The sequence below is a fragment of the Haliotis rubra genome, unplaced genomic scaffold (genome assembly GCF_003918875.1).
Source record: "Haliotis rubra isolate DU_JTF1 unplaced genomic scaffold, ASM391887v1 Scf8, whole genome shotgun sequence".
In the NCBI taxonomy this organism is placed as follows: domain Eukaryota; kingdom Metazoa; phylum Mollusca; class Gastropoda; order Lepetellida; family Haliotidae; genus Haliotis; species Haliotis rubra.
Genome location: NW_025767523.1, coordinates 2,557,863 through 2,629,951, shown reverse-complemented (window position 1 = coordinate 2,629,951; position 72,089 = coordinate 2,557,863). Strand labels below are relative to the sequence as shown.

At 40.3% G+C, this 72,089-nt stretch overlaps 2 protein-coding genes and 1 long non-coding RNA gene across 7 annotated transcripts; 2 read left to right on the top strand and 1 right to left on the bottom strand.

Moving 5' to 3' along the window:
- Positions 1–1,744: 1,744 nt before the first annotated feature.
- On the bottom strand, positions 1,745–17,024 carry LOC124261436 (dynactin subunit 5-like). 2 transcript variants are annotated; one of them, XR_006894322.1, is made up of 7 exons: positions 16,884–17,024; positions 16,456–16,524; positions 12,938–13,056; positions 11,739–11,850; positions 11,278–11,380; positions 2,570–2,991; positions 1,745–2,536 (listed from the first exon to the last, which is right to left on the bottom strand). XR_006894322.1 is itself a non-coding variant. In XM_046695753.1 (6 exons), exons 1-6 carry the CDS (start codon positions 16,929–16,931, stop codon positions 2,888–2,890), a joined length of 555 nt encoding a protein of 184 aa, XP_046551709.1. In that variant the 5' UTR covers positions 16,932–17,024; the 3' UTR covers positions 1,745–2,887. The 2 variants fall into 2 exon arrangements, 1 of the variants encoding a protein (XP_046551709.1); XM_046695753.1 differs by having other exon boundaries at positions 1,745–2,991.
- Positions 17,025–22,361: 5,337 nt separating this feature from the next.
- On the top strand, positions 22,362–66,363 carry LOC124261398 (protein transport protein Sec24A-like). Of its 4 annotated transcripts, none has more exons than XM_046695709.1 (23): positions 22,362–22,678; positions 25,232–26,029; positions 29,460–29,561; positions 31,008–31,100; positions 32,854–32,954; positions 34,852–35,298; positions 36,131–36,246; positions 36,399–36,501; positions 38,528–38,545; positions 49,475–49,601; positions 49,957–50,066; positions 50,637–50,703; positions 51,481–51,645; positions 51,869–52,026; positions 52,782–52,883; positions 53,605–53,728; positions 54,260–54,592; positions 55,609–55,719; positions 57,146–57,324; positions 57,922–58,059; positions 62,055–62,252; positions 63,088–63,191; positions 63,939–66,363. In XM_046695709.1, the coding sequence occupies exons 2-23, from the start codon at positions 25,591–25,593 to the stop codon at positions 64,051–64,053; spliced, it is 3,450 nt and encodes a 1,149-aa protein (XP_046551665.1). In that variant the 5' UTR covers positions 22,362–22,678; positions 25,232–25,590; the 3' UTR covers positions 64,054–66,363. The 4 variants fall into 4 exon arrangements, with proteins under 4 accessions (XP_046551665.1, XP_046551664.1, XP_046551667.1 ...); XM_046695708.1 differs by having other exon boundaries at positions 29,460–29,576; XM_046695711.1 differs by lacking the exon at positions 29,460–29,561.
- On the top strand, positions 60,585–62,046 carry LOC124261399. Its single transcript, XR_006894311.1, has 3 exons — positions 60,585–60,594; positions 61,755–61,759; positions 61,910–62,046. It is a non-coding gene; the product is annotated as an uncharacterized LOC124261399 (long non-coding RNA).
- Positions 66,364–72,089: the final 5,726 nt, after the last annotated feature.

Below are 72,089 nucleotides of genomic sequence, written 5' to 3'. Positions count from 1 at the left end.
AAGGAGAGAGGTGCCATCCTTCAATGTTCTTGTTGTGAGACTGGATGGGGCTCGTCACCCAGTGTTAGAGGAAATGATAAGCGTGAGGACGATAAGAACCATTGTCTGGGAGGAAGGGAACAGTCAGGACAAGTATGTTCAGGCCAGAAACGAGGATGTGTTGTGTTGGTTGTTTGCGTGTGATCCTCACCTGTACTTGGAAAATGTTTGAACAGACAGCTAACGGCTCAGACATCTATATCAGTTAGATTTGACCACATCATACAATGACTGTGTCACACAAATTCCTTCCCGTGACATGTCCATTTAAAATCTAGGTAATTGTCACTGACTTGTTTTCCATGTTTGACTCTATTCTTTTTTCCCATGTTTATTTTGTAACCCAATAATCCAGCTATATGACAGCGATCTGTAAATAGTCGACTCTTTGGCCATGTCGGATCATATCACTTGATACAGAAACACCTATAAAAAGCCAGCACAGGTAATTAAAATAATTGTGGGAAGCAATTAAAGTAATTTTTGTAAGTCTATAGCTATCTACTTCCTAGTGTTTCATTCAACTGGTGAAGGATTAAGATCATACTTCAAAACGTCGTGTTCCTCATAATAAAGACGTTGACATACATACATGATTCTCACTTTCTAAATGAGGTAATAGTCGTGTCTGCCACATGCTATTTTATACAATACACACAAGGTAGCCGATGTATGTCAAATAAGAATACTAGTTTCTGAAGTTAAGCCTTTTCCAGCAAATCCAAGATTATTTCACTCATTTTAGTAAGTAGTTGAGATCCATTGAAACTTCTTTTGCATAATTTGTTCGAAGCAAATGTTCATTTACTCTGTTTACAACAACTCTGTTTATTTGGATGCATGCTTTCCTTGGTTTTATACTATATTAACAATTTGTTCCACAATTTTGTCATGAACATATTAAAAGAGAATTAATTTTGTACGATGAAAAAGTCTCTCAAATATAATCCCTGACCAGTTAGTCTTCTTACTACAAGAGTGTGGTGTCATTTTCAACAAGTAAAAGGAATGGTACCAATGGTTATCACATCAGATCAATGTATGTTGTTTATTTGTGAGTATTTAACATGGTCATTTGACAGTCTTGATATGAACCTTATCCCAGATAACACTGTACTGTTAGTAACTTAGTTTTGATGTATTTCATGTTTGTTTACATGAATGAGACTGGAATCGTATATATCAGGTAAATATGACTGGATTGTGTTTTTAAAGTCTTATTCTTATGTCAGCATGTACAGAACATGAGAGTATTAAAAACGTTTTAAAACTATTCTGAGAAGTATGAACTTATTTTTAAAATATCTCTGTACCCATGAGTTGTGTAGTGAGTCTTTCATAAGAAAGCAGGCAGACTCATCCTCATCTCTACAAAATGTTTCTCTGAATTAGCTGAGCTTCAGTACCTGTGATGCTTAGTTGGGAACATCAAATGCCAAGTTTCATCTATAATAATATGTATTTTCAACAACAGGTATTGTCACTAATATTTTCGATTTAATGAAGCTACAGAAAACATTTCTTGCCAACAAAGATCAACTTTTCAGAAAGTTTAAATTTTCAATGATTATGTCAGTGAGGATGGGTCAGCCACTTTGATCAACTGTGTTGTGACATGATCAACAAAGTACCTCATATTTTAAAAGCAGAAACATGTCTTAATATGCATTCAAACATCTTCTTGATAAAAATAAGAAAAACAATCTTGAGGTAACATCGAGTTTTTATTGAAAGAAATATATTGAAGAATTTCATTGTCGCTTTGCAACCAAACATAAATTTACTTGTATTTTAGATGTCATAAATAAACTTATCTTTCATGACAACAAATTGGCCTTTAAATGTCTCAAAGTTTTCAGAAGCTGTACTCAAACGTAAAAGTTCGATATTTCTAAGGCTGCAATGATAAGTCATAATGAAGTAAGCTATAATCACCATGTTGTAATCAATATGTAAACAACGAAAATATATTGCACAAGCATTTAACACAAGAGACCATATAGCCCAGGAAATGCATATTTATTCATGAAACAAAACTGAAACAATATACAGTGAGTTGCGTTTAACGAAAGCATTTCAGTCACATGGTTGTCAGCTTCACGTGGCAGGAAATCGCTGGTGCCATTCAGACACATTTACCATGTTGATGAAACCCACAAACACAGGTATGAGCTGGCAAACCAAGGATTTAAATAATGGGAGTCTGGGATTTATAAACAGTTAAAGGATCCTTCATCAACTAAGGGCCACAACTCTAGGCCACCTGAAGCTAGGCTTTTCCCTTTCCCATTGCTCTAAAATGCTGGTAGTAGTTGACAGTGACGTCCACCTATGCTTCCAAAACACTATGCAACAAATCATGCTCTATAAATCATTTTATGCATGAACAGTGCTGTTTTGAAACTGCCATAATTAAATACACCTCCACTTTGGATCAGGTATTATTCCCAAACATGTCCAGTATAGTTTTAAAGCAGAATGACATACCAGACCATTCCTATAAAGAGTTATGTGGTATATACAGTTAAACATTGTGTTGAAGATGAACGGGCCTACAAAAACACTCTGAGCTATCCAACGTTTAACACAAACGCAAAATGATGTTTGAAGAAGAAATGATGGACAAGCTTTTACTTCAAGACAGTCGGAAGTCTGAATCATCAAAGTTCGGCAGTGTTTGACAGTATAACATGTAACACATTTGATATCTGCCCAAATGTCAAGAAACAGCTATATAAAATGAGGATTTCAGCATGAGTCTCTCCGAATTTACCAAGGAAATGTTGATGCAAGCAATATACAAATAAATAGATGAATGTCAGGTCCCTGTGTGACCAGGTGACTGAAGCTAGGCTTTTCCCTTTCCCATTGCTCGAAAATGCTGGTAGTAGTTGACAGTGACGTCCACCATCAGATCCTGGGTACACTCTGGTAGCTCCCCATTGCATTTACCTGCCATACAAAGTGGTGAGTGAGTTGAATTGAGTTGAGTGCGGTTGGGTTTTACGTCACATCAGGATTATTCCAGCCACATATTGACGAGATCAAGTCTGCATTCATAAACATTTTAAGTACAAAATCCAAATGAGTTTTATTTTAAACACATATACATTGACTTATCCAACACCCTGTATAAGCCGACATTTTTCCCCGGTCCCCGTGAGTGTCGGATTATACATCTTCCACTGCATATTCATTACAATCAGAAAATGTCACAGCACCAAATTCAAAAGCAAGCAAATTGTTATTCACATTACAGAGTTACAATTTATGATACAGGTCAACTTCCCTCAAGCAGATTACAATGAGATGCTCGCTCACTCGGGAAAACAGATCTTTCAGATTTCTCGCATCATAATGTGCATCCCTTGCAGGTGAAAAGTCCGCACAGTCAAGCAGAATATGCTTGATGGTGAACACTTCATGGCAAGACACAAATGGGAGGTCCATTCCCATCCGTTTTCAGCAAATAGTCACGAGTAAACCTACTGTGGCCAATATGACATCGACATTGTCATAAAATTACATCATCACATCTTCGTGTGAGCGAATTGAGTGTGTGAGTGAGGAAGGGAGGGAGGGAGTCTCCTGGGCAACATCTCAGCCATACCGTCAATGAGGAAGTGAGTGGGTCTCGTTTGATGCTGCAGTTGTCAATAATTAAGGCAAGACAAGGAATAACAACATTTTAGGGTATGGTGCAATTTGTCAGTTTTTAAACTATGAAATGTTATCGATAAGGAACAGGAGTCTTCACATGTTCATACTTCTTGTATTTTTTCAGTATTTAGGTTTTTTGACATTATTACTTATTTGCAGTTTTCCACAAGTAAGTGCCCCTTAGTGAAGAACTGCAGAACTGCAGTTGAGTGTTTGACCTATTGGAGAAACTGTGGATATTTTTGTTTTATGTAAATGAAAGGCCAATGAAAGAAACTTGCACATGGAATGGCAGTTGAATGATTAATTTTGAAAATTTTAACTATAAATTGTATATTTATATACTTATCCTATCTCACGACTTGCACCTCTCTCTCTTCATTCGACCATGAGTGGAAGCGAATTAAAACTTTGCTCAAGACCTACCTTGCCCCTCTCCCGTGCTGTGCATGCCTTCCTGTCTCAGTCGTGCTCACTAGTCCATGACAGCCGCGAGGCATCGCGAGTCCTCACCCACATGATCACCCTCACATACTCATTCTACCGATCTTGGAGCCATAAAAGGACAAAACCGGAACGGTGGTAATCTATGTAGTGGGGAGGTAGGGAGGGACTTTATCGCGTGAGATAGGATAAGTATATAAATATACAATTTATAGTTAAAATTTCAAATTTTAAACTTATCCTATCTCACACGACTTGCACTTATCCCACGGTAGGAAGGTGGGTCATAGATTACCCGAATTCAAGCGATAACAGCTAGTGTTACGCCCAAACAACCGTAGGAAGCAACTGCAAGGTAGGGCAATAACTACCAAGTTACTACGTCGAGGGTTAGGTCGAACCCATTGACTTACTAAGCACAATTGCTCCCAGGGACCGAGATTCCCGAGCAATGTGGTGTTCAGTCACTACCTTCACTTAAGTGAAAGGACGCGAGCTTAACGAGTGTAATCAGTCGCATCGCCACGATTTCCAAAAGGTACCCCGTAATAAAGTCAAACGACTAGTATCGGGCCAGCCCCTGCTTCAAAACAACCCCCACAGACACCGTCGAGGGAGGGTGAAAGAGAAATTGAATCGTAAAACTCACAAATTTTAGCGTTCAGTACCACAACATCATCTTATGACTTCCATTACTTACCACAATAAGATCACATAGATGTGTATAGGCGCTTAGGAGTATGAGCAGCCACGAAGTGTAACACTTGCCGGGGAAGGACTCCACTTCACTGACTTAATTACTCCGTGGAGCAGAGGACAGTAAGTGAGGTGGCGACTGCACTCTGTAGTCTCAAACAAATGAGAGGAGAAAATCTAAATCCCGGAAGAAATAAAGACGTAAATCAGAAAAGTTTTTCAGATTTATTCAGATTGTACACAAGCAGAAACGATCGCGACTTGGGATCAACTGCACAGTGGGATCCATATAGCATCGAGCACCAGGAAGTTCATTATCTGCGCATGTTGTGCCGCTGATAACTGCTGGGCAAGGACGAAAGTGGTCCAAACTGATGAAGGCCTTGAATATCCGTCACCGACACATCTCTGAGGTAATGAGGCGAAAATACCGTGTCAGATAAGCCAAAACACCCCTCCATTATGGCAGTTAACGAGCAGTTGCTATGCAACGCCATAGTAAGAAACCAAAGCCCTGGTTTCATGAGGGTTGACTGCCGTAAGGTGGTGGCAAAACCGGCAAAAAGTGTAGGCCTGTAGTATTGTAGCTCGTAGCGTAATATAGAAAGTGTTGTCGCGAAACTTCCGCCTTGGAAGCCGTGAACAAGGGTATAAATAGTCTCTTACGCGATCGGCGGCGCTCTTGCGATGCTTTAAGGTAAAATGCGAAGTGCTCTGACTTTGGACAAAGAGACAGATCTTCAACATCTGCTGGACCCAATATGGTAGACAAAGGCGGGATTGTAAAAGGCGATCAGGGACATTGACCCGGCAACTGGTTTTGCAATAAAATCCCAGCGCCAATCCCAACAATACCTTGCCATGTCTACTCTGTTCAAAACGGACACGTTTGATATCTAGAGCATCCAGTTCCTGATATACGTGCGCTGTGGCCGAAAGGCAATAAGAAAAAGGTCTTGAATGAAACTTGTTCAAACTCCTTGTCCTGTAAGTGCGGGTTCATAATGCTCGGGACACTAAGTGGTTGCAGGACCCGCGGATAAGTCCCAAGCTGGTGGACGAAATTTCCTGGATTGGTCGGCCTAAGCTTAAACGAACAGAAGTAAGTACTGCAGTTCGGGCACCGTCCGAAACCTTCCCATTGCCAGAAGTGCGTGGCTAGGACGAGATTAAGAGCCATGAAGTAGGTGGCTAAAGTGGAACCTTTGGTTTCCTTGTAGCCCATAAAATGTTGTAAATATTCATAACAACCTGGGAGTGAAGCAGTAGTAGGGAAGGCGATACCTTTGACCCGACAATAACATTCAAATTTCTTCCCACTTATCGTCATAAAAGAACGGGTAGGCGTCACGATGAGCTGCAGTGATAGCTGAGGGCCACTCTGTAGAGAATAACCTTTGGCTATTAGTGATTTCTGCAAATGTGCCATCACGTGAAGATTGAGCGTCTGTGGTGACTTCGTGATACCTCCAGTCGCGGATGAACTAGTAGGCCCGTACGCGGGAAGAGAATGCTGCTTGACTGACTAGACTTTTAGGCCGACGAACCAACTTCTAAGCTGGCCAAAATGAAGCTACCAAAATGTAGTTGTACTTTGTTGGTTAACAGAATTTTCCTGAATGACCTTGTGAAGTAGAGCGGGAGGTGGAAACGCCATAGCGTTGAGGCCTTCCCAAAGGAATAGGCAGGGCGTCGTGATCCCAAGCTAGTGGATCTGGAATTGGAATCACGCAGATCTCCGGCGGTTGGGAGTTGAACGAAAGTGGCAAACCAGAATTACGACACTTTCGGTCGAGAGATGGGTAAATTATCGTCGAAAAAATCTTGGGCAGGAGTTGCTTACTCTGGTAGGCTGACGAGGCGACTGGAAACGAGACAAGCGTCGGCAATCGTTCTTTGTTCCCGAGGAATGTGCCTGGCTCTTGCGGCGATGTTGAGAGAATCTATCAGAAGATAGAAAGCAGAAACATCCACTGTAGGAGTGCTGCTGAACCCCGTCGACCCTAGGTGATTACGATGTACCACACTACCGTCGAGTTGTCGGACTGTATCAGCAGGTGAGACATCTTGAGTAGAGCAGCCCAGTGCTGAATCGCCAGTAATACTGCCTTGAACTCCAGAATGTTTATGTGGGGTGGACTTGTCTTCGGACGACCACTGCCCTGCAGCGATGCTGAAGGAAGTAGTCATTAACCTTCTGTAGAGAGGCGTCCCACAAACAACTGATGGAGTTGGACTGAAGGGCACCAAAGAGATGCGGCGCCAAACATTCTGTGCGTTGAGCAACCAAGCGTAAAGTGGAACTATAGTTCCCTGGGTAACGAATCAACACCTGAGGGTTGTTGGTCTTTTGAAGATGAGGCGCCATAGAAATAACTGAAGTGAAGCGAAGCTGCAGTTGACCTCTGTAAGTCAGAGCCTGAGCTGGCGTTAAGACGCCAACAACTCCTGCCACTGGCGTAGAAAGTTCTGGGGGTGATCAAGACTATGAGGAACCAGGCGGCTGAATTTTGATCCACCTGTCCTGGGGAACAAAACAACTTTGGCTTGTTCTGTGTCGAGAAGATTGCTCCTATGAACTGAAGTCTGCGAGTCGGTGTTAACTCCGACTTCGTGAATTGAGGAGCCACCCCTAACTGTTTGAGCAGCCTGATGGTGAACTCCCCGATGGATTTGAAGAACGTTTGGATCCTGTTTGTGCCTGAATACAATCGTCGATATAGCTTTCGAAAGTCACCCCCAATGTAGGAAACTGCTGATGGGTTTGGTTACCCGAAAGTAAAAAAGCGGGGCACGGGTCAGAGATTCCAAATGGAAGGACGCTCCATTGGTAGTGATGGCCCCGAAGGTGAACCTGAGGATATTTCGATGATCTGGGTGAAAGTCGGAATGTGCAGGTATGCGTCTTGAAGATCTAGGGATATGGAGGAAATCCCTTTCTTCAGAATTGAGCCGAGGAAGACCGACCGATACCATCGCGAAAATGAGGTGGGTTGTTGCAGAATCCCGGCGTTAATGTCTTCATATTATTGAAGATGAGACGCTTAACTTGCTGGAGTTTTCTTTGGCACCAGAAAAATCGAGGAGTAAAATCCTGGAGTTATGCACACCTGATCTAGGTGTTTCTATTGCATGTTTCTCCAGTAGAGTTTGGATTTGTCGAAAAGGACTGCAGCCCGATCCAGAGGGATATATTTGCTGCAAGGGGTTGAGTGGTGAGGGTGGATCCCCACCACAGGCAGTCGATAGCAGTGCGGAATGAGAGTCATTGTGACAAAAGGATCTCCCAGAACCTCCCAGTTGGGAGCAAACAGACCTAACCTCCCTCCTACAGGGGAATCGAACACTGGAACCACCGGATCCGGCAGAACCAATCGAGCCTGACTCCGTGAGTCACTGTTTGGACTGTCTATGTCCAGTTCCGATGTCGGGTCGATAGGGCGTAATGGATGCGGAACTACCGAAATGGCCTCCTGCCTCTGCCACGTGTTTGAGAAGGCGCCGTGCTCTTCACTTACAGTCCCGGAGGTCTGGGTTGGAAGGGGTAATTGTGGTTCGGCGATGTCGAGGAATAGAATCTTGGAGCTGATTTTTTGCAATTCCAAGAGATCAACAGATACTTGAAATTGGTTTAAGACGGTCCCACCTTGGATGCATTTCAGCAATAGCCCCACTGAACAATCGTGATCTCCCACCATGGTTGAGATTTAATAAATAATTCAGCCTTGAATCTATCTTCCCATGAGGAGAAATTCAACGGACCCGTCGCCATTGCAAGTAAATAGCCAAAAAAATGAGACAATTGCTCAAGACCACCTGGAATTGGTCTAAAATCAGAGTCATACACCCCTGATGTATGCGCCCTGGTCCGTGATATGCATGGTTGACCGCTCCGCAACAGCGCCAAAGCTGAAATAATGCAGCTAATGGCAGGGATAGCATGGCTAACCGTGAAGTATCTAAGTGAGCCAATTTCCTGTCTTCCACCAAATAACGGCGAAATGGAAGCTTGCCATTACAGACCATGGAAATGTCATCATCGACTGAAGGTGCCGCTGACCAAAGTTTCACACCATGAGTATGTGCGTGGATGGTCTGAACCTTGGAGCAGATAAACCATCCTTCGTCCTTCTAAGCTTGTTGAAAGCCGCGTCTAAGAGAAAAGGCAAATTGTTGAAGACATGGACGCCAAAGGAAGTGTGATACTGGCAACATCTCATTAGTATTTGGCATAAGGCGGGCCAAATCATCTGGAGATTTTACTAAGAGGTAGCTGAAGTTTTTCAACTATCCAGGCTAACACGCTGAGCGGTTCAACAACATCAAAACTGCCATCAGGAGGGAGATGTCCTGACTGCCCAGGTGAAGGGAAGTAGTCTGAGATCGAGTCCGATCCCTCAAATCCCCAGAACGATTATTGCTAAGCACGCCAGTATCGATTGTTGAACATGTGAGGACGAGTGACACTGATTCCAAGCAGACGTAACGGCACGAAGCTACGGTATCTAAATCCTGGCGCTGGAGCCGGAATCAATAGCAGGATTCCAAGACTCAGCAATAATCTGTGACCAGGGCAAAATAGAAGTGGAAAAGGCGTGAAGGTGAACGCTGATCCACTGAAGCGTAACGCTGCCTAGCAGGTGAAACCACCCGTGACAGAACGGCGCTGTTGATTTGTACTATCATGCGGAAGGCACTGACCGTAAGACGCTAATTAGCACTAAGCTGGCTAGAGGGGATATTCTGATTCCCTGAGGTGAATGAGACCGATTTCTATTATCCCTCTGACGCAAAGACACCAAAGCGGTTAGGTGAACCCGATGGAAATCGCGAACCACTTCGACTAGGTGAGACTGAATCCATTCACGGGAATCTAAACGCTGTGGTGAGTCGAACGGAAACACCTGTTGAGGTGAATTGAGTCGGGAATGTGAACCGGTTCGTCCTGGTGAACCCATTTGAGCACGATGGAAACAGTGCACGCCAGAGGAACCCATTCGACACGTAAATCAGTTCGGATCAACTGAACTCATTCGAGGATGTTTCTGGTGAGCCGCCTCGGCCGTGGAGCCGGTTCGGCAAGGTGAGTCGGTTCCGCATGGTGAGCCGGCTCGGCTGTGTGAGTCGGCTCGGCTGTGAGCCGGCTCGGGCGATGTGAGTCGGTTCGGCAGAGTGAGCCGTTCGTAAGGTGAGCGGTTCGGCTGTGTGAGTCGGCTCGGCTGTGTGAGCCGGCTCGGGCTGATGTGAGTCGGTTCGCAGGGTGAGCCGGTTCGGTAAGGTGAGCCGGTTCGTTATATGAGTCGGCTCGGCTGCGTGAGCCGCCTCGGCGATAATGGAGTCGGTTCGCAGGGTGAGCAGGTTCGGGCGGGTGAGCCGCCTCGGCGGGGTGAGCCGGCTCGGAAAGTGAACGAGACCTGTGAACGACTCTTGCCAGCCGTGGAAGAACGCATTCAACCTTGCACCAGATGGTGATTCAACTCATGTGGGTGAATTGTTCCGCTAGATGAAACCGCGGAATTAGGAGAACGGGTACGCTCCAACCGCCGACCATCCCCGCTTTGACGGATGAATGCTTAGAAGTTCTCAAGTCTGTGATCGTTCGAAGAAACAGACCCACGAGATAATGTAGATCGCGAGGTCTGGCGTAGAAGAAATATCAGTCATTACCACCCTGGTACGCTCCTGAGAACGTGAACTGGGAGAAGGAACCTCCCTAAAAGCCTTCTCACGCTCTCAGATAAATAGGAATCTGACTGGTTGGCCCATAAAATCTTCTGGTCAGGCGCAGACGGCCGATTGAGAACGGGTGAGCAGTGAGGGTGGAAGCGATCTAAGCATTGTTTCTTAGCGGAGATGGACCAGACCCTGCAGAAATAGTCCTAGCCCTATCTGCCAAACGCCTGGCACAAGCACGCTTGTAAGATTTAAACGCCTCATTAGACAGACCTGAACACTTAGGACAGCTGCGTGTGTCCCAGTCACAAACACCCACATTAATCAACACACGATGTGTGAGGGTCCCATGCTGAAAATACTTTATTACAACGGACGAAAAACTTCCGCTTATCTGGCCTTAACAGGCTTAACCATTTTGAGCAATTCTCAGATCTAAAATTTTCATCCGCCCACTCAGTGGAGCCGACAAGAAAGAGAATGAGTATGTGAGGTGATCACTGCAGGAGGGACTCGCGCGATGCCCTCATGCTGTCATGGACTAGTGAGCACGACTGGAGACAGGAAGGCATGCACAGCACGGGGAGAGGGGTAGGTCTTGAGCAAAGTTTTAATTCGCTTCCACTCATGGTCGAATGAAGAGAGAGAGGTGCAAGTCGTGAGATAGGATAAGTTAAACATATTGTTTTTGAATGTTTTTCTATTGGAGTCCACCTTTGTGTACGTCCATCAGACAGTTGTGTAGGTGAAGGGAGGTAACTGTACCTGGTGATCCTGAAAAGACTGTGAAAGAGGGGACAACTGTTTCTGGCGGCAACACTGTATTATCAGCTATGGCACAGCAGTCCTTGAGGACAGATCGACGACCCTGCAGAATGGAAACATATGATGTGGTAGTAACTTCACTCCTTATATAAACCCTGAATATGGACAACCAAACCATATCTGTCATAGATCCGATGTTCTATTTATTGGTTGATAGATGTATTTCTGACATTTACAAAATATAAAAAGCATGAAAATTATACGATATAACAAAATTGTCATGAACCTGGCCTCAGGTGAGAGTTCTAAAGGGCTCGAAGTTGGGACACCTCTGAGAAATATCCATTACTTATGGTTCAATCTCGCAGAAACACTACCTGAATGGTATGACCGAAACATAATAAGAAGCATATTAATATTTAATACTTTCAAACTGACATGTTATGGAATATCACACTTACAATGATGCAGTTCTTGCCTATATGAACATAGGACCCAACCTGAGCTGCGTTGATAATGGAGTCTTCTTCAATCAACACATGATCACCTATATGCAAGGGGAAGAACGCGACACTGAAACAGACAAGTTTAATGTTCATCAAGAATATCCAGTGTATTAAATTTCCATTCTATTGTTGACCCGTTCATCTCAGACTTACATCCTTTGTTTCATCTCTTTAAGTCCTTATACATTAATTATTATAACAGACTTTTCATCCATTGAATGAAGAACAAATCAAACTGCCTCTTATGACGTGTGAACCCTACTTAAGCATAGATCAAATTCAAAATTAGAGTTTCGTATGAGCAAGCAATATGTATAATATCAGACAACTGCTGTTAAAATGTCTTTTGGAAATTAAATCTTCCCGAGTATGAAGACAGAGCGTGAGGTGACAGAGGAGGCAAGTCCTTTTACTACAAGACATTCTGGTTGTATTTGAAATGACACTCAAAGGCAAGTAATGTACAAGTGAAACCACTGTTTACTTTAATCATGGAAACACATTGTTATTTGGCTCGATGTTTATTATTTGCATCAATCATTCAAACTGGACTTAAAACAAAGCTCTGGTGGCAAATGGTCCAGGGGGTACAGATTGTTTGCCCGACAATAGATGTAAATGAAACATAGATAAATTCCAATATCAATTTTTCATGGATAAATAAAATAAAAGAACAAAACCTATTTTGTCAATGCTGTTTTTGAAATCATTTATTCATATTGAAAGCAGCAGTAAATGATCAGGGATCAGTTGGGAGAATATTTTCACATTTAACCCATTTCTAGTTTTTATTTAGTATTATCTTTCATCAATCAGTTTTTTAAGACAATTCAAAAGTGTAGCTTTATCCTGAGATACCTTTCAGGCCATTATTTGTGGACAGTTGGGAGAATATTTTTTATAAACTTGAAATTATGAAAGATGCTCAAGCCATGGGAACAAGCTCTCCTACAAATATGAACAAGTACAACATGGACTACACTACCACAGTATTATAAAATCAGGTTGAGTTGTAGACTGTGCTTACATAGTATATGCATTTAAGGACCCCTAAACCTTTACTCCAGGATTATGACAGTGTCCCTTGGACTCTTATACTTAATTTGGTACACTGGTGACATGTTACCAGAAAGTTACCTAAATATGTCACTCACCCTTTGCTGAACTTCTTAAACGCTGGCCTGATCACAGCTCCTTTGTTGATGACACAGTGACGACCTATCCTGACATTGGCCAGGTCCCCTCGTATCACACAGTCGGTCATTATGATTGTCTGCAACAGATATTGGCATTGTAATGTGTGAGTGAGTTCGGATGAATCCCTGGTGCTCCTAAGGCATGCAACTGACCACAACAAGCTGCAGAGCCTTAGATGCCATGGTCATCTGTGACCACTATATTACAATAAAGACTCTTCTGTCAGTTAATAATATTGTCTTTAATGTGCAATATTCATGACACATGAAAGTAGCCTGTAAATAATCTTGTATGGATTAGACAATCCAGTGATTGAAATAATGGGCAATAAACAACTCTGTCGGGGCACGATGACATACTTCATCAACCAACGACCAACTGTTCCTTAAAGCCACAGCCTACAACTAGGTGTCTGGGGACCATTTCTACTCCAGAAGCCCTAACACTTCACAATTTAGTTGCCTTTTATGAGTACCAATGCGATACTGGGATGACATATTCCATCCAGTGTCTCCACAGGGTAATAGGTCATACTTATTTCTGTAGAAGTATACTGAAAGGAAAAAGAAACGTTGTAATATTGGAAATGGCATTTAAGTATCGTTTCTTTTGCCCTTGTTCAGTAGATATGAGAAGTGATAGATCAAATCACATTTATGAGATCTCAATAAAATCTGACCTTAGTTACTGGTAGGTCTACTGCAAAACAAAGATCTGAAGATATCTGTTTATAGTTCACATCAGAACCACCTTTCACAAAGAAATCATCAACATAAAGTCCAAAATGCAAATCCAAAACCAGCTTCCTGGCAACAACACCTTCGAAAACATTATAAAATGAAAAAAAAGGAACATTCTAGAAGTAGAATGTCTCACAGAGAGCCTAGATAGTGTTGCAGTACTTCACACAGACAATGCAAAGTCTCCTCCGTTCAAATATTAATCCCACTGAGGCAAGAGGCAGATGATGATTATTACAGATTCAGTCAGGGCCTGTAACAGTAGTTTAAAACACTCCTGTTGACATTTTCAATTGGGATAAATATCCTGACTGTCACTTTCCTGATCTGGAAAACAATGTCCTGATAGGTCAGATGAAAGGTCATTCAGACTGGACCAGTAACTGGGTGTCTTTGGTATGGGTTGGCAATTAAGATCAAAGGAATAAAATCAACTAACATGCCAACAACCTCAGAAACGAACTTGTCATATGCTTCATCCAGAGTGAGTGAGTGAGTGAGTTGGGTTTTACACCGATTTTAGCAACATTCAAGCAATATCATGGCGGAGGACACCAGAAATGGACTTCACACATTGTGCCCATGTGGGGAGTCGAACAGGACCTTCGGCAGTGACGCAGTGACGCTTTTAACCACTAGGCCACCCCATGGCCATGCTTCATCTCGAGATGTATAGTCAGGGCGGTAATCCGTCCTCGTTTAATTCCAATCCACCGACTTAACGCGCTACTCACTGGGCACCAAATCATCTCCTATATATTGTATAAAATTGACACCTCGTTAGTCCGATGATTCAGCTTCTGCCTCCAACGCTGGTCAGTCAGAACGGATTGGACTAATTAAGTTGTAAACAGCTGCGCTAATCCAGCGATTGAAGTTGTCAGCTGCCGACTGGCCCCGCCCAAAGTACGGTCTTTAACAAGAAGCGTGGATGACCTCGAAATGTTCAGTGATTGGCTGAGAACTTTTGATAGACAGTGTAGGTCACGTGGTCGTTATGTGATACTTCGTGGACAATGCAGCCAGCCACAATTGCAAACATGTGAAGTTGACAAATGTCAAAGTTCATTTTCTTCCTCCCAACACTACATCCCGGATTCAGCCACTTGATGCTGGTATTATTCGGACATTTAAAGCTTATTACAAGAGATCATTAGTGAGACATTTCAACGATGTGCAGAAGATGACAAACCTCAGTGTATAAACTTAAGAGAAGCCTTGCGATTCGTGAAATCTGCATGGGCAGATGTTTCTTTGTCAGGCGATCAAGAACTGTTTCAAGCATGTCGAAATTCTGCCAAGTCAAGAATCCCAGATTGGTGAAACTGATGATCTCGAAGATGATATCTTGCTTTGCCGACTTGAAAAGGCTACTTCAACTTCCCATCTGATGATGAAAACATGTAAGCCTGATGATGCCATCGATGCCTATGCCAACGAAGAAACTTGTGATTCACTGACTTCAGAGAACATCATAGAGATGGTGACAGCTGCAGATGATCAGATTGAAAGTGAAGAAGAAGCAGAAGACACGGTCACCCTTCCGTCTTTAACAGACATGAGACTGTATCTCGGTAACATCATTACGCATTCACGAAAGTGCCAGGGTGACATCGAAAATGCAGATAAAGCAATGGCAATGCTCTATTCTTTAAAACAACCTTTGCCGCGAGCCCACCATTAAAGACTACTTTCGTAAGTAAAATGTGTGAGTGAAACAATGTGTAATAAATCCAGTGATTGTCTTTGATGTTTTGTTTTGATTTCTTTGATATCAAGGGGAAGTAACTTGCATATACTGTGGTTTCAGCTAGAGCGTTTCACTATCCGAACGCTTTTTAAAGAAACCAAACTGTTCGTATTAATCTAGGCCTGACTGTAAATGGGTATGAGTGAAAATAGAGGAAAATGACCAGAGGGTCTTTCTCCTTGGATTGAGACGATTCACAAGAATGACCCAAGCGTGATCAAATAAGAGGAATTCCATAGAAAATTCTCATCCCTGTTCATCTTCATTGTTTGAATATTAGAATCATATGTCAGAGAAAGCACTTGTTCAGACTACTTGGTGCCAAAATCATTGATTTTTAAGCATTAAAGAAAATGGACACAATACATTGGGACATCTCATCTAGTGCTGATTGCCTCAATCTCAATCATTTCACAGATCTCATATGCCTCATTGATCTTAGGGTTAGTTGTACTAGGGTTAAGGGAGGTTTGTCCCAACTGTATCTTTCGCCTGTGAATCCTCTTTCTGGTGAAACACCCTTCACCATTCTTATGGCTGAAAACCTTAAGAGTACAGAGCAATGGAATTTAATGGAGTACCAGCAGTTCACCACACCATTGCTACTCTTTCAAACAGGTCAATGATCCTTGGTGTTAGTTATCCATCTCTTATAAGGAATTTACCAATACAGCTAAAGGAAACTACAACTTTTATCAAGTTTCAAATTTCCCAGAGATAACAGCTACTTTACATGTGCATACAAGAGCAATGATGACATGGTATATAAGCATTCATAACCTGTTATAGTGCCTGTGGTCACAGGGCAAAGTCTTGGAATATAAGATTAACTCATAAGCTTTGATTAGCTTCAAGCAGGTAAAATGATTTCAACCTTCCACAAAGCACTAATTGAAATCAGAATTTGGTAAAGTGCATAAACCCCTTAGAAAAATATTACATTGAAATTTTTAACAATCGTTTGAGGACATCTACCCGTGCTTACCTTTCCATTGATGACAATGTTCTGGCTGCCACAGAGTACAGACTGCCGACTGACTTTGTTTCCTGATGCCTGGAAATACATGATGAACGACAATAGACATGCAATTTCCTGGGCAATTAAATATAAAATAGAATATAGACAAAATTACATGGTGAAACAATTTACACAGAAGACTATGATAGTATGATACATGTGCTAAATGTTTGTATAGGTTACCCACGTTGCAAAATTATGTAGGTTCTGCAACAAACACTCAATGCACTCATCTGGTATGTGATGAAGTACAATATTAATTAAATAATTGCAACAACATCATCAACAACAGGTTTATGATTTCATTGATTTAACCAGTCACCCACGGAGTTGGAATCTACAATTATCCAGAGACCATCTTTAAATTCACATGTAAACGGCTTTGTACGACCTACCGTTTCAATATATTCGGCATTCGAATAAAACACATCCTGCAGTTCCATAGTGAGTGTTTTTATCTCATTCCGATTTGCAGTTCCTGAAACCTATGAAATCCTGTCAAAAACTCTGTGATGGCGGACGATGAATGAGAGTTATCTCCCTTTCGTTACGTGGCAGACCACTAGCAAAACTTCCGTTCACTGATGAACATATCTGAACTTTGTCGCTCGGATGGACTTTGGAACCACACATGTCGAATGGAAGAATTAAAAGGAATGATACTTACGTCCAATATACCACGTCGTAACAATAATATTCTAAAGTATGTATCCAACTGACAAAGTATTCGCGTTCAATGCCAAAACTCCATCAGGACCCTGGATCCAGCTGTGAAGTATACCCAAAGACGAAACTTATATAGATCTATGATTGATAGTGTGTGTGCTAAATAGGCCGGTGCCGCAGGATAGCCTGTTGATTGAACAATTGCTCGTCACAATATTTAATGCTCGCCTGGGATTCGACTCCCCGCTTGGACAAAATATTTGAGACCCATATCGGGTGTCGTGTTATTTACAGGAATACAAGGTAAAACATCACACACGAATAGAATATATGTTTATTTCAATAGCATGTGCTTAACATAGAAAGACCTGGGGTTTATCGTGAATCAAAATATTTTCACAAAGACGTTACTTCCCGAACGTTCAAAACATATTGTTTACGTTTTAATGCATTCTCTTCCCACAGAGGTGACTCCGGTCGTAGGAAGAGAATGGTTTTAATGAACTATTTTTTGCCTTTGCTTCAACTGAAAATAGGCAGTCTCACTCCCATACGAAAAAAAGTCAGGTTTTTTAATCGAGTACTTATATAAAAGAAAGCGCGTATATAATCTGACTTGTGTCTTGTTTCTATCCACATGCCTTGCCTTCTGTAACACCCCGTGTACGTTAACAAACTAATGTCATATCTGCAGACTCTTTCACATATCAATATAAACTGTCAATAAATCGAAACACACATCTGTGTTAATGGTGGCTAGACTTTAAAAAGAAGATGAAATGGTCATCTGACGATGAAATTTCTGTTACAGTTCTCACAGTGTTGGACTAAACTTTGCAGTGTTTCGGCGAGTACGTTCTGGGGCATCCTGGATAATCTCCAGGGAATACGTTAATACCCTGCAGATTATCGAGGATGCGTTCTGATAATGCTCAGAACTTTTAAGCCAAATTCGGATTTTCTTTTGCTCGACAGGTTACATTTTCTTATGATTACATAACACAAGTTTATAGATAAAAAATATTAATATAACACATGAATACACGGAATTCAAATATTTTACTTGTCCTAGTTACGAGTAATTGACCAAAATTTAGTACCCAAACACTATAGGAAGAGCGAGTGAGTTTTACCCCAGTTTGGGCAATATTCAAGCATCTTCATTGGCCCAGTAGTGTTCAAGCATTTTGTGGCGCCGCAATTCGTTGTGTTAAGTTGCGGGGGCCGTGGGGGAGCCTAGTGGTTAAAGCGTTGGCTCGTCACGCCGAAGACCCGGGTTCGAACCCCCACATGGGTACAATTTGTGAAGCACATTTCTGGTTTTCCCCCGTCGTGATGTTGCTGGAATATTGCTAAAAGTGGCGTAAAACCAAACTCAGTCAGTCAGTTTAGTTGCGACGCTTGACAACGCCAGAAACCTATGGATACTTCTAATTCCGGTTTTGACTGATTATGTTTCTAAGTTTGTCACCTCCATATCTCTGCTCGTTCATTTCACCAAAGTGCTCAACGCCTGAGACCTCCATCTTGTTTGGGTTTTCCTCCAATATTTGGCTGTAACATGTATCATCACAGCGGAGACCCACAACTGATTCATATATCTTTTCTGGAAATTTGAACCTGATCTTCAGCATAACGAATGGCCGCTTTAACCACTACCACTGACCGCGACCCGTGAAGATCCAGGTTAGAAATGGTCTTCAGCAACCTATGCTTGTCGTAAGAGGCGACTAACGGGATCGTGTGGTCTGACTCGTTGATTTGGTTGACATATGTCATCGTATCCCAATTGCGCAGATCGATGTTCATGCTGTTGATGACTGGATTGTCTGGTCCAGACTCGATTATTTACAGACCGCTTCCATATAATGTCTTTTAAGGGCATTTGTGGGAAATGATTGTGTGGGAAAGAATAAAGAAGCTTAAATCCATAGAATATCTTGGGCGCTTCCATATAGCTGGAATATTGCTGAGTGCGGTGTTAAGCAACAAACACACAAAAACATACTCTGCATAGCTTTCTGGTGGGTATGATTTTACGCCTCTTTTTAGCAATAACCCGGCGATACAAAGGAGAGGGACCCATGTCTCAACTACTCCCACTGTTTGGGATTCGAACTAAGGTCCTTGGCGTGATGAGTGAACACTTTTCCCACTGGCCTTCTCAACCCTCCCTGTTTGGGATCGGATGTTACTCTGAAACACCTGTTCTTAGAACTATTGTTTATATTATCCAACAATATTAATTAGCTGTAATATCACACCTGTTGCTCTCACATGGGTGAAAGAGGTGTCGTTCTTATGTTGTATGTTCACATGTATTTACCTGTATTCAAAATGACAAGGGGCGATGGAGTAGCCTAGTGGTTAAAGCGCTCGCTCGTCACGCCGAAGACCCGGTTCGATTCCCCACATGGGTACAATGTGTGAAGTCCATTTCTGGTGTCCCCCGCCGTGATATTGCTGGACTATTGCTAAAAGCGGCGTAAAACTTAACTCACTCACTCAATATGACATTGTTGTCCTCTCTGTTTATAGTATTCCCAGAAAATATTGGGAAAGTTGTTTCGGCAAATATCAAATACGTGTGTATAAACTATAGAAGTTTTACTTAAATGAATATGTTGACATATGATTCTCTTAAGTGTCTTTTCAGTACTTTGTGAGACCACTTTGCCTTGCAATACACGACTGAACGCGCCTAGGTACACAACCGTTTGTAGAAAATCGTGTGACAGCGTATCCCAATATTCGACCACTTCTTTCTCCATGTCCTCAACATTTCTAAGTCTTTTTTGGTTTACTCTGTCCTTCATTAGTCCAAAAACATTCTCAATAGGGTTAAGATATCTGGCTGTAGCTGGACCAGTCTAAAACTGGAACATTTCCGTCCGACAACCACTTTTTGTGTAGCTCGCAATGTGTTTTAGGTCGTTATCATGCTGCTGACCCTTTTGCATTAGTCACACCCCTGTCAAAACTCATATAGAACCAGCTTTCTCTTCTGCTGTCAAATCTGCAATGCCAACAAAGGTAGCCGTCTGCTATACCAGGGGAGATAACTCTTGATGTAGTAAGGTTCATTCTTTAAGCCTGCGAGAGTTGCCTCCCACATTAAGTATTCTATTATCAGTATCAGGAAACAAAGATTTTCTCAATAATTTCTGAGCAAACTGTATGATTATACTGGATACCTTAACGCGTGTTTCTGGTGCCCCCCGCCGTGATGTTGCTGAAATATTGAATAAAGTCGTACTCACTCAAAAACTCACAAGACACACTAACAAAAGGTTTACATGTTCTATTTTGTCTATATATATGAAAGAATTATGAATATTAAAGACATATATATTTACATAAAGAATCTATAATATCGCGTCTAAGATGGTTGTTTTGTTTCGTTTGTTTATTGTTTAACGCCGCACTCAACAATATTCCAGCGTCTAAGATGTATTTAAAAACATTTCCATTGCATATGGCATAGGCCTACTCCATAATGTTGCGTATCACTTGCTTGATATGGGAGCGTTCATAATTTATGGCTAGGGGTGGTGGTGATGATATTTATGGAGAAGCATATACAATGTGAATGACCCCAAAAAAAAAAAAAAAAAAAAAAATAAAAATTTATGTACAAAATAGGTGACCCCCCCCTTGCATGTCATGTACAAAATCAATGACCACCCTCCCCTTCCCATGATTTCTAAGCATAATTTTAAATAATTTTAAGTACAAAATTGCTGACACACTCCACACCCCCACACCCCAGTACGTGTGTACAAAATTGCTGACCCCCCTAGCTCCCCAGAACAAAATGGGTGACCCCCCTCTTAAAATCATCATCACCTCCCCTAGCCATAAATTATGAACGGTCCCTAACGGTGTTGACATCTACACCGGCATCCATAAAAACCGTTCTTGTTCATCATACCAGCTTCGAGATGCCATTCAAAGAAGAAATTGCATATGGCAGCAATAAATCTGTCTACTCATTAAGAGCGCTGCAGTAAAACACCTGTAGTGGTGCCACGCCGGTCAAACCTCATCCTCAGTAAATATATCTACATATCTAATAACATATTTACATAGATAATAGAAACCCGCATATAATTTACTCTCAAAACATTATGCATGCCGTATTCCCAGAGGGCTATGGTATATGACACGACGGAGCAATCGATCACAGGCTACAATGTGGATATACATACATGCGAGACACGACGTATATATACACGCATGTACTCCAAAGAATTGCCATTGACACGTGTACCGACGTACCGACAGCTGACGTGGAAATGGCCACGCTATGTATAAAACCGATGTTCGGGAACACTGTCTGCGAGAAACTTACATAAAATTGGAATTATTAACTATTGATGTGTCAGACGCGAGGGTGACATCGTATTGACCTGAGACGCCCATATAAACACTTTATTCTGTTTTGTCACCCTTTAAATTTATTTCTAAATCATATTTTCATTTTTGTGTTTGCGTATTTCTTGTGTAGTCTGTGCTTGTTAATAACCAAATAAAAAGCCAAACGATCGATGGTCTGTCGTAATTAATAAAATATTATAGATTGATCGTGTAAGAATGATAAAGGGACGGTGTCACCAATTACCAAGGTATTTTCTTTTCACCAAACAATTGTTGGTTGTTATATGTCATAAAAACTCTTTCTACGCACGAGGGCAAATGTAAAATTAATTAAGGCATAATGGCTTTGTCATCAGAATCTGCACATTCATTCATGATAATGCCAAAAGTGGATTGTCACAGCTCAATCATGTGAGACGCAAAATATTTTACATTTCATAAATAATTTTAAATATGTATTTAAAATATACTGAGACTACCTTAAATGTTTTTATTCGATCTTCCTTTCACAAGAAATTTCATGAATGCTGTGTTGACAATAACATCTATACAAATCCGAATGGAAGCGTTGTGCCACCACAGGAGGCCTATTGAGATACTTTGATATACAGGCCTGTATGTTCCTTGAAATGTCTGGAAACTATATTTGCTTAATGTGACAGCAAGGTTAGTTTCCGTCAGAATAATTATGCTTTGAGGAATTCCACGTGAACGATGCTGACTGTAAATGTTTTATAACGCGGTGACAACGTAAAAGAGTAAAATGTGGAACTTATGATTATGTCCCTTTCAATGTTCTGCCACGTAGAATAGATCTGCGCATGCGGCGGTTCTGCGACTTCCGGAAAACAGCCTGTTCGGCGAGATAGTGACAAAGCCAACGAAATGTTTCCTGTGTAGCGTATATATAATTCTTTACACCGAAGTGGCTGTTTTATACAGCATTTAAACTAGATGAATTGAAATTCCACCGGTTCATAACTAGATGAGTGTCTGATCAATGTGAGTGTAGAGTCTAATACTTGTGGTGAATCACGTAACATGGCGGATCCTCGACTCGCGTTTGGAACCAATTTCCAGCCAAATCGACCTCCTGGACCCCAAACTGTCTCAAATCCAGGATTTCCGACGAACCAACAACATGCAGGTACTGGATATATTAAGGAAATTGTGTGGTTCATTTGGAAAGGACTCGAAGAGTCCATCCGTTTGGCATGTTGACGTGACATGACTAGCCTAATTTTTCCACAGGACACCTGTCAAACATAATAATATTGCTGTTAGTGAGTATCTTATTAGGTAAGGTATGTGAAAAGAAGTCTATATAGACACTAAAACACAAGTTAATATCAGTGAGGTCATTATCCATATACTGTACTCAGTAATATCGACAGCATGATGATGAAACCTGATCCCATTTCATCTAACATTTAGTCACGACACGTTTCACGTTTGATTAAAATCATTTCAATATGGTCTAGGTATAGATACCTAGAAGAAGTGGTTAAAATCGAAATAAACTATGTTAACATGCAAGCCTTTAGTGGCACATCATGTACTTCACACACTAATCTTAAAGTGTAAAATGAATTCAGTAAACACAGTAGAAGCATTTTTTGTGAAACTATGTTGTGACTTGCTCTGGGAAATTAAGTTAGTTTTGGTGATTAGTGTTGAAGAGATGGGTAAGAGATGTAAATTTCAGGACATTACCCATTCTCTTAAAAATATCTGCAGTCCAAACTTTAAGAAACCGACAATAATTCTCAATATGGAATTATGCTTCACATCACGTTAGGTGTGATTTAGGGGAGCTTGTACTAGTACTATGACATTTGCAGAGTGCTAGTCCACTAACCATGTAGTAATATGTGTAGTATTGTACCCTACTCAGAAATATTTTAATGACATTGGGGATAGTAGTCCTAGCCCTTTAATGCCGAGTGCAAGGCAGGTAATCAACAAGTAACATCTTTTGGAAAGATGGATTGAACCACTGACCTGCCCCAAGGGCAGACACTTGATTATCACACAGTGCCCTTGTCCATGTCTTTTCAGCTAAATGAGATTTACAGAAAATATATTATTGTTAAATGTAGATTTTTAAGATCTTTTATATATTTCACAATGCTCATCAGTTTCTGCTATTATTTGCACCTGAATCATGTGAACTGAGATATTGATACGAATAAGCGGGAAAGAAGACTTACATATTCTTTATCATGTTCATGATGAGAATTGATATGTTGCACGATGACAGTAAGGAAAGTATGGTGTGAAATTCTGTAATAGATCACTGGTAAATAAAATCAAACAATACAGCTCTGTGACTCTTAAATTGTATATCATACTGTTGAAGTACTGTTGGGAAACCCTTGACAATTCCGGATAAGAATTGGCCCCTAACAGATTTTTGCTGTTCAAAATTTCCCACTAGACCACAGGACTAGTAAGTCCCCCACACCCACCCACCTGTATTCATATTAGCAGCTCAGTTCACATGGTCTAGGTGCAAATAATAGAAATAAAACATTTAGATTTTATAACTACCTTTAGTAAGTGAGTGAGTGGACAATAATTAGTGGTCCTGTTTGTACTTCACTGGTCCAAATTAACATTCGTAGATTTACTTAACTATCAATATACAATTCACTGGTAACCAGGACCACTTCAAACTTATCTCATTTAGTGGTCCTGATTAATTTTTACTAGCCAGGGACCACAGGACCAGCGTAAATTTTGCACACTGTAAGGGGGAACTTTGTGAATTGAGTGGGCAGAATCACTGCTCAATCAGTGACTTTGTTGATTGGGTGTCAATGTACCAAAGCAGTCTAGATCAGTGCTCACAAAATCAGTCTTTGGATAGTCGGGTTTATATTCCATCATTTTGCTAGCTGCTGGCATATAGCTGGAATATTGATGATTACGATGTCCATGTATGTGATGTAAGGATGGCTAGTCAGTAATGACAGACTTCATATATGTAACATTTTGATGGATTGTTTTTAGCAATTTGTTTTGCCTCCAAGTTTGTCACAATAACGATTGGTAAGGGACTTGACTGATTATGACTTGGTATAATGCAACTTGCTGTTACTACCTGATTGACCTGGCAGAAATATTACTTAATCAAATGGCTGTACAGGCACAGAAAGGAACAAAAAGACTTATTACCGATTTCACACAATATGCTGGAGTACTACTGCTGAATAAATCGTTTTTGATCGAAATGCAGTCTTAATATCTTAAGTCATTCTTAATTTAAGAGCTATTCCAGTAATTTATGACCCATAAAGATCCGGGTAAAATTGGTCTACAGCAACCCATGCTTGTCATAAAGAGGTGACTAACTGGTTCATGTGGTCTGACTTGCTGTCTTGGTTTACACACATTGTATCCCACATTGCGTAGAACGATGCTTAGGATGAACTGTTATTTACAGACCTCTCTCATATAGCCGAAATGTTGCTGAGTGTGGCATTATACAACAAACAAACAAAACAGTTTATGTTCATTTGTGCTATCGTAGCTCCACAATAGTATGAGGTAATCCACTCTGAATGGACACATCCCCTGGACCATCAAAGCTGTTAACATTCTTCGGATTGAAAATTTCTGTTAATCTCATATGCAACGTTTCCTTTTGAAATGATTTATTTAAATGCTATTTAAACATCATAATCAATTCCTTTTTCAGCTCCAGGTATGCCACCAAAAATGGGAATCCCCAAGGTCCACCCGGGCAGTTCAGTGGTGGACCCCGGCCTCCTCTGCCGCCAATGACAGGGGCTCCATCAGGACCACCGTTTTCAGGCATGCCTCCCCACTTACATGGCAACATGCCTCCACAAGGTGGTCCAAGACCTCCGGTTAATGGCTTTTCAAGCCCACCATCTATGCATCCCCCAGGAAGTGGTGTGACAAGGACTCCAGGACCACCTTCTGGAGTGATGGGTTCTCAACCTTCTTCTGTTGCTCCAGGAAATATTAATGTGCCATCCCAACAAATACCTGGACCTTTCAATCCTCACGTTTCACAAACAGGGCAAATGTTAAATGGACCATCAAACCAGACCACAGTCAATGGATATCCGTCTGTACAGGGTGGTCCTCCTCCATCTTCACAGGGTCAACAGTACACAGGTCCTCCTGTACAGCCTGGAGGACCTCCTATGGGAGGATCTGCACCCAATTTTAGACCTCCAGGGCCTCCAACCCATGGTGGTCCTCTGCAAGGCAAGGTCCTCCACCTGTGAGGCCACTGGGGCCCAGTCTGCCTCCTGTGTCTGCTGGTCAGGGTCCACCAACCATGCGACCCCTGGACCAGGTCAACCTCCTGTTGTGTCTGCAGGGCAAGGACCTCCAACCATTCGACCTCCAGGTCCAGGGCAACCACCAGGTCTAGGTCAACCTCCACCAACAGTATTGAGTTCTCAGGGGATGGGCCCACCTCTAAGGCCACCTGGCCCACCCCTTTCTCAGGGGCAGAACACAAGTAAGTATAATACCTCCATTCTACTATCCTTTTGGGCTGCTTTCATATCCCAGAGCTGATTTCCTTGGTGCTGTGGTGCAAGTCATATGTGTCACTGTATGAATATATCGCATTACACACATATAGGATATATTGTAATAATAAAATTAACATCTGATATACAAAGTATTTATGATTATTGCTGCACTAAATTCACTTACGTTCTGATACTTAATGCATGCAGGTGTGTCTTGCATAAATTAGAGCAAAAATAAAATTTTCGAAAAATCCCTAGTGCATCTGCATAGATACTGGTAGATTATATTGAAATTTGAGAGCACAATCAATTTTGTACTGGTGAAGCCCCTCATGCATAATAATTATCAGTCAGCTGAATCTGATGATCATCATCACACAGAGACGGCCTGCAGATGTAGATCATCCCTGCAATGTGGTGTTTACTGTTTGAATTTTGGTAATTAACTTCATACCAGAATGTTTAGTTATGTGCTTGGCTAGGCTATGTTAACATGGTTAAAAGTAGTTTCTAGTAAAAAATCTAAATGTAGTGACAGCTGCAGGCCATAAAGTGGAATCATTTTAATTGTTCTGAAATTGGCATTACTTCAGTTTTATCTATTTTCCACAATGTTGACATTCATAACAACAGCTGTTTATATTCCTGTGAGATTCTTTTTCCAAAATCACTTTAGAAATGTTAGTGTTTGGTTCTTTGGTGAAGAAAATGTTGCCTAACTCTCAATAAAAGTTGTCTTTTTATGTTTATTTCAATAATTTTCCTGTAATGGATTGCTAAAAATACCGATAATCATGGTAATGCTAGTTTTGCTGAGCTTGCTTGAGCAGAATGAAATTTCTTTAGTGTAATGGACTTGATATATCTAATGCCTTGATCGACTTCAGTACAAACTGTATTTGTCTTTAACACACAAGGCATTAGCATTGCAAGATGTGTGAAGATCCAAGTTATATTGATCAAGCTGCTTTGGATGAAATGTCAATCTTTTATGGGGCTTGCTCACCATGTTCTTTTAAGGGAACTCCACCTGTTCAATTTTGTATGGGATCTCTTTGGGATTTTATTATTTATAACATCCTTTGTATCTGGGATTGGGTTGGAAACTTATTTCACATCAGTTTTTCATGACTGTATTGGTTTGTGCCCACTCTGTATTGAAAATTGATATTAGACTGTAAAAATAAATTAGTTGTTTTTAAGTAACTATGTTAACAGTGTCAAATATGTTGTGCCAACATTTACTGTGCAAAGTTGTGTCTTGGGCATTGCTGAAACCTTTGATCATGTATTTGAAACTGTTATTTGTGCTGTAAAAAGTAACAGCTGTTTTAAAAATGTTAGGTGTGTAAATGGTGCCAGAATGAACAACCTAGATTCCGCCAGTAATCTTTCTGGGTTTGTCAGCACTATACCAATGCTTGTGGGTTTCATCCAAGTGATCAGTATCCAAGATCTGCATCACTTCCTGCTTTCCTGACCTGTGATGATCCAGGTTAGAAATGGTCTTTGGCAACCCAACCCATGCTTGTCGTGGGTCAGAGATTTGGTTGACATGACTATCCCAATTGCATAGATCAATGCGGGCGTGGGTAGCCTAGTAGTTAAAGCGTGGTCAAGACCCGGTTCAGACTCGCTGACTTGTTTGACATGTCATCGTATCCCAATTGCATAGATCAATGCTCATGCTGTTGGTCACTGGATTGGTCCAGACTCGATTATTTACTGACTGCTGCCATATAGCTGGAATATTGCTGAATGTGGTGTAAAACTAAACCCACTCACTCCTTCTTTCCTCCCACATCTGACACTTTGTGATGTTCTGGAATACTGTTCAAAGTGTTATTGTACCCAACTCACAAACTTAACTATGTAGAGTTATGTACCTTTGGCAGGACAGGAACCTATATTCATGGGTTTGAATCCCCAAATTTACCCTGATTATGTTTCTTGGTTTGCCGGCACCATACATTAGTTTAATGAGATAAATGGTTTAAATTGATAAACATCTGCAACCTACATCACTACCGACCAGCACACGGTGATGTGACTAAAATCCTGTTCCCAGTGGTGTTAAACCCATCTCACAAACTTGCAATGTTGAGATATTAATATGTGTAAATAATGTTACCTGAACTTGAGAATGGACAAGCTGTCTCTCTGCATTAATTTGTATCTGCTATTTTGGCCATAACTGTAATTACAAACTGACTTGCAACAGACAATGTCAAAAATGGTCACCTTTATTGATTGTTGGCTAATACTAAACAGTCTATCAAAGAGGTTATTTAAGCATGTTAAACAAGCATACACCCCTTAGGCCAGACTGTTTTTATTTTATGGTTGACAGAATTCTTCAATTAGCTTGGTAGATCAAAACTGGGACAGATTGGAGGTATTTAATTGTTGTTAATTGCCACAAAATCTGTGGTGTTCTAGTTGAATAACATTGTTCTATAAATAGCTCACTCTGGAACAGCCGATCAAGTGATCAACATTACCTGGATTTATCCAGAATTTCAAATTAAATGCCTTAGACTGGCTATTTGTGCAAAGACATTATTTAGCTCAAATTATGCTTTGAACATGATGAAATACAGGGCACCTCTTCAAGTCCATGACATTGGTAATTTCTATATTACCAAAGTTATGGAATTGGCATCCCAATTTGGGAGTATTTGCTGATAGTTGTTAGGAGACTTGGGGACTTTGAACTGGCCTAGATAAATATCTACTCCATGAGTACTAGTCTATCCAAATGGGATGGACACAGTGATATACAGTCAAGCCTGATCACTTGTAATTCCTTAACACAATCACAGGTTGCTGGGGACCTATATTCTCACCTTCATTCCTGCTGGGTTCAGTTTATGTGGGGAGCTGTTATGGGAAAATGTAAACATTATGCATGATGGAAATATTGTTCACTTTTTCCAGTTTGGTACGAAACAGTGGTAATTTTTAAAGTGCAGAGCATTAAATATTTTCTTATTGACACAAATTCAATTGTCCTCAAGGGTGCAGTGTATGAAGATAATTTTTTGTACCCTCATCTGTGAGAAAAAGGCTGCAGAATGGCTTAAAGTAGTGTATCACCATAAAACAAGTTGTTGTACTTGTATACAATGCATTTGATAGGTTATTATGCAGTATAGTGAAAACCTCAAACAGCATTAATCATATAATGGTAAATTTGGATTATGTTGTGTTTTACATCTTAATATATTTCAAATCTGCACAGATATATCGGCTAGTTCAATAAACTGATTCTGTATTCTATTTTTATGGGTGTAGTTGGGCAAACGATATGTGAACTATTTCCTTATGTTTTATGTTTGTGGCTTTTGAAGTACATGTAGAACCTAATGATGCTAATGTTAACTGCGTGATATAAACTAACATTGCATGTCGTAGGTCGACCTAATGAATTGCCCGTCCCCTACCATGGCCACGGCCAGTACTCGCACCAAGTTGGCACCACTATGAACCTGACTCCTGGACTCACCCCCGGCTCAGGTAACCACGGCATCGGTAATACCACATCCCTCGCTCCACTATCCCTCCTTGCTTGCATGGAATCGGTTATTGTCACATCAGTTGCACTTGTTTTCATTATGCATCTTTCATTGCCTTGCTGTTCTGAACTTCTCTGAATCTTTCATTATATTTTTGTTTCTAATGTTGTTTTTCTATTCTGCTTCATGTGTATACCAAATTTTACTGTTTCAGAATTTTGTGAATTTAGCTTTTGATAGCATGAAAGTCTTGACATGTTGGATGTTCTTGAAATGTTGAATGTTCTTGAGATGTTTGTCTTGCGTCTTAACTACATTGATTATCTTGATACTCAGATTTCTGTTTTTGAGTTAAGTTGGATGTGCTATGTTTTAGTTTGGTTGAATATTTGATGTATTCTGTTCGATGTTAATTGGTGTTATTTATGTTGTTGGATCTTAAGTTTCTTTGTTATGTACAGGATGAAGGTCTTCTGTTCTTTTCAAAACATAATGAAAATGTTACAGATTTATGTGGTCTCTGATTAATACTTCCATTGATGATCTGGTTTGATGGATCTATCTTCAATAATGATTAATACACAAGACTCAGGACACCTAAAAATAGTAACAGCTGCTAAGACTGTAAATGTCTTTTCAGATTCATATTCTCATAAAATGTATTTTCAAAGAAGGTTCCGATGTATTCAGAGGTAGATTACAGAACCAGGGATGTAAACAATATAACTGTTCATGATATTTGGTAATTTGCGTTCATGTGCGGTTGTCATGAGCAGTGAAAAATCAGCGTAGGCTTGATAGAATTCTATGCACACATGCTACGTATTAGTCACAGCATGGAGCAGTACATATACAACTCAGAATTTGCTAAGGACTACACATATGACTAAAGATGACTATTTTTGTCCTTAACTAATTTAGAGTAGTATATGTCATCTGCGATTTCTACATACTCCTTCACTACCCGTGAAGGTCTGGGTTAGAATATTGATCTTCAGTAACCCATGCTTGTTGTAACTAACGGGATCGCTTGGTCAGGCTCGCTGACTTGGTTGACACATGTCATCAGTTCCCAATTGCGCAGATCGATGCTCATGCCATTGATCACTGGGTTGTGTGGTCCAGACTCGATTATTTACAGACCGCCACCATATAGCTGGAATATTGCTGAGTGTGGCATAAAAATAAACTCACTCACTCACATACTCCTTCTTCAGTCTTATATTTTTGGACTGATGTATTAGAAGACCAGTGAGAAGAGTACTTAGTGTGGGACCAGCCAGCAGATAATACTACTAGCTGTTGTCATGGCTGGTCATGGTGGACAGTGGCGTGACATGGTACTTACATGATTACTGTCACTACTTATCTTTATTTATCAAAATTGTCATTCTTACAGATTACACCATTGTACTTTGGTAGCTGATTTTATTGCTTTTCTTGGCAGAACCAGCTTCTCAGAAATCGTCTCGAGCACCATCACCGATTGCAAACCAGATTTATGATGACATGGAAGGACAGTTTGCTCCATCACCTCAAGGTCAGGGTCATCACCTTAAACATACATGTTAACAGTATTATAGAAGAGGTAGAAAGTGGATGATTTTTTGTATTATCATTGGAATATGTTTTCAGGTGTCATGCTTTTTGGACGACAGTTTTTACACTCGCAATAACAAACCAGTTGTGTGACACAGACATTGTAAATACTTGGAAGATCATTCTGTTTAGATAAAGTTGTCTTGTAATAAATTAGTGACATGTTTTACAGTTGTTTGTGTTATAATCAAGACAACAACAGATGTCCTTAAGTGTAGTGATGTTCCGATGATCGAAAACAATCGAAAATCGATCGAAAGAAGGATTAAAAATGATTATCGATTGTAAAAAACATATAGCAACCTTGAATGAAGTAAACTAACCATCAAATTTGACGAATATTCACGAATAAACATGCGCTCAACAGCGTAAAGCTATGCACATTGTAAAATTTTAACCACTTTTATTGTTTAATTACAATTCCAGTGTCTTTCTTGCATGCGTGCATTTCATTGCATGACAGCATTAGTTCTTAAAAAACACATTAATTAGAAAAAAAATGTGGAAAAACCCTTAAAATTGGTGATTACATTAAAAATGTATATTTTTCGATTATAATTGATAATCGTTCACCGCAATCCTCCGATAATCGATAGTGGATTTGGTTTCCAATTCTCAACACTACTTTACTGCCCCCAAACCCATAATACAATGATAATCACCTTGTTGAAAGGATAGCATTTCGAGTAGATGTATAATGATGTATCAAACTATGAAACTGTTGAAATTGTTTGTTGTACAATAGAACTCTATCATCAAGGATTCACAAATGCCAGTGGCATGGTTGAAAGCATGCATAACAATAGATAGGTTTATAGTTGCAATTCGTTAGGGGCCATTCATAATTTATGGCTAGGGGGGTGATGATGATTTTTATGGAGAAGCATGTACAATGTGAATGACGCCCCCTAAACTTTATGTACAAAATAAGTGACCCCCTGTGCATGTCATGTACAAAATCTGCGACCCCCCTCCCCTTCCCATAATTTCAAAGTATAATTTTAAACATAATTTTATGTACAAAATTGCTGCCTCCCCGATGCGTGTGTACAAAATTACTGCCCATCTCCCCAGGGCAAAATGGGTGACCCCCTTAAAATCATCAAACCCACCCACCCCTAGCCATAAATTATGAACGGTCCCTGACGAAGCCTACATATATTGTGCAAATTCCAAACCTGCCTGTGCATTAAGCATATTATCAAAGAATTTGTAGAATTTAGTTTATTATTTCTATAGAGTGGAAATAACACCAGTAGTATCCTCCAGATTTGGACCCTGTGAACTATATCATGCTACATCCGTACTCTAAATATATTACGCGCAGAATTAAAGAAAAGATTCCATGTTTTATTCTTGTATCTTTATATGGCAAATATATACCTGATGATAAGGTGTCCCATGCTCCATAGTGGTGGAATTATGTTTGATCTGTTATTAAAAGTTACATCTACCAATATGTGAATATTAATTGTGTATAAAATCTACTGAAACTTTGCTAAAAGTCAGGTCGGCATTTAGGCAGTCTCAGAATGTATTGGGCACAGACTGATGTTATCATTATTTGGTACTGAGAAAACACAAAATAGTTTTGCTATGGAGTTTGTTTTGATGAGATGTTGTTGGTCCAGTTTGTTTTTCGTAGAATCATCCTGTTGGTTTTTAATGAATCTCTAACTCGCTGCTTGTTACAGGCATGACCCCTGTGTCCTCACCCCAAGGCACAGCTGCCCCACCGTCACAAGATATGAGTCGGACCACAGGGATCACTGGCAGGAGGCAGTACCCTCAAATGGTAGGTAGGGGGAAACAGAATGACATGTCAGTAGTTCCCTCGGATATTGTGAATGGCGTGATTGTAAATTGTCAGTCAGGAATGTCGGTATCGATGTGCATTCTTGCTTAAGACTGTGAATCCATGAAGGTACGGGTTAGAATTAATGTTAACCAACCTATGCTTGTCGTAAAAGGCACTAGCAAGATCAGGTGGTCAGTTTTGATGACTTTGTTGCTAATTGTGTGGATTGATGCTCATGATGTTGATCACTGGATTGTCAAGTCCAAACTCTAGTATTTACAGACCGAGTCGTATAGCTAGGATACTGCAGAGTGTGGTGTAAAACTACAAACAAATAAAAACGTTGCTTAAGACTACTGTGGTTAGATCGACCCTGTGGTGATTCATAGATAGAATTGTTCCAGTAACCTGTTTTTGGTGTGTGGAGAATCTTCTTGGATGACTTGGTCAGACTGGGTATCATTGATGATTGGGTATCATTATAACCAAGCAGTGTGGATCAATGAATTGTTTAGTCGAGAACCAATCATTTACAGACAGCGATGACATAATTTGTATATTAATGTGTGTTAGGGCATGAGCCAGGAGCTGAAACTTGACATATTGGTACCACTCAGAGGGACCAAAAGTTTTAGTGTTTTTTATATTCCTTTATGTCTCAGTATGATGGACATATCAATTTGGTAGCTCAGACTCAGAATGAGGCTAAATCCAAGATGGCCGACAAAAACCCCCTAATTTACAGAAAATGTCAATTCCAAGCTTTAATCATGACTAAAGTTCAGCAAATAGGTTGGAAATGAAATAAGGGAGGGAAATTGGTGCTAACATGATGAAAAAGATTTAATTAATATCAAGTTTTGTTACTTAATACCTTTAAATCATATTTTTTCCTGGTTTTGTAAGAGTCAAAATTGTACTTTAAAAGAGCGTTTTCAAAAACTTGTCATTTAATTCATTCTGATGACAGCTTTTTAATTTCAAAGAGTGAGAGCAACTTCAAGTTCCTTAATTTGTGTAGTGATAGTCACTGTTCCACATTATAAACATCAGCTTCATCAGTGTCACTCTTCAGCATGTCATGGTCCTCACATACCATGTTGTCACAAGTCTGGTCCCGACACAGTGCATTTCAGTTCATTGGTAAGGCACTGACAACTTGGCAGTTTACAGAAATTGCAAGAAATGAACTCAAGAAAAGCAACTGGAGCAAGAGGTCCTGTCATCCAGAAAATTCTACGTGACCATTTTCTTCCATCAATCCATGACTCTGTTGCCTGTGTAGTTGGATACTCAGCTTCCAGACATTTGCACCATATTGCAGCTTGATAGCTTGCTCTGGGGACGGGCATAGATAAACAATCAAAGCAGGGTGGCAATTGTCATTATGCAATTGACCCTTCTCTCACTTCAAATAAGTGGTAGCGCAATTGATTGACATCCCTTATGGAAGAACCTGAGGCATACAGGTGGCATGTGAATGCTTGAAGTGAGTCGATCAAACCTGGTGGCACAGCCCACTCATTCCCAAGTTGTTGGAAAGTCTCTTGATCTTGATATGCCTTGCTGTTGACAAAAAGTTTCAATGCATTGACCCTCTGCCTCCAAAAGAACTGACAGTAGCACATACAGTGTATGCGTGTAGTCCAGGAAGGGCCTTGCAAACGCTTTGACCAATCGCCACAGCAACTTTCTTAATATCAATGAATCTTTGGCGATATTTTGTACCAGCTTTGATGTAATATTGGTTGCCATGTCACTGCTCTTTGTGATAATAATAATGTGATTTAATCAAGTGCTGAAGCTTTATGATGGTGATGTAAAGAATTGAGATACAGAAGAAATACTGTGTTGTGAAACCAAACTCATTTGTTCACTCATTCCTCTCTTGTAGCCCTCCAACTCCATGCCACCTCCACAGGGGCAGCAAGGCTACCAGGGACCACCCCAAGGATACCAACCAACTGGAACACCAGGATACCAGCCAACTGGTGCACCAGGATACCAGCCTGGTACTGCACCAGGGTACCAGCCAACCAGCACGCAAGGGTACCAGCCAACCAGCACGCAAGGATACCAGCCAACCAGCACACAAGGATACCAGCCTAGCAGTACCCAAGGGTATCAACAAGGTTACCAGCCTGGAGGTGCACCACCACAATACCAGGCACCCCCTGTGTCGCAAGGCTATCAGGGACCACCCCAACCAGGCTACGGTCAGATGCCTGGGGGACAGCCTGCTCCTGGTCCAATGTCAGGTCCAGCAGGGGGATACCAGCCTGGGGGTGGGAGTACCAGCCCAAATGACATACTGTCAAACTTCTCAAATATGGGCGTAGCTGTAAGTAGCATTTAGTCTTTTATATTATTTTTATTTGTTTTGCAAAATATTTTTGAACTTTATTCTAAGCTGGTACCAATGGAGGATACTTTGAGATCATGGTTGACCTTGGCATTTTAGGTCACATGATTCACTGTCCATATGCTTCTCTTAGGCCTCTCAGGACCTGATAATAGTGGCTTTGAATCTCAGATTCATGATGATAATGATTGTTTGAAAAATCTTAGAAGTTTCAGATAAAATTGATCTTTTGATAAATGTATAAGATGTGAATCACTTCAGGATTTCCTCCCACATAATACTGACACTGTTAGGTGTTAAACATGGAGGTCTTATTGTGAAACAAGGGATGACTCGCATGTCGTCATGCTTTGTATTAGGCCAGTGAACCGTTTTGTCCCACTTCACAGCAGCATACTGCTGATTTATCAGAGCATCAATGTCAGAGCCTATCTGGTGGGAAGTCATGATCAGTAGGCAGCAAACATTATCTATTAGGATGTTGATTTCAAATAAATTGCACTCTCAATATTATCCAAAGTATGTGCACGATAAGGCATGATAAACATGAACAGGTAAGATAATGGAAACCACGGTGGCTGAATGGGTTAGGCGTCTGACTTTGTGTGCTGGCCATTAGGTTCCTGACTCTGAGGTTGTGGGTTCAAATTCTGGATGATGACTCAACCCAACAAAAGTACTAGAATCTGTACTTTACTGAGAAAGTATAATCCAAAATGTAACATATGCTACATCTGGAAATATGGTATGTTCATCTCCGGAATGCTGTATAGGGGAAATTTCTGAAACAGCAGCTTTTTTGTGTTCCCAGGATTCCCAGCGCTTTCTGAACCTGATGCAGGAACGCCGCCTGATCCCAACAGATGGTCTTGAGACGGTAAAGCCTGGCTTTCAACATGATTTCAAGAAGGTCAACTGTAACCCAGAGTAAGTAATATCATAAATTTAAGTCAAGATCAACAGAACTTTAAGAAGCCAAGAGTGATATCATAACATTTGTGCTTTGGATAAAAAACAAGCTTCAGTTATTCTTAGTTTAGATCTTTTACTCTGTAAGCAGCCATATTTTCTTGTTCCAGCATATTTCGATGTACTCTGAACGCCATACCACAGACATCATCATTACTGAATAAAGCACGATTACCCCTAGGCATCCTAATTCATCCTTTTAAAGATTTGTCGGTAAGTAATATTCTGTCTCATCTCACTCTCTGCTTTTCCATCCTAATGCCTTTAAGGATACACTGAGAGCAGACAGTTGTCCTAGAAGTCATTGTTTGCCTCCTCCAGAGCTTTGATGAAAGGATGTGGAATAATAGAGACCCTTTTTGTGCCCTCAGTAAATGTTAATTATGTGAACTTGTGAAATAGTTCAATGTGGCCAGCACGTTCAATTCGCTGATGTTGACATGACAAAAATGAGTGGAATAGGTTTTCTTTTTTCCAAGTTAAGGTCACACTAGAAATCTTTAGCGACCATGATGAGTAAGGTTATCATGTGTTGGTACTGACCTCATCTACATCGTCTAGATTTGCTTAATCACTTCTGAAAACCTAAAAGTCCCTTTTTGATACATTTTTGCCTGCTGATACATTTAGCTTCATTGAAAACAAGTGTTAAAATGAACAGACCCTTCTTATTCATATGAGGGGCGGTTGGGTAGCCTAATGGTTAAAGCGTTGGCTCGTCACGCCGAAGACCCGGGTTCGAATCCCCACATGGGTACAATGTGTGAAGCCCATTTCTGGTGTCCCCAGCTGTGATGTTGCTGGAATATTGCTAAAAGCGGCGTAAAACCAAACTCAGTCAGTCAGTCTTATTCATATAAACATGTGTTGATATTCATTATAATTTCTAAACATTTTATTTGAAAATTCGTCAGTTCTTGTTCGTCAAAACAGGGTCCTTATTGTTCCTTGTCCTTCCAATGTTCTTCTGTTGCATGTTGTGACTTGTTGTTTCCTGTAGAATGTGATATTCCACAATACTCTACCACTGTTATTGTATAATTATTTGTCTGTCTCTGATGATGGCATGAATATTAATTATTAACCATGTCCCTTTTTGTAGTACATCTGTCACCAAAATCATAAAAATAGTGGAATAAACATTATGAAAGAAAACTGCCAGTAACCATGGTAATTAGATATTTGATGTCATTGTCGTGATCAGTAAGGCTTAAATAGTGGCTGTAGTACATGTCTGTAGTAAGTCAGTTAATTGATCAAATCCATTGTAAGGTCTTCTTGAATAATTAATGTATAAATAATGTTTGGGAATGTTTGGAAATCTAAGGCTGCGTTTTCATTACTATTTGTGAGGTCAGTTTGTATGGATGGTGCGGGTTGGACAAAGTTCATGGGCAAGTAGGGCTAATTTGGATGCATGAATTAAACACAACTTCATTCATTACCTGAATATGTATAAGCATGTTGTTATTACACAACATATGTGTTCAAAGATGATAAAGGAATAGCGATTATTCAGATCTGTGTGGTACTATGTTGATGATGGATGAGTTAAATGAGTTCATTTCTCACACTGATTCACATTATGTCAGCAAGATGCAGAGCAACATGATTTTGTCAGGTACTTGGTTGATTACAAATCCTTGAATCTCATTAATCACCAACAGTTTCAAAGGTATTGTACAATGTAATGACTAACTAGCAAATGTAGGTGAACCTGGGGTTGTATCTGTAGGTAAGCCCAGCATTGTATGAGTGGGTAATCCCAGCATTGTACCCATAGGTAAGCCTGGTGTTGTATCCGTATGTAAGCCCCGCATTGTATCTATAGGTAGACCCACCATTGTATCTATTGGTAAACCCGGCGTTGTATCCATAGGTAAGCCCCACATTGTATCTATAGGTAAACCCATTTTTTGAATGTATAGGTAAACCCGGCGATGTAGCTATGGGTAAGCCCAGCCTTGTATCTATAGGTAAGCCCAGCATTGTATCAATAGGTAAGCCCGGCATTGTATCTATAGGTAAGCCCGGCTTTGTATCCGTAGGTAAGCACAGCATTGTACCCGTAGGTAAACCCAGCATTGTATCCGTAGGTAAGCCTGGTGTTGTCTGTGTAGGTGTTCCCAGTGTTGTATCTGTAGGTAAGCCCAGATGTTGTATCTAGGTAAGCCCAGATGTTGTATCTAGGTAAGCCAGATGTTGTATGCTTGTGTGACAGTTCCTCCTTGTATTCCAGGAGGACGAGGAGGATGGTGTAAGTAGTTTGTCTCCTTCTCCTGCCCTCATGTATCATTCATCCATTGTCTCACATAGGCAGGGCGCAGGACAAGCACCCAGATACTCTGTACACTGAAACCTTGTTTGTCCAGACCTTGTTCAATCTGGAAATGGAACTTCCTTGACCATTCTGTCATAGTTTGGAAGTTATCACTAACAATATTACAGCTATTCCTCTGTCTCTACATTTGTTTATGTGGACTGTATCACGAGGGAATAATTGTCTGGATTAACAAGGTTTCCATGTACTGATTTCCCAATACCATGCATGCCTAAACCACTGTTTAGGGTAAGCATGGTAAGTAGAATAATTTTGCATTAAAACTTCATTTTGGTACTTTAATGTTACTTTTTAAAGCATGTTAAATGCATATTCTCATTGTCCCAAAAATATGATGAATGGTGAATGATAAAAGACATATTGCAGTTGTTGGAAGAAACAAACCATTATGTTGTCATACTGGGTTGAGGGTTACCATGGTTACAAATGTATTTGCAGTGTTGTGTTGTCTCTGGTGCTGGGGTTCAACTAAATACACGCACTGTAATTCGTAATAAGCTTTATTTATATATTTTGAGAAAATAGGCCATTCACCTCTACATATCAGTCTGATTCTATAGGACTTTGTGGAACAAGAGCTCCTTGTTTTTAATGGTGTGCTTATAGGCTAGTTTAATAATAAACTGGAAAAAATAGTTAGGGGTATATGTAAATTTTGAAATTTGATCTATTTATTCATTGACACACTGATGAAATATCAATCATAAAAATATCAATATCCCTAACTTATTTTGTCCAGTATATAATTGATTTCATCTTGTCACTGTATTGATATGACATTTATTTACCTGTGACACAGATATAATATATTGGATATGTGCTCAATCCTCTTGCCAAGTCCTATTGCTCAAGGGCGGTAGGGTAGCCTAGTGGTTAAAGCGTTTGCTGGTCACGCTGAAGACATGGGTTCGATTCTCCCCCACATGGGTACAATGTGTGAAGCCCATCCTCCGCTGTGATACTGCTGGAATATTGCTAAAAGCGGCATAAAACCATACTCACTCACCTATTTCTCAAGGGTTGCTCATATATTTGCTCTGGTACATACGCAGTCTGTAAAGATAAACATTGAAAGCAGACTTTTGATGGACTGGTGACATCATGGGATAGAAAGTGGCACCAGCCCACTGACCCAAGTCAGCCTGCCTTATTAGGCTAAAACTGAAGTGCCCCAATGGCAGGCCATTCGAGGCATTTTGAGTGATAATTATGTAATCTTGTGTTCATAATTAACATTGATCGTCCTAAGAGGGTCCAAATGAATAACGGGTCTGACTTGCTGACTTGGCATATTGTGTTTATGTACCCAGAATGCATTGATAGTTGATTGTTGCCCACAAAATTAGTGACCTAATTGTCTTGTCTGCAGGTTTTCATATAAATGTTATAATTTTAATTAAGCATGAATGTCAAGAGTCCTCACATGACCTTAGATTAAACAACTAAAGCAGAAAACTAAAGGATCCAGGACCTCTTGTCACTATTGACAATGATATGATAATCCTGGGCCTAGATTTTCGAAGCTCTCTTAGCGCTAAGATAGTTGTAAGTTAATGTTAATAAATGGCACTTACGACTATCTTAGCGCTAAGAAAGCTTCGAAAATCTAGGTCCTGCATGGTAACCAATGGTTTTCGTTACTTTCTACTGCTGTTGTCATTTCAGATAAGGTAGTGTATCTCAAGATGAATGATTTGCATGTATGTTGTCATGTTACTCAGTCTTACAACACCAACAACTAGGTCAAACAACAACATATTTACCTGATTGGTTTGAAATTAAGTATAAAATTTGGAGCCCTTAAACTGTGAGGAATTCCACATGAAAGTCAAAGGGTGTTATTCGATAACCCTGATGTTACATAGAGTGTGTGAGTCCCTAAATGTTATCTCTCCAAAGAATCCACCGACCCAATGCTCTCTTAAGTTTAAAGACTGTTCAAAAGTAAAGGTTTTGGAGGTCTTTAGATCTAGATGACAATCCCAGGTAATTCAGTAACCAAGGGCCCATCTTTACTAATATGGGTAATATGGAATCATTTCACGTAGTTTTAAAATTTTTAATCACTGCTAACCAAACTTTATATGATTAATAAATTCAGAATCCAATATTGATTTAGTCCATTATGTTTGTCTACCATGACATGTAAACATTTGAAAAGGTTAAACAAATAATTGTCATCAGATGTTTCTAACTGTCTGAAGCCTACCATCTGGCGTCAGTTGGTATGCATATCTCAAGCATGGAAAGTGTGATCAATAATTCGTTGAATGCTTCTACATACAAATGCCTAATATCTCTTCTCACATGCCTTTTGATCTTGCTTATAACATCTGTGATTGTATTTTGTCAGCTTGTAATTGTAGTAATATCTACATAGCATGCCAGAAGGTTTTGAATTATGTATGCAGGTATTCTGTGATTGATACGGCACATCCTTGAATATCCATTGTGTTATATTTCTAATATTCTATTATGATGAACACCCTGGTGCAATGACCCTTTGGTTGCATGGCTAATGGAACATCTGTTCATTCAGCGTTCACTCAAAACCAAGTTTGGAAGATCCATGAAGATCTGGTTTAGAAGTGGTCTTCAGCAACCCATGCTTGTCATAAGAGATGACAGATGGGATCAGCTAACTTGGTTGGTGCATGTCATCATATCCCAAGTGCGTAGACTGATGCTCATGCTGTTGATCACTGGATTGTCTGGACCAGACTTGATTATTCACAGACTGCTGACATGTAGCTGGAATGATGTTAAGAGCAGCATCAAACAGCATAAACACAACAAACAGTTTTTATCACAGCTTTGCCTGGCCACCCAATTGTAGTGGTCATCATGAACTGTTGTGTGTTTCAAGGGACTCATAAGTGTGTTTTAGGCATTGTAGTGCTGTAGGGGGTCAGTATTGTCCAAAGGATTAATGATGTGGATAGAGCACCTGTCTGGAGAGCTGAATCTCTATAGTGTGATCCTTTGTCGAATCACACAAAAATATGTTGACAGATGGTACTTATTATTAACGCTGCCTTGTGCTTGGCATTAACAGATAACAGCAAGGACTGATTACTTACTTGGAGTCAATACACTGTGTCTGTGGGGGGTAGCCCTGTTAAGAGCAGCTGGAGTCATCAATGCCTGCTGATATACTTCGGCTGTACACACCGATTTTAACTTCTTAGTCTTGTCGACAACAACTTACACGATGTGTCACACTTGGGCAAAGCTTTAAAACCAGCATTTGTCTGTAATTGTAAGTACACTGGCAGCCTGGCACGTGCAGTTTACTGTATAAATGCAATAGTTTTGAATGTGACATTTAACCCCATTTAACCTAAGCTTAAATTTATTGCCACATAAACAAAAACAAAAACTTTGCTGGCAATAATTACAATTCATTTATTATAGTTAAAATTATCATGGTCTGAAATTAAATTGAACTCGTGTGTATGGTTATATTTTGTCTGCCCCTCTTAGTCAATTTTCTAAAAGCGCTGTGATATTGGTTGAATATTGCTTAAAGTGAAATAAAACCAAACTCACTCACTCAATTTTCTGAACACCCAAGGTACCTAATAGTGTAATACCCTGGATACATGAGGATGAGACTGGCATGGCAGGATTTGTTTCCAAGCCTGTGTTGGTTGTGTCTTCTAGTCTTGTTGTAACACAAGGCTAAATTAATGTAAATATGGGTTAAATTCCTCATGTTATACCTTTCCATTGGCAACTGATGATGGTGGATGTGATCAAAGAGTCATGTTCCATTCTTCCCACACATTGCCTGCCATGGTGGTGATGTATTTGCATATATAAATGTAGAGAGTGAGTGAGTGTAATTAATGCTGGAACAGCTTGAGGTTGTTGTAATGAGTTCGGTTTTCTTGAACTGCGTTGCAGATATGAGAGTTGGTAGATAACAGTCACTGACAAACATAACATTAATCTATTCTAGTTATTTATGTTGATATATGAATTTAGAATTGGAATTTCTTTTGTCATTCTCACATTTAAAATGGAGTTTTGTAAAGAGGTGTACCAGTTTGTTGAAAGAATGAAATGGAGTATTTTTTCTATATTTGCTCACCTTGTCAGTCAGTGTAAGCTTGTTTTAAGGATTTCAGCCTTTTTCCATCATCTCTATCCCTTCATATAACTTCTGCCATATACTCTTGTCTTTTTTTAAAAGTCTTGGCATAGATTTCAACTTATGTTTGCACATTTGTTTCTTAGTTGGAAAATGAAGGGTTTTCCTTTTGAAAAATTCAAAATGGCTACTGAATGGTCAATGCAGTCAAATGTAGTCTGAAAATTCGATACTGACATGTCATAATTTTTTTCTGAAAATATACCACATTTTGTTTGATTTTTCCTGATGATTAATCAAACACAGAATATCACAGATGCAACATTGATATCTTGATCAAGAAAATATTCATAGGATTGGAAGTGTGAATATTACAATTTCCATGATAATGATCCATGGTTGCTCAGCAAAGTTTCCTTTGCTCTGTAGTTTTACAACACTGGTAAATATATGTGAATTGCTTTCCTCCAACTGTTAGCTTTCTTCCATTGTATGTTATCAATGTATATCTGAAATAGTTCCTTTAATGCCCAAACTCATCGCCATGACTTCAGGTAAAACTGACAGACTACCTAACCACGAGGACGAAGTTCCAGGTTAGAATTGACCCTAGCAACCCATGTCATAAGAGGCCTCATTAGAGGCAGCTCTGTATCGAGTAGTCAGGCTCGCTGACACGGTTGACTAATGTCACTGTAGTCCAATTGTAAAGATTGATGCTCATGTAGTCAATCACTAGATTGACTGGTCCAGACTTGATTATTTACAGATTGCCATCATATAGCTGGAATATTGCAGCGAGTGGTGTCGCACAACAAACAAAACAAAACAGACAATCCTATAATCCCCATGTTCTTAAGTGCCCAACACTTGTGGCTTGGGAGCATGTGCGTCCAAGCCATCTGAAGGCTGTAATTCACTGTGCTGCTTCACTTGGGCACACAAGAAACTGGGGCAGTGGGGTAGCCTAGTGGTGAAAGTGTTTGCCCATCACGACAAAGGCCCGGGTTCGATTCCCCACATGGGTACAACGAGTGAAGCCTATTTCTGGTGTCACCCACTGTGATATTGCTGGAATATTGTTAAAAGCGCCGTAAAACGCAACTCACTCACAAGAAACCTGTGATTGTGTGTTCGAACCCATGTTTTTCCTATTATGTTTCTAGCTTTGTCAACATCATACCTATCCTCAATGGTTTTACCAAAGAGGATATCTGAGACCTGCATCACTTCAGGTTTTCCACCCACAATATGCTAATATTACTGGAATTTTGTTTCTCATATACTCAAAATTTTGTGATTTACAACATTAAATATGCAACCTTAAGTTACGAAAGTAAGTGCATGCAGTTGCCATTATCTCTGATAATATTGCATCAAGGGTACATTAACAAACAGATGTTTGAATAATTACTGTGAGTTCTGATGATGGCTGATTCTCTTTGAAAAAACACCCTGCACAATGGAATAAATTAAGGTTGTAAATGTAAGCATGATAAGCTTAAAGTGATTTTTTTTCTGAGAAAGTAAAAAAATGTATATGTCAGCATGTTTAGTTAAAAAGGATGTGATAGATCCTTTGCATGCATATATCAGTGTGATGGTGAGTGGGCACAACAGGTTTCAGTTCTGTTAGAGTGATCTCCTAATGCACGGACATGATGCAGATGGCTGCAGTTGTATGACAAACAAGGTCACTTTTCATCAGGGTTTTCATAATAAAAGTCTAAGATAATCAAATATCACCTGAGCCTGAATATACTCAGGAAAGTTTAAATGTGTGGTAGTCCAGAGAACTAGTACAATTTGTGGGTTTTGAGCCCCTGTTAAATTTGTTTCTTGGATAATGTTCAATCCTTACGATTGAACTCTAACAGACATAGATTTGGTTTGGTTGTTGTTTACCGCCCCACTCAACAATATTCCTGCTATACGTCAGCGGTCTGTAATTAATCAAGTCTGGACCAGACAATCCAGTGATCAACATACGTCGGCAGTCTGTAATTAATCAAGTCTGGACCAGACAATCCAGTGATCAACATTGAACAGAGAGAGAGGGCTATGTTATTGTACTGCAAGATGTTCCAAGTTGCCTTTTAGTTTGAACCCAACAGGGCTGGATGAATTAAGGTGATATTCCTGGTTGTATAAGTCATGGAAGAACAGTGTAATTCCATTGTTTATTTTAGCATTGGCTCATGCAAACTAGACTGAAAACCAGCTATGGTGGCAAATGACTACACAGAATTTATCATTACAGAATTGAGACCTAATACTGTAGATAATCAAAAATGGCCATGATAAGTTATTCAGTATTCATTGGCATTCGTCGGATTACTTATTCTGATTATTTATGCCTGTCATTGGCTGTCAACAGCTGTCATGTCTTTCGCCCATTTCAAAGTTCAAAGTCACTGTCAATGTCATTCACAAAGCGTTGTGGAGTGAATTGCAGTGTGTGTGGAATTTGGATTGGATTCAAAGTGGATGTCATTTGATCCTGGAAAATGTCTGGACGTTTTACTGGGCAGAAATACTTTTAAAAAAGACCTGAAAATGTTTGGTTCTAAGTTCCGAATTTTGAGAAAAAAGATGTGCCATTTCAGCATGAAGAAATTCAAATGATATTAATGAGAATGATAAAGCATGTGTCTTTATGGATAACACCATCTTGTATAGAGCAATGTTTCGGTGTAGATTCTCCAAGTTAAAAGTGCTAAAGAAGAATTGTCGCTCTGTGCTATAAACCAGAAGGTGTTATCACCAACTTGTAGAATGCCTATCAAACGATATTAATTTGGTATTAAGTCTGATCAAAATTCATTAGCAGAACAGAACAGTTTAATTTGTCTTTTTGCATCCATATGCTGCCATGCTATTTAGTCGTATATAAATATTTGTAATTCTTTTTGCACAACAATGATTGATGGAGTATGTTCCTTATTTTGATTAATAGTTCCTTTTAGATACAGAATTATTCATTCGTGAAATAATATACATATTTATATCATACAGTAACCTCGAATAATTGATTGTGTGACTATTTGAGTGTTTCTTTTACAGTAGATTGATAGGGAATGAAACAATTAATGACTTGTGAACTTCAACTTGCTATTATCTAGGTCGTGGGACATACCCCTAAGTTAAAATAAATTTATAGGGTTCATAACTTAATCTTTAATTTTTCTCTTATGTTACTTACCGTGAAGAATTTTCTTTGCTGTCCTTTATTGTTGTCAAATACCGTGGGGAAAAAATACCAGAATTGTAGTTGACTGGAACTGCGCACATATGATACTGATGTATTGGTGATAACTGTTACGCGGCAATGACTGTTCGCTAGCCAGTATAGACACATGGTTATGCATGAGTGACAACTGTTTTGTATTCAGGGTTCCCCAAGACATTTGATTTTGGGAGTCACCATGACTCGTCTCAGATTTTTATTAAGGCTTCAGAGGCACATATTTGATTACACGGGTATGCAGATAGTCATACATCGCGAAAACTATGACAGAGTTTTGGCTTCTTACTGACATTTTCATTGCTACTGGTGCCTTAATTGGCATTATCATGATTTTCTAAGTATGATGTCTGTGAATTTTTTCAGTTTCTTTGTAATACCAAAACTGACTACAACCCTGACTGTTTTTTGTCAGACAACACGACCGACAACTGCGCCAGAAATGGATTAGGATAGCCTTTCAATTACACTGCCCCTCTAGGTAGCAATGAGCTGATTGGTTGAACTATCTTACGTCTGTGTCTATAATTAGCCAGAATGGAATTTTCTGATCACAGCCACCGAGATCTAACTTTCATTTTCACAGAAATGTTTTCACCAATTGAAAGAACACATTAACAGTTGATAAGTATTTACATATTTCTAAACTTGCAAGTATTTAGTTGCATCAACTTTTATTTAATTTTTTTGCATATTTCAAAACCTGATTATTGCGTCAAACATGCGTGATTTACACATTGTGGCGAACCCTGTGTACAAGCTGATCATATGCAGAGTAAAAAATAAGCATGGAAATGCAGAAAACAAGTTTTATCAGAAAATTATCAGAAAATTCTCCTCACTCATTTCTTATTGCACAAATTATGTGTGTCTCGAACACAAGAACCAGTCCTCTGTGCCCTTCCGCCAGAAAACATGCAGTCTGTCATATATACAGTGTAACATATTGGTACATCATAGCCTGTTAATATTTAGCAGTATTTCCTTTCATGAACATGTGGCACAGCCTTTCAAATGGTTATTATTTTTAGACTTGTCTAGACAAGTCGCTAGTCGAATGAGACAATACTATTTACTATGTTCACGTGTTCTGTCAGTTTTATTCAGATCAAATTTGTAGCATTAAAGCATTGAGAACTTGTTTGGAATTACAGACCTCAAGTGAGGACTACCACATTGGATATAAGCATCTTCAGCACAATTCATTAGACTTGAACTTGCTGATTAGCGTGAATTTCTAAGGATGTGGATGTTTTAATATGTTCCCACATTAATATGTAATCTCTGTGATTAACGGGGCAGTGGGGTAGCCTAATGGTTAAAGCGTTGGCTCGTCACGCCGAAGACTGGGGTTTGAATCCCCACATGGGTACAATGTGTGAAGCCCATTTCTGGTGTCCCCCCCGCTGTGATGTTGCTGGAATATTGCTAAAAGCGGCATAAAACCAAAACTCAGTCAGTCAGTCAGCCTATGATTAACTTGATTATCAAACGACAGAAACATTAATGTGGAAGATTGGTGAAGAATTTGTTGGTTCACTTAATTTGTTTGGCACAAACTGCAGTGGTGGCTTCTTGTGTTTGTTTTGTGGTTGCTAGATCTGTTGGTTTTGCTGGTTATAGATCCTTTGGTTTGGTTGGTTATAGATCCGTTGGTTATTTGATGGTAGATGTGTTTTTTTGGTTTATGGTAGATCTGTTGGTAGGGTTATTGACAGATCTGTCTGTTTGGTAAAACTATTTTTTCATGATACAATGAACCAATCAAAATAAATATATAATGTAAATTCATCTCAACAGTAATGATTGTGTTATTGATTTTTTAACTACTGCTTAAAATGATACAGTTCTGCATAGCAATATAATGATAAGCTTCATCTCTACTGATATGCATCCTTGCACAAACTGGCAATCATTTGCTAATGAGATGCTTTTATAGTAGTGATCACCATTTTATTATTATCAAATCTATTATTGAATCTTTATTTCATAAATTTAGTTCTATTCTGGTGTGTCAAAATGTGTATGCACATTAAATTAAACCCAAAGAACAAGAAGGGTTGGTTTCTACGGTAGTCTAAGTTAACAGTCATCACGCACCGCACGTGCATTTGTTTCTCTATTCCAACTACTGCGCGTACCCCCTTGTAATACAAACCGATAATAGCGATTTGAAACTATGATCGTTTGTTAAACAACTTTTATCCCTAAGTTGAATAAAATTCTGAGATTTAAAAGTTCAATTGGCAAGGTAAAATCATGAGGATTCGCAATCTTAATTTCACTTTATGTGATTTACTTTTTTGTTTAAAGTGAAATTCATTGGTACGTTTTCCCTACTAGACTATAGTGAGTGCTTTAAGTGTGTCTAAACTTTTGATGGGTAGTATATGATGTGTTACGTGTGGCTCTAATCGTGAACTTGATGTTGAACCTCTCCAGAAATTTTGTGATGTCTGCATTAACTTACTGTGTTAAGAGTTCAGGAAATGACATATATCTGTGAGGAGCTCTCTTAGATACGAAGTATATATTCAGAATGCAGTACTTGACTTTTGTTACAAGTGATTGGTTGATGCTAACAGTAACATGTAAAAGTATGGTGTGTCCAGTAATTGACAAAATAAGGCTACAGCATGGGAATTTTGACACCATTAACTTTCTGTTCCAAACAAATGATTGTCAAGGTATGGCATTTCAAGCATAACTTTGTGACAGCCCTGACTCAGGTCTTAAATGATAGTGAACTGAGGAGTCAAAGAGCTCTGCTTTCAGTATTGGCTAGCAACACTTGGACTGACAATACGGTTCTTTGTTTCCATTCCTAGTTACAAATTGCTGCCTTTGTATATCCCGCCGCGCCGCGCGTTGAGCGCGAAGAGGGGTATAGAGTATTAGGCTCCGTCCGTACGTACGAATTGGAATATCTTAAGAACCGTTCTCTAGATTCTTTTCATAATTGGTACCTAGGTTCATCACAGTATAAGAAGGGCCCAAGTCAGGTTTGGTGACCTTGACCTTCATTTCAAGGTCACAAGGGGACTTTCACGTATTACCTGCATGTTAAGCTATCTCAAGAACCGTTCACTGGATTGTCTTCAGACTTTCAAGACTTCCCTTAAATGTTTTTCAATAAGAAATTTCTTTCGTACTATTTTTGCATATTTCATACACTATGACATTCATGTCAAGGTCAAAGTCAGTCTTGAAAATATGTGTGTGTTTGAACACAAGATATCAAGAGAGGTTGACTGGTCACATATTTTTTTGACATTTAACTTAAACTTTCTTTACTTTATAAGTTTGATTTGATCATTTGTGGCGGGGGATTATGTCACCTTAGTGACAATGCTTGTTTATTTTGAACAACTTTTTGGTCATCGACACACATGGAAGGTTCCTACCATTTTAGCGAGGATGAACTAAGGGATGTATCTTCCAGAGGAGCTATCCTTGCATGGCTGCAGATTGACAGCAGAGGTTTACTCATCAGGTGTTTGTGTTTCAGCAACTTCCTGTTATCCAGTCCAGTGTAATAGTGCGTTGTCGCTCGTGTCGGACATACATCAACCCCTTCGTACACTTTGTTGATCAGAGGAGATGGAAGTGCAACCTGTGTTATCGTGTCAATGAACGTAAGTATACAGCATTCGAATTGCTCCCTTTTTAGCTATTTGATCAAAACATTTAAGGCTTAAATATGTTTATATTTAATTTAACACATTTTCAGTGATAACCACACGCACAGGTGGATAACCCAAATATGGCGCTGCAGTTTTCTGATTATGTTTCCTCAGGGAATTTAAATTAGTAAGTTCCAAGCTGTGTCAGGATCTTTTGACATAAATTTAGAACAGGGATATAATCTGAAAGCTGTGCCCGTGTTGATAATATGTTTTTGTAAATTATGGTCTGTTTGTACGAAATCTTGAAATTACCTTTTTGTTATGTTTTTGATATGTCATGTTGGTTATGTTTGTTTAATTTCAGTACCAGATGAATTTTCATTTGATCCAGTCAGTAAAACATATGGAGATCCACAGCGTCGACCAGAGGTGAAATCCGCAACAATAGAGTTCATAGCACCATCAGAGTATATGGTGAGTTGGAGCTATCTTTCTATCAATGTTTCAGTATGTTGTAGTATTGTAAACATGACAAGAAAAAACGACATGATATTGATGCAGATTTTGTAATAGCTTTACACAGACATGAAGTATACATGGCTGCAGAGGTGCAATTTACTCTTGCATGTTGGCAAATCCTTTTCCTCAGGGTTCCTTTCTTGAATCTTCCTCTCTTTGAATATGTGAAGATCTGGGTTAGAATTCCTCTTCAGCAAGCCATCATATAGCTGGAAATTTTGTGGAGTGCAGCTTTAAACAAGGAACAAAACAAACTCAATCTCTTTGAAGCTGCATTATGATTTTGCGATTTTAAAAGTGGTTCAGATAAAGCTAAGTTTGCATTTTATCAGAAATGAAAACGCTCAGTTTATATAAACCTCATTCCTTGGTGTTAAAAATAGTTACAAGAAAGTATAAACATTCATTGTGAGCTGGCACATGATCTAGTGTACCGTGCACAGGTCACAAATGAGGGAACGTTTTTCAATGTTGGTCTGGGAAAGTTGTTAAATGGGTGACTGTTTACGACTCTTTTTGTTTCAGTTGCGGCCCCCTCAACCGGCAGTGTATGTGTTCCTTTTAGATGTGTCTTTCAATGCCATTGAAACTGGTATGTATTGTTGATGTCTGCATTGTGTATTATCTGATTTTGAGAGAGGCTCGGTTTGCAGTATTTGTTAAGTTTTATCCTGACCCACCTATGCTTGTAGGAAGTCCTTAAATGGATTGTGTGGCCAGTCTCAGAGACATGGTTGATGTCGATATATTCAGACACTACCCGTGAAAATCCGGGTTAGAATTGGTCTTCAGCAACCCATGCTTGTCGTAAGAGGCGAATAACGGGATTGGATGGTACATTGATGCTCATGCTGTTGATCACTGGATTGTGTGGTCCAGACTCGATTATTTACAGATTGATGCCATGTAGCTGGAATATCGCTGAGTACGGCGTTAAACAACGGACAACAACTTATAACAAACAGCTAAAATCCTAGTCTTAGAGACTGTTTCATGTGGACTTGATTCTCTACATACATCTATCATACAGTTGGAATATTACTCAATGGCAGTAAACAATAAACTGTATGTAGTGGAAAATGTTCCGGCTAGGAGGAATAAGTGATACCCCTACTGAAGGTGAAAGCTGGCTTATCAGGATATTTTATGCATACCTTATGAAGGTATTTTTTTTGTTAGTAGAGTTAGATGAAATTGTCTCTTCTGCTTGCGAAAAGAGACATTGTCTGAGCAAATTTTCAGTTTTGAAACAATAGTGAAATGTTTGCATGCTTTTTCTGAGATTCAAACAGTAATTTTGAGCATCCTGTTGTTTGTACACAACTCCTCCTGTATTAGTTGCTGACCATATCCCTGTGTGTTCTAACAGGCTACCTACAGATGTTCTGCCAGGTTCTGCTGGATGAGCTGGACAAGATTCCAGGAGACACCCGAACACAGATCGCCTTCCTGGCCTACGACCAGTACCTCTACTTCTTTGGCCTGGCGGAAGGACAGTCTCAGCCACAGATGATGGTGGTTCCAGATCTTGAAGGTATATCAAATAACTTACAGATTTAAAAAAATACAAAATTTCTACTTGTCTAAGAGATGCATTGTGCATTATGCTTTTGCGCTAAGCTCTAATGCACACTTATTCAAGTTATGCAGATGCATGAATTCTTGGATTAAACAACTACATCCACTCCCTAGCTTCCTCATCTTTTATGATAATATTGTTAGCTTTGTCTGTATGTTTTCTTTGCATATACTTCCAGACATATTCCTGCCCTGCCCCGACAACCTTCTTGTGAACTTGAGTGAGAGCAAAGACCTTGTGATTGACCTTATCAACCAGCTGCCCAACCTCTTCCAGGACAACAGGGAGACAGGCAGTGCCCTGGGGGCAGCTTTACAGGCAGCCTTCAAACTAGCGGTCAGTTCTGTCTTAATATTATACTTCCAAACAGACCTTGAAATATTGTATGCTGCAAACAAGAAATCCTTCAAGTTAAAAGTGATTATAGCATACATAAGAATAAACATTGAAATCATGCAATACATGAAATGTGTAGTGAGTTAAGTGGTATTATTCTACTTCTGAATAGACGAAATGATTTTGTAAAGGAACCAGATGGTCTTCATGCTCGATATCTGTTTGAAAAGGGAATACAAATATATAAAGTAATGGATTTTGGTTGCTATTGTCATAAAGCCTATATATTTGTAAGTCAGGGGGCAGTGGGATAGTCTAGTGGTTTAAGCGTTCGCTCGTCACACCAAAGACCCGGGTTCTAGTCCCCACATGGGAACAATGTGTGAAGCTCATTTCTGGTGTCCCCCCTGCTGTGAAATTGCTGGAATATTGCTAAAAGCAGCGTAAATCTAAACTCACTCACTCACTTGTAAGTCAGACTTTGCTGCAAAGTCTAGGTTTTTAAGGAGTTTGGTATTCCACTGTGTCATGTGTAGATTTAACAGCTTGCTATGTTGAATAGAATGAAGAATTACTGGGATATTCTGTGATGTGTGTGGGGCAGTGGGGTAAAGCGTTGGGTCGTCATGGTAATGCAGGTTCCCCACATGAGTACAATGTGTGAAGCCCATATCTGGTGTCACCAGGCAAGATATTGCTTGAATTTGGGTAAAAATTGAGTTAAAACTCACTCACTCCCTGTAATGTGTCTACAGAGTGGTTCTGGAGGCCGAGTGACAGTTATGCAGACGGTACTACCAACAGTCGGACCTGGCGCACTGCAAACAAGGGAGATGCCAAGCAATGTTTCATCTAAGGTAAGGAGCAGTTTACTCAAATAGTTATCACAATCATAGCTATAATGCTTCAAGATTATATATCCTTGTTGCTTATGGGACCGTTCATAATTTATGGCTGGGGTGGTGGTGGTGGGGGTGATGATTTTAAGGGGGGGTGTCACCCGTTTTCTTCTGGGGAGGCAGTGGGGTCATCAATTTTGTACACATGTAATAGGGGGTCAGCATTTTTACATAGAAAAATTAAAAACTTATGCTTAAACATTATTGGAAGGGAAGGGGGGTCATTGATTTTGTACATGACATGCAGGGCGGGGTCACTTACTTTGTACATATATTTTAGGGGGGGAGCGTCATTCACATTGTACATGCTTCTCCATGAAAATCACCATCACCACCATCAGTTTGTGCAAGTGGATCCTGTATCACATATGGATGTTCTCCCACATGATGCACATGCTGTGATGTAACTGAAATGATGTTTTAAGTGGTGTTGAAGCAAACCCACTTAATCTTATTCCATTTACCAATTACATTAACTCTTAATGTATTCATTCTCAACTAACCTCTGAAGACTGTTAGCTTTTACACCCCATACCCTGAAACAGTGCCTCTTGCATCTGTGGATTACATCTTAGACCTGTCTGTCATAAGCTGAATTATTGTGTAGGGCCTCCTGAAGTTGGAGGCAGTGATTCAGGTAGATATCATGCATTTAGTGATGTTATTCTGGTATTTTCAGAATGTGCCCCATTTGGGTCCAGCTACCGATTTCTACAAGAAGCTTGCGTTGGACTGCTCAGCACAGCAGATATCAGTGGACTTGTTCTTGCTCAATGGCCAGTACGCAGATTTAGCAACACTAAGTAAGTACAAGTACAACATATAAAGAATGTCAACCATTTTGATTTTAGTAGAATCAGCATATGTTCAACGTACGCCTTTCAATAGGATAAGTGAAATATATTACAAATTTTGTTTTGGAAACATTGCATGTCATTTATACCAGATATTGACCTTGCTGCAGTCGCTAGGATAATCCACCGCCATATAGCTGGAATATTGCTGAGAGTGGCGTTAAACTAAACTCACTCACTCACTAAGTTAATCATTAGATTTTCATCCTGCCTCACTTTATTGCATTGTCCTCGAGTACCTGAGGAGAAATAGAGACCTAATTCATTCTTTCTTGTTCTGTTTGAAAACCACCATGTACTGTACATTTTTGCTTCATGTGAACCACAACCTTGTGACGGCTTATGTACACAGAGGACTTGTATAGATTGTTGAAAAACAATATCAGTGCAATTAAGTTCCAAACAGCACACCTAACATCTTTGTTATTTCCACCTGCCCATTTAATTTTTTAAAATCCTTATCCATCATCTGTATTTCAGCGTGTGTGTCAAAGTATTCCGCTGGTTGTGTGTATTACTATCCATCTTTCCACACACTGAAGACGCCCGGGTTAGTGGACAAGTATGACGCAGACTTCAGGAGATATCTCACCAGGAAGATTGGCTTCGAAGCTGTGATGAGGATACGATGCACGAGAGGACTTAGCATTCACACGTTCCACGGCAACTTCTTTGTGCGGTCGACGGACCTGCTGTCGTTGCCTAACATCAACCCTGATGCTGGGTTCGGCATGCAGATGTCTATCGAGGACAACTTGACAGACACATCCAATGTGTGTTTCCAGGCGGCTCTGTTGTACACCTCCAGCAAAGGTTTGTGTTTGAGGATGTATAGTTCTGATACCAGCTGACAGTCTCTTTGGCCTGGTGGATAGAGCCTCTGATAGTGGAAATTCTGTGGTTTGAGCCCCAACTGCCCCAACTGCCCCAAAGAATTAAAAGATCGTACTTGTTAAACTCCCTGGCACTTGACTAAAAGGCACCGGTCAGCTTGTAGTCAGGATACTTTGCCTGAGTAGGGTATACATCTTACAACTGTCACATGATATCTCATTGGGCTACGATTGACAGTTGCCGCTATAGAAGTGCAATTATCTTGAACACAAAATGAACGCCCATTTTACCTCCCTTCTGATATTAGCTAAGTGGTTAAGATATCCCTGTCACAAGGAAAATCTGGTTTCAGGTTGCTTCAGTGTGAGAAGCCCATTGTAGGTTTAGCCCACTATTGCAGATTAGTGATCAGTGACATGTTGGGAACAAAGTCAATAGAGCTGCAGTGATATACCATCGTTGCGATGCAATATGTACAGACCTCTCAGTTTGGTATATTTCGATTCAATAGTGCATAGAAAACATCAGAAACAGAATATTTTGGCTAACAAATATCATATTTGCTGACGAAAATTAGCTAATGATTAACTGTGAAGCCCTGACTGGAAATAACAAATATAATAAATAGCAATTACCTGAGAATAAAGAACTGACCAATCAAGAGGCTTGTATTGTCGGGCAATGTGTAATGCTAACACCATACCCAAACCGAAATACAAAACAACAGAATTGATAATTGATGGTAAATATCGCGGTACAGTGAGGACCATGGTGTACTGTTGCAGCTTTAAAAGTCAGTCTCCAAAGAAGATGACTCATGTTTTATGAGCCGTTACCTAATGTTGGGAGAACTGAAACCCAAGATACTCGCAGGAGACTTCTGAGGACAGTCACGTTTCCACCTTCACTGCTTGTTGTGCTAAACTCTACCTTATTTGACCAGGACCACATACCATATCTTGTCTTGTTTTCACATTCATGTTGTGTTCCTGTAGGAGAGAGGCGTATCCGAGTACACACGCTGTGTCTGCCTGTGACGAATCAGCTGAGTGACGTGTATGCTGGCGCAGATCAACAGGGCATCGTGTGTCTGCTGGCTAAGATGGGTAAGTAGTGGCACTTGTGTAGTGGCCGCTACCATATACTGTAAACGTATTATATTTCGCGCAGGTTTTATTTTCGCGCTTAACATTTTAGCGCAAAAATTTATACACCGCAAATAAACCTGTCATTCATTCAGTCTAGCCACGCTCGCCCCTGAGCTGTTACCATAACACATCAAGTTTGAAGACAGAAATCTACGGGAATCTTAAAATGACGACTGATAGTAGCATAAAGAATCATACTTAACTGTCGCTGTAATGGATTTCCCATAACATAATTAAATAATGATCCAAATCCCATTGCGAATTAGCGAAAACAGCAATGTGTGTTGTGGCCGCCATGGAAATTGGTCACATGACAGATGGTTTGATACAAAACAGATTACCATGAAGCGACTTCGGAAAGAAATAATACAGCAGTATTTTATTTATTCATTAAGATTTTATTTACCAGTACATCATGAAGGTTTAATAGTCACTTAACACCCAATCATCTCATTCACAACAACCCGGTTTGTTTGAAATCACAAAGAGCTTCATATACAGTAGAAGTTAATTAGATCAGATCGTCAGAATTGAACATAAGACTGATGTGTTTTTCATCTCTTCCGTGAGTAAACGGATTACTGTGTACTAGTATATCGCACAGATAGGGATTTCCTGCGAGTAAGCAATAAACGCCGCCTGACAGGTTAAGCCACTCTGTTTGTTTTCACTGCTATTAGTGGCGGCGAAAGAGACAGCTGGCAGTTCCGGCAATTACTGACTTCGCGAATAATTGACCGTGCGATGTAGTCTAAACTGTCAATTCCGCGAAAATTGCACCACGCGAAAATAAGTACGTTTACAGTAGCTTGAATATTGCTGAGTGTGGCGTTAAACTAAACTAACTCATTCACGTGTGTAGTTGGATGCAACACTGATGGGAAGATGGGTTAGACTCAGGTCGAAAAATATACTTCAGCAACTCTGCTTGTCATAAGAGACAAGAGTTGACAAAACTTTATGGAGGATCAACTTCTAAGACTGATTGATTGACTGAGTTTGGTTTTACGCCGCTTTTAGCAATATTCCAGCAACATCACGGCGGGGGACACCAGAAATGGGCTTCACACATTGTGCCCTTGTGGGGATTCGAACCCGGGTCTTCGGCGTGACGAGCCAACGCTTTAACCATTAGGCTACCCCACCGCCCCTCAACTTCTAAGAGACAAGTATTGTGAATGTGTGGTGAACTTCACTAATTTCATGTATATCATCATATGCCCAGTGGTCATTGGTTGTCATGTCAGTCACTGGTTTGTCTGGTCCAGACTTGATTATTTACAGTTCACTTTTATATGGGTGGAATATTGAGTGCTGCTTTAAATAACAAACAAAGTGTTAGAATAAATGGAACTTTGCATAATGATCAGTACACCTGTTGCAGCGGTCGACCGATCTGTGTCCTCCAGTATGGGTGATGCTAGGGACGCTCTCATCAATGCAGCATTGGATTGTGTGCTGTCATACCGCCAACAGATCCCTGCATCACAGAGGATGGGAGCTCTACCATTGCCCTTCACGCTTCGAATCCTGCCTCTCTATATTCTTGCTATGCTCAAAAGTGTAAGTTTACTAGTAAGGGGTGTATATATAGATGGTTAGGAAGTCTTGTGATGTTGAATACAGGAGGTATGAATTGGCAAGAATGCAAAACAAGTGGTTATAATGTTTGCCTTGGCTTGTGATTTCTTCTACTACAAGACCCGTGAAGATCCGTGTTAGAATTGGTCATCAGCCAACATTGCCTGTCGGGAGAGTTGACGATCAGGTGGTTAGGCTCTCTGATTTGGTTGACACATGTCATTGTATCCCAAATGTGTAGATCGTTGCTCATGATGATGACTACTGAGATTGTCTGGTGCAGACTTGATTATTTACAGACTGATGCCATATAGCTGGAATATTGCTGAGTGTGGCATCAAAAGACAAGCAAGCAAATCCTGAAAGTTTCTTTTAACAATGTCAAAAATAAAACCAAGATCAAAATGATTATGTCTGTCTTGGCTGTCCCCAGCTGATGCAAAGTTATGACAGCATACATGATTAATGTGTAGCAATTGATATTTCACTGTGAGTACCAGCTACATACAGTGTGGATGTTCATGAATTATGATGGAATTATTGCACCATGTTAACCAACCTGTTACATTGGTTTTCCAGAGTGCCTTCCGGTCGTCCACCAATGTGAAGCTTGACGACCGTGTGTTCAGTCTGCTGCAGTGCAAGACTCTGCCATTGATGTATCTGATGCAGAGCTTCTACCCACACATGTACCCTGTACACTCCATAGAGGAGAAGGTAAGTTGCTTCAGACCAGGCTTCTGTTGTACTCTGCCATTGATGTATCTGATGCAGAGCTTCTACCCACACATGTACCCTGTACACTCCATAGAGGAGAAGGTAAGTTGCTTCAGACCAGGCTTCTGTTAATATCTGCCATTGATGTATCTGATGCAGAGCTTCTACCCACACATGTACCCTGTACACTCCATAGAGGAGAAGGTAAGTTGCTTCAGACCAGGCTTCTGTTGTACTCTGCCATTGATGTATCTGATGCAGAGCTTCTACCCACACATGTACCCTGTACACTCCATAGAGGGAGAAGGTAAGTTGCTTCAGACCAGGCTTCTGTTGTACTCTGCCATTGATGTATCTGATGCAGAGCTTCTACCCACACATGTACCCTGTACACTCCATAGAGGAGAAGGTAAGTTGCTTCAGACCAGGCTTCTGTTGTACTCTGCCATTGATGTATCTGATGCAGAGCTTCTACCCACACATGTACCCTGTACACTCCATAGAGGAGAAGGTAAGTTGCTTCAGACCAGGCTTCTGTTGTACTCTGCCATTGATGTATCTGATGCAGAGCTTCTACCCACACATGTACCCTGTACACTCCAGAGGAGAAGGTAAGTTGCTTCAGACCAGGCTTCTGTTGTACTCTGCCATTGATGTATCTGATGCAGAGCTTCACCCACACATGTACCCTGTACACTCCATAGAGGAGAAGGTAAGTTGCTTCAGACCAGGCTTCTGTTGTACTCTGCCATTGATGTATCTGATGCAGAGCTTCTACCCACACATGTACCCTGTACACTCCATAGAGGAGAAGGTAAGTTGCTTCAGACCAGGCTTCTGTTGTACTCTGCCATTGATGTATCTGATGCAGAGCTTCTTCCCACACATGTACCCTGTACACTCCATAGAGGAGAAGGTAAGTTGCTTCAGACCAGGCTTCTGTTAATATCTGCCATTGATGTATCTGATGCAGAGCTTCTACCCACACATGTACCCTGTACACTCCATAGAGGAGAAGGTAAGTTGCTTCAGACCAGGCTTCTGTTAATATCTGCCATTGATGTATCTGATGCAGAGCTTCTACCCACACATGTACCCTGTACACTCCATAGAGGAGAAGGTAAGTTGCTTCAGACCAGGCTTCTGTTGTACCCTGCCATTGATGTATCTAATGCAGAGCTTCTACCCACACATGTACCCTGTACTCTCCATAGAGAAGGTAAGTTGCTTCAGACCAGGCTTCTGTTGTACTCTGCCATTGATGTATCTGATGCAGAGCTTCTTCCACACATGTACCCTGTACACTCCATAGAGGAGAAGGTAAGTTGCTTCAGACCAGGCTTCTGTTGTACTCTGCCATTGATGTATCTGATGCAGAGCTTCTTCCCACACATGTACCCTGTACACTCCATAGAGAAGGTAAGTTGCTTCAGACCAGGCTTCTGTTGTACTCTGCCATTGATGTATCTGATGCAGAGCTTCTTCCCACACATGTACCCTGTACACTCCATAGAGAGAAGGTAAGTTGCTTCAGACCAGGCTTCTGTTGTACTCTGCCATTGATGTATCTGATGCAGAGCTTCTACCCACACATGTACCCTGTACACTCCATAGAGAAGGTAAGTTGCTTCAGACCAGGCTTCTGTTGTACTCTGCCATTGATGTATCTGATGCAGAGCTTCTACCCACACATGTACCCTGTACACTCCATAGAGGAGAAGGTAAGTTGCTTCAGACCAGGCTTCTGTTGTACTCTGCCATTGATGTATCTGATGCAGAGCTTCTTCCCACACATGTACCCTGTACACTTCATAGAGGAGAAGGTAAGTTGCTTCAGACCAGGCTTCTGTTGTACTCTGCCATTGATGTATCTGATGCAGAGCTTCTTCCCACACATGTACCCTGTACACTCCATAGAGGAGAAGGTAAGTTGCTTCAGACCAGGCTTCTGTTAATATCTGCCATTGATGTATCTGATGCAGAGCTTCTACCCACACATGTACCCTGTACACTCCATAGAGGAGAAGGTAAGTTGCTTCCAGACCAGGCTTTTGTTGTACTCTGCCATTGATGTATCTGATGCAGAGCTTCTACCCACACATGTACCCTGTACACTCCATAGAGGAGAAGGTAAGTTGCTTCAGACCAGGCTTCTGTTGTACTCTGCCATTGATGTATCTGATGCAGAGCTTCTACCCACACATGTACCCTGTACACTCCATAGAGGAGAAGGTAAGTTGCTTCAGACCAGGCTTCTGTTGTACTCTGCCATTGATGTATCTGATGCAGAGCTTCTACCCACACATGTACCCTGTACACTCCATAGAGAAGGTAAGCTGCTTCAGACCAGGCTTCTGTTGTACTCTGCCATTGATGTATCTGATGCAGAGCTTCTACCCCACACATGTACCCTGTACACTCCATAGAGGAGAAGGTAAGCTGCTTCAGACCAGGCTTCTGTTGTACAAGGCCATAGAGAATACTACACGAGGTCTCATTACATACGAATTATACGAAACGAGTGTCCTTCCTATGGTATCTGACCGAACGAAAGTTTTGTATAATTCGTATGTAATGAGACCGAGTGTGGTATTTTATTTATTACCTACGTCTTACATGCATTAAATTGACAAAATAGCGTATTTTTGTTCATATTTTGGTTTCAAACCGAAACCGGTTTCATAAAGAGGTTGCGGAAGAGTTTTGTACTGTAGTACAATATTTGCATGACGTCACACTGTAATGACGTCACTGCCTTGGTAACCGACGTCACGATGCATGTCAGTTGTCATCGCCTCGTATAGCCTCCTACAGTAAACTACACCGTAGCACCGCGTTTCTTGGTTTGCAGTTGCTTCATTCGGCTAACATCACTGGTGGAAACATTGCGCTTATGTTTTTTGGCAGATATAACGTCTCAGTTCGACTCACAATTATACAGTGACACGGCAACGTTTGCAATGTCTACATTCCCACAATGCATTTGAGTTGTAGAATGAAAGAATTAGCGTGTTTGTTATGAATGAAAAAATAGTTATGTCAGAATATGACCAAATTGAGAGGTCATCGGTTATCCAATCAAATCATTAGAATCTCAGGTCAAGTTGTTACGACACAGGTCAACGCGATACGACACTTTTGTGACGTACGAGATCAGTATGCAACTACCCATACGTTGACCACGTGGGTAATAAATTGATGTATCTGATGCAGAGCTTCTACCCCACACATGTACCGTGTACCGTTGACCTGTGTCATAACGACTTGACCTGAGATTCTAACGATTTGATTGGATAACCGATGGCCTCTCAGTTAGGTTCTTGTTCATTCTTAACAAACACGTGAATTCATTCATTCTACAACTTATATGCATTGTGGGAATGTTAACATTGCGAATGTTCCCGTGTTGCTGTTTAATTGTGAGTCGAACTGAGACATTATATCCGTCGAAAAACATAAACGCAATGTTTCCACCAGTGATGTTAGCCGAGTGAAGCAATTGCAAACCAAGAAACGGGGTGCTACGGAGTAGTTTACTGTAGGAGGCTGTACGAGAGGCGATGACAACTGACATGCATTGTGACGTCAGTTACCAAGGAGACAGACGAGAATGGCGTAGTGGCGTCAATACAGTGTGACATCATGCAAAAGTGTACTACAGAACAAATTCTTATGCAACCTCTTTATGAAACCAGTTTCGGTTTGAAACCATAACAATAACAAAAATACGCTATTTTGTCAATTTAATGCATGCAAGACGTGGGTAATAAATAAAATACCACACTCGGTCTTATTACATACGAATTATACGAAGCTCGTGACCTTCCTATGTTATCTGACCGAGCAAAAGCGAGGTCAGATACCATAGGAAGGACACTCGTTTCGTATAATTTGTATGTAATGAGACCGAGTGTATTATTCTCTATATATGCAATCTCATCAGTCTGTTACTAACTCTCTGTGAATATGTTTTATGACCAGTCACTTTCTTCCAGAGCACAATGACAAGGGGAGGTTTGGTAATCCCAAAGCCGCCATTGCTGCAGTTATCGTCAGCCAACATCGACCGCCATGGAGCATACATCATGGACGTCGGCACCGACCTATACCTGATGGTGGGAGGAGCTGTCAGTGACCAGTTTTGTCAGGATATTCTAGACAAACCAAACTTCATGTCAATACCTGAAGGAATGGTGAGTGTTTGATTATCATTACTGTTACACAGTCAATACTTGAAAGGTTTGTTTACACAACGTTCCTCCATCCCCTTCAGTAAATAAGGCTGTGTTTTTGACAAACAAATTTACATCACCCTGCTTTCATTGACAGGTTTGCTCAGTGTGAGTGCCCAGATTGATGAGCACTCAGATTACAGCCTTGTTTCTTTTGCAACATGCGCCTTAGAATATGTGTTCAACTGGTTTATGTATTGTGTAAATATAGGTGCATGCATGGGATCATTGAGCTTCTGTGAGTTATGGGGCGGTGGGGAAACCTAGTAGCCGAAGTGTTCGCTCATCACGCTGAAGACCCGGGTTCGATTCCCCACGTGGGCTCAATGTGTGTCCCCCGCCGTGATATTGCTGGATTATTGCTAAAAGCAGCGTAAGGCAATACTCACTCTTTCACTCATTCTGCGAGTTACAGCCGCATTTCAATAGCTAAGACATCTTACTTCATTTACTCTCCTGGGTGAAAGAGGAACATTGGGTGTTGATACCAGTGATGTATTCACTGATTGTAGAAGTGGCCTATGTCAGTGATCACTGCAGTCCCAGAACATGAACTACACGCCTTGTGTGTTGAACCATAAAGAGCTTACATGATGTTCCTCATGACATCAGTCATTGGTTTGTGTGGTCCAGATTGCCAAAAACTGGAATATTTCTCATTGTTTAACGAAAACAACCAGACAAGCAAACATATCTGTAGATCTCTTCATGAGAAAGAAGTTGAGCTGAAATGACATAATCTTTTGGTTCATCATTTCTACTGTCATTTGTGATTATGTAAATATCTCCTCTCCAGAATGACCTGCCAGAGTGTGAAAATCCGTCCTCAGAAAGGTTACGCAATTTCATCAACTATCTGATGGACAGCAGGCCGTATGGAGCAAGCTTCCTGGTGCTTCGGTAAGTCATATGACATCTGCAATGCATATCTCCATGGGTACAGTTGGAAAGTGGGTGATTTGGATTCAAGGTTGAGGTATATCAATTATGACCACCTCACTGTGAATCTTAATATATTATTGGTACAAAATACACACATCTGAAAGAAATTGCTGTGTGTATTCTCTAATCTGTTTACTTGATGACATACACCATATACATAAACAGCTGTGTGGAAGAAAGTATACACCTGTGTTTAATGGTGACTGGTAATGAAATGGTTATTCAATGGTGAAGTAGTTGATACAGGTATCAGAGGTCATATTATGCATTATGCAACGGCAGATGATGTGCACATCATGTTACAAGGAACTTAGGGGTCTCAATTTCACTGTACATAATAATGAGCAGAATAAATTGTGAATTATCATGTTTATGCTTTCTTTTGCTTGACAGTTTAGCCTGTGTGAATTGTTGTACATCATGTGGATCCCGCCCCATCAACAATATGTTTAAATGTTTGGTTGCAGTATCTTAGATGCATTAAACACTTTGAGGGGGCGGTGTGGTAGCCTAGTGGTTAAAGTGTTCACTTGTCATGCGGAAGACCTGGGTTCGATTCCCTACATGGGTGCAATGCGTCAAGCCCATTTCTGGTGTGCCCTGCGGCGATATTGCTGGAATATTGCTAAAAGCAAGGTAAACTGTACTCACTCATATAAACACTTTGGGAAAATATTCCCTCATGATTGTATTCTTTTGTTTCAGGGAGGACAGCAAAAACCGACAATTGTTCTTTCAACACATGGTAGAAGATAAAACAGAGTCAAGCATGTCATATTACGAGTTTTTACAATATTTACAACAACGGACAAAGAGTTAGGAACTAATGGCGGAGGAATGAAGTGACATTTAAGAGAGTGATGACCTGTGCAGTATAGTAAGGCATGGCCTATAGTCAGCTCTGGGATCTGTAGAAAATGGACAAAGATGGTATCCTCCTCACAACTATCTACAGACAAAGGCCGCGCAGGCCCCCAAGGCTGCATCACTTTATTAACATTGTCGTGTTTCTTTTTCTGCACAACAGATTTCATTGCTCCAAAGAACGCCCAATTAGTGCCAAAGTCAGCCTACATGTGCATTGTTCACAGTGTCTAGATTCATCAAAAGCTTAATATATTATTTTCATTGATTTCAAATATTAGCCTTGAAGATACCCCCAGATTAATTCCAAAGTGTTGGATTCATTCTTTATTTATGTAGAAATATTTTGTCTTCTGTTAATGTCGGATTTGTGTTAATATTTATTTTATTTTTTTTGTCAACAGAATGGGTTATTAGTATCGATGTATTGTACGATATGCAAGAGAACATGTACAGATATTGTACCATAACCAGACTGTTCTGTCAAACAGTATTGTAACCTTGGCTGTACTAACATCTCAAAGTCCTTTGATGTCTGTTACTTTTGTTATCAAATATATTCGGATGTCAGTTGTGTTTTTGCAATTATTTCCTAAACTGCCTGTAAGTGTAGAAATTATGAAATATGGAGAGAATGGTGATGATTTTCACAATCTGTGTACTGCATTTCCCTTGGCCGAAATAGTCGTTATGTTTATGAGTTACGCAAGTTGATGGTCGTAACACCATGGAACAGGCCCCGTCTCTGATCACATATTGTGTCTCGAGAGACATGCCTGTTGTAAAGCTGTAAAGCTGTCTGGATCTTCTGTCGACGTGTATTAAACTTGGTGCAATTATTGAAATGTGATATTTTTACCATGTGCACCCAAGCAATGAAATGTGAAACGTTACAGAATATTCACGAGTGGAGAACATGATATGGGCATATATATAGTTTTGAAATAAACATGCCAGCTGACTGATCAGCTGTGTCTTCCTGGCTCTGGATTGTCAATATTAAGTGATATATACATAACACCTACGTCAACACTTAATGGTGACATGGACTAATGAAACCATTCCTTTTCCTTTGTGGTGTGTTTTTATGTGTTGATTTTATGGTAACGACTCCCTCTGTAAATATCTCCATAGTCCCTGATTGTACATAATAAAAAACAACTGCAATGATGGGAATGTTTTATAAGCTTGCGAATGAAGGTATGTTTTTGCTGGATACAAAGCTTTCTTTTTAAAAGGATATTTTGTATTGGCTTTTGAGTGTTTTAATTGTGTTGGTGTCATATTGGAGAACTTGATGAGGAGCATCACTTGTATTGTCTGCAGTAATCACAGGGTTTGCTTTCATCATTGAAGTGTAAGGGTCAGATAGTTGACAGCATAAGTTCCAAGTTCGAACCATGGTGTGGCGCTGTTCAGTCGGTAACATACACCCTCATTCTACAGACTATTTTATGAACATTTGTAAACATTTATCAAGATATTGTTAAACAGTTGCTGCTTTTATATGTGTTGACTGGATAAAGAACAACCTAGTTCACGGAGTTGTCTTACTGCCACGACCGTTGTTACTTCATGTAGCACTGTGATTACTTTGTGAACCATGGCTCAGAAATAATGTTACATGTTAGGAAGTTCAGTACTTTAAAGACTTATGAACATCTTTCTGTGACAGCTATCGTAACTCCAACACTTTACATAAACTTAGACCATTCTTATTATCGTTTTAATGCAACATGTCGTAATTTTGACTCTTTAACATCGACTCATAACCATCATGGCACAGAGACGATTAACTCCAAATATATCTCATAGACTTACGATAGTTGGTGTCTGAGAGTGATTTGTGGAATAGGGCCCTTATGTATAAGTTGTAGGGTTGTATATTATGCATTTCAAAATAAAGGAAATCTCTTGCAAGGGTGCTGAAAATGTATACATCAGAGTTACTGATGATAAACGTATGAATATAGGTGCAATATATTCAGACTTTGCTGGTGATTTCACCGTTTGTTCATGGCGGAGCGGCAGGTCATTTGTAATCAGTTCCAGTTCTCTTCATGTTTGCAAGATGTTCTAATTGTAAATATGCATATAGGTTTAAGCCAGAGCGGGGTCACTGTGTACATAGGCAGCCTCTGGGCGGTCAACATTGAGGCTGACAGACACTCATGCTAACTGGACAGTTCAACTTGTACAATATCAAATCACTGTATTAATTTGCCATATGATGATAGTCTTGTCAAAATAAATGCTGTACACACAATTATACCCTTTGATTTTGTTCCTTGATGTTTGGTGTTCTATTATAGTCCGTTTGGCTCAAAACACTGATCATAATCAAAACATCATACCCACTCTGTGAGGTTTTTGCAGAATTTTTGTCCTAAAAATAAAAAAGTTGTTTAACTTTTGGTGTTCAAGAACGGATGGAGACGGCACAGCACAGGTTAATGAATAAATAACTTTGTCTGTGAACGTGCTTCTCGAACACCTGGCTGTCCCTTTCTCTGCACTCCTCCCTCGTAACAAACAGTGAACTGTGTCAATATTTTAATGATAGTTTGTTAAACAACTTTTTTATTTTTAGGACAAAAATTCTGCAAAAACCTCAGAGTGGGTATGATGTTTTGATTATGATCAGTGTTTCATTGAGTATGTTATGTTTATTAGTTTTCGAGTTAGATTGCAATTCATTGGTCCGCTTTTGAGCCAAACGGACTAAAGGTATTGCTGTTTATGGATCGGGATGTCAGACACAATGGCATACGTCATCATGTCCCACTTGTGTAGATTGATAATAATGTCAATCACTGGAAAGTCTATTCCAGACTCAATTATTTACAGACTGCTATCATATAGCTGTGAAGTTGCGTAGTGTAGTATTTAACAACAAACCAAACATGAAAACGCTTTTGTAAATCCACCTAGAAATATGTGACATACTCTTAAATATACTACTGAAAACTTGATAGGGATAATCTGATCGGATGTTTGGAGATGTAAACAGGATGAAATTTTGGATGGATGGATAAGGTCAAATGCAGAACAGATTTTGAAGCACAATTCTCATGAAGTATGAATGCAGTATTTGTATTTTCGAGAAGCATATTTGTGTCTTAGTTGTTTAAACATATTTTAGATCTGATTTAGATATTTTAGGTATTTTGTTACTTTGGTACTGTTGTATTCAAGGTCAGGTAACACATGCATATAAGCTGGACATATGTCCAGTTATGCTTGCATTATAACTAACAGAATAGGTGTCCAGTATCCCATGTGTGACCAACAGTTTCTGAGAATGGGAAGCTACAATGTACAATTTTGTTGCTTGTGTGTCATTGTTCCCCAACAGTGTGGATCTGTGCTACTACTATCAAACACTTGTTTGCCATCACAGACTCCCTTGTCCAGGTCCACGACGACGCACCCGCATTGTTGCTGACTAACATCAGAAACAAAATACAGGCAGGTTTCTCATCAAATGTCACAACAGTTATACCACTCTCCTACCAAGAGTTCCATGCGGCAAGCCAGCATAGTACCTCTGCCACAGGCCAGAAAAATGTGACGATTCGTAACATCTTGCAATGTCCATTCAATATAATGTACACATTTTTTCACTCTTATATTTTTGACAGGTCTACACATCTAACTAAACATCTTTAATAGAATGGTTTAAGTTTCACTGAGAAAATATCCAAAAACGTAACACTATTTCGATTTGCGTATCGATCCTTTGTTTACATAGGTTGTACGGTTCCACATGCTGTCATCGAAGCTGATGGAAAGCAAACGATGCAGCCAGTTTGATATCTAAATATGTACTGTCATACACCTTACCGTCGCAGTTGTGAAAGAATATATATGTAACAATGTAAAACATTATGAAGAGAGCGCCGAAAAGCTTTCATGAGCCCAGTCTCTTCTTATTATGAATATGCGTGTTTGATTACAAACAAGACAAAAATCTGGTCACGTGATATGCAAATTCGCCTGGGGCAGTGATGTTGTGTTAGTCATTGCTGTGCCGGAGTGTGCAGTTATACAGGACTATGTACTCATCTTACATATAGTCTTTTAGTGGTCTCACAACGTTTAATGAGTCCTTATGTGACCTTAATTCAGTATGCATTACATCATAAAGGGGACCTAGTAAGTTGGTTGGTTTGTTGTCCCCCGCTGCAACGCGGAACGCGGGGACTATGAATTCAACAGCGTACATCCGTACGTACCATTTCTTGTTAATGCAATATCTCATGAACTGTTGTACCCAATGTCTTCAAATTTGACAGCCTACATTGGGGGATTACTCAGACACCAGTCGATTTTGGTCACCTTGACCTTATTTTCAAGGTCACGACAACACTTTGACCACTTTTCAAACTCTTGTTAACGCGATATCTCATGAACTGTCCTACCCAATGTCTTAAAATTTGGTGACAGCCTACATTGAGGGATTACACAGACACCAGTTTATTTGGGTGACCTTAACCTTATCTTCAAGGTCACCACAACACTTTGAACACTTTTCAAACTGTTAATATGACATCTCATGCACTGTTGTATCCAATGTCTTCAAATTTGGTGACAGCCTACATTGGGAGATTACACAGACACTTGGGTGACCTTGACCTATTTTCAAGGTCACCATGACCACTTTTCAAACTCTTGTTAATGCTATATCTCATGAACTGTTGTACCCAATGTCTTCAAACTTGGTGACAGCCTACATCTGGGGATTACAGACACCAAGTGATTTGGGTGACCTTGACCTTATCTTCAAGGTCACCACAACACTTTCTCTTGTTAACTCGTTATCTCACGAACTGTCATACCCAATGTCTTCAAATTTGGTGACAGCCTACATTGGGGGATTACACAGACACCAGTCCATTTTGGTGACCTTGACCAATTTTCAAACTCTTGTTAACGTGATATCTCATGAACTGTCGTACCTAATTTCTTCAAATTTGGTGACAGCCTATATTTGGGGTGAGGTGAGGTGAAATTGGGTTTAACGTTGTGCTTGAAAATATTTCACTCATGTGATGACGTGCATGCGTGTGTATGTGTATGTGCGGCTGTTTGTACTAGCCCAGACTGAAGCTGGTTTTATAGTGCTAGCCCACTGAGATACCATGCCTCAGTGAAGCATGAATACCCCACTCAGACACATTATACTGACTCCGAGCCGACCAGTCCTTGTTGTACCCATTAATGCCGAGCACCAGGCAGGGACCAACAAGTACCATATTTTAACGTCTTTTGGTATGACGCGGTCGGGGATCGAACCCGTGACCTTCCGGTCTCTGGGCGGACGCTCTAACCACTACACCATGGAGACAGTCTGCCTATATTTGGGGATTACACAAGTGATTTGGGTGACATTGACCTTATCTTCAAGGTCACCACGACACTTTGACCACTTTTCACACTTATGTAAACCCGATATCTCATAAAACATTGCACCCAATGTCTTCAATTATGTCGACAGCTTACATTGGGTGATTATGCAGACACCTGTGATTTCAGGCATCTTGTATGTGAGCAAAAAATAAAAAGTAAATACGTTATGAATATTCCATTTTTAGCGGCAGGGGACATTGCCATATTAGTGGCAAACACTTGTTATATTTGGCAGTGGGCTGCAAATAATCGAGTCTGGACTAGACAATCCAGTGATCAGCATCATGAGTATCGATCTCCTCAATTGGGATTCGATAACATGTGTCAACCAAGTCAGCAAGCCTGTCCACTTGATCTCATATTCGCCTCTTATGACAAGCATGGGTTACTGAAGACCAAAAGGGGACTTAAGGTGAATGATGCTTAACATTGCATTGAAGTTTATTGGGCAAATGAGACGTTTGTGTGTATGTGTTGATGACAAACCCAAATGGTTCCCTCTACTATCCCTTCGATTCCTTCTAAGGACATGAACTTAAGTAGAAATGGGACTTTTCATTTGACATAAATATACAAATGACATAATCTCTTAATTGGGGGATGGCACTTTCCGCTGAGAAACCCAGAATCACCCATTCGATCACACAATATTAAGTTTTCAGATGAAAATAGATTTTCCTGTTGCCATCCCTGCTTAATGCATAAAACGTAAAACATACCGGAAAGATTTCTGCCCGTAACCCCCATATCTTTTTATCCTTCTATGCCTAAGAATAGATGGTTTTTTGTATAAAAACCCTAACCCTGAACCTAATCCTAAACCATAAACCTAAAGTAGTAATAGAGTTGGGGTTTTGCATCAGATGCGGCTTAGAAGCTTATTTTTATTAAATAAGTTCCCCAGCCCCCCTTAAAAATATAGCAAAACCATCCTTCGATGTGCCAGTTCAAATAAAAAAATAGCAAAAGCCCTCTGTGGCCACAACCCACGGAGGGAGAAATTGGTGTTTTGACCAGAGACCCGCCTGGTCCCTGGTCTGATGATGTTTGTGGTGCGCTGGTATTTCTCCTGTGGGGTTGTTGTCGACTGCGCTCTCCCTGAGAGCTCCGTGTTGTTTTTTTCGAACGGTAGGCTTCGAACCTCGGTCACAGAGTTGCGCATCTCTGGACCTTGATCGTACCCAGCAGTCGTTCGACTCAGCCACAGAGGACCTGATAGCCAAGTGCTCGGTTTAACGGGTCTATCCTGAGATTGCATCATCCTCTTAAACCAGGCTCCGTCTATAGTAGCGCAAAGGATATCTGAAACCCGTCATACCACTTCGGCTTCAATACTTTTTCACCTCAAATCCATGTCTCACAAAATACAAACACGATGCCCATAGGTAGTTTGAAGAACACTGAATACGATACAGTAGTCGACAAACGCTGAAAAAAAATTGCAGAGGCCACAATCCATTATTTATCTTGAGCTGGGCTCTGTCTATACTAGCTACAGTAGCGCAGAACCAGTCTCGCTCGCCTCGTGCACGTTTGGTTGCAGACGACGTGAAATGAATTTAAGGGCTACTCCCGCCAGCCCCGATACCCCAGCGGCTATTTCCAACCCGAGGACGACGGGTGCGGCCACGATGTTCGACAACAAGCCGTCCCATGTCGGCGACCACGAGGGCCGTGTCCACGCCATCGACGGCCTGATGGTACTTTTTGTGCAATCCGAGTTGCATGTCGCGTTCTCGTTCCAGTTGGCGTTTCGAATGTTTGAGCCACTTTGTCCATGGCCGGATACAATCCCATCTTGCACTATATATATAGTTTACGAAATAATATTTAATTGGTCCTCCGTCAATCGTTGATGAATATTCTTTAAGCTGATGAGGTACACGTGATCGGGTACATAAGTCTGGTCGAGTAAAATTTCATCTGCAATAAAATCCTCGACTCCCTCAAGGTTTGTGGTGGAAGCTGTTCCTAGTTGTACATGAATATGGCGATCATGCCAGCGTATGTTTAACCCAGACAGAAGTCCTACCCGTTGTTCGGAGGCATTTCCAAGAACGAAGTCGATAATAAGGGTAGAACCTGGTGTCACAGTGATCCACGAGTCTGGGACTTCACTATATCGTTTGAAATAGAGCCATTTCGTTGCGTCTTCCGAGTGAGGGACTAGCATATAACCCGTTTGATCTGGTAATGGTGATGCGTACATTCCCTTTTTATGAAACCGGAATAAAGCTCCCCAGGAGAATCCCATAGTCTTTTAGTTCGAGGATATTACGATCCTGATCCATGACGAGATAGGGGTAGGTCAGGACGATATTGATGATCCAGTTCAATTCGATGATGACTTCTCGACGTTGGTACACCTTGTTTTGTAAGTGCAGGACGTACAATGCGTTTTCAGTACCGGGTTCGTCAAATTCTCCCGTGTTCCCGAGATCGGAGAACGCGATGGTGGCTTGCGGAGTCACGTTTGTCATGGTTTATATTAGAGAAGAAATTTTAATTGGTTTTCGGATAATTTTTCGACCATGCATTTCAAACCCATCAGATGTACATAAACGGAGCAAACGTGGTATTGGT

What these genes read in the sequence shown, in the direction of transcription:
- LOC124261436 (XM_046695753.1), bottom strand. Translation starts at nt 16,931, where the DNA reads ATGGAACTGCAGGATGTGTTTTATTCGAATGCCGAATATATTGAAACG. An exon ending in ACATTGTCATCAATGGAAAG is followed by an intron (nt 13,057 to 16,455) that starts GTAAGCACGGGT and finishes TATCTGTTGCAG; the next exon opens with ACAATCATAATGACCGACTG. An exon ending in TAGGCAAGAACTGCATCATT is followed by an intron (nt 11,381 to 11,738) that starts GTAAGTGTGATA and finishes TCCATTCTGCAG; the next exon opens with GGTCGTCGATCTGTCCTCAA.
- LOC124261398 (XM_046695708.1), top strand. Translation starts at nt 25,591, where the DNA reads ATGGACCATCAAACCAGACCACAGTCAATGGATATCCGTCTGTACAGG. An exon ending in AGGCAGCCTTCAAACTAGCG is followed by an intron (nt 52,027 to 52,781) that starts GTCAGTTCTGTC and finishes ATGTGTCTACAG; the next exon opens with AGTGGTTCTGGAGGCCGAGT. An exon ending in GTTGTACACCTCCAGCAAAG is followed by an intron (nt 54,593 to 55,608) that starts GTTTGTGTTTGA and finishes GTGTTCCTGTAG; the next exon opens with GAGAGAGGCGTATCCGAGTA.